We start from the raw sequence: 72,089 nt of genomic DNA on the forward strand, positions 1-72,089 counted from the left end.
TGCGCGTTTTGTTGCGCGTTTTGTCGCACACATCGAGGCACACTAGAAGAGCGCGCTTTAAATGTCGTCGCCTCCTGCGTTGAGATGAGCGTGTGCGTGGTCGCTCCTGCGCGCGCGCTTATCTTGTACGTCTTGCGCTCTCACCGCAAGTTTGCGTTCAAGTTACAGAGAGCACGAAGGTCATTTCGCTCACTGCAGCGGCCGCTTTTGCGGAAGGAGCGCGCTGCTCACAAACAAATAAGATATAACTGTGACAGTTCGCGCACATCCTGTGTATACTTGTGCGTTCGTTTCGTGCGTCCTCCTTTGTATTTGACCAGCGCGCTTTAACTGTCGAGCTGTGACAGTTGTTAGTTCGCGCTCATCCTGTGTATGTTCGTTCCGTGCGTCCTTTCTGCTTGCGCAACGCGTTGGAAGTTTCGAGCTGCTTGCCGTTCTTCGCGTGACATTGCCAACAAACGCTCAACTACGTCTGTGAAGACACGTTTTACTTTCGTGTTATACCGATTCCTATGACAGCGGCATCAACCATGTTTTTTATATAACGCCTTCCCATTCGAATTAACAATGTCTGTTCTCGCCGTTCCTGGGTAGACGTAGTCTATCAATCACCTTTGGCGCATACCGCGGCTGGTGGATAGGGTTAGACGACGTGCGCGACAGAATTTTCACATTGTTCATGTCATGACCAGACAGTCGTATTTTTCAAACCCTCTTGCCCTCCCATGCCAGTTTTGGTCTACACCAAGTTAAGGAGGCGATCACGAGAGTACCCAGACGTAGGCTACTAGATAGATAGATAGATAGATAGATAGATAGATAGATAGATAGATAGATAGATAGATAGATAGATAGATAGATAGATAGATAGATAGATAGACAGACAGACAGACAGACAGACAGACAGACAGACAGACAGACAGACAGACAGACAGATAGATAGATAGATAGATAGATAGATAGATAGATAGATAGATAGATAGATAGATAGATAGATAGATAGATAGATAGATAGATAGATAGATAGATAGATAGATAGATAGAAATGCTCAAAGTGCCTTTGGTTCGCTAAAAAATGCTGGGCATTTAATAACACGTTTCATTCATCCTTGATGTTTATGTATTTCAGTCGTCCGTTATCTCCCTTTGTCCAGCTCTAAAACCAGAACCTTGTACTTGTTCGGCTGACTCTCTTATTGTGTCACTTCGTCCGCAGGTATACACGGGACTACACGGGAACAGCATAAACAATGCGGATTCCTGAGGGGTTGCTGCTCTTCCTCGCCAGCGTGCCCTTTATGACGTCATCGCCCGCTCCGCGCCAATCAGCGGCTGCGTCTTCGCCGGCGTCGACGCATCACCCTCGGCGCACGCGGTTGCAGCAGTTGCAGCACACCTTCGGCAACGGATCGCCCGTCGAGCGGGTGCTTCGCTCGGACGGAGGTCCGGGTCTCGTCCTGGGTCGTGCCATCTTGGTTGGGGACTTCCGCAAGAACCACCACCATCGACGACAGCACAACAAGAAACAGGTCGGCGACGACGCCGAAGACCAGAGACCTCGACGCGACTGGTGCCGCACGGCTCCTTTGATGCAGCGCGTCTGGGAACGAGGCTGCCACTCGGCGTTGCTACGTAACCGCTACTGTTACGGACAGTGCAAGTCCTTCTACGTCCCGCACGGCTACAACGTCGCCGTTGCCGGCGCCTCGGACAGCAACAACGGCACGTCGCTGAAAGCGGTCGGCATCGGACGCGGCGGCGTCGGGGCATTCGTGTCGTGCGCCGCCTGCAAGCCTGTGAAGTTCCGGCCGGTACGCGTGACGTTCGTGTGTCCCGGCCAGAAGCCAGCGCTCCGCAAGAGGACGCTGCAGCGAGTGCACAGGTGTCGCTGCCTGGCGGCCGATGCGACTTCGTGACGTCACTTATAAAGTCAGCAACGAAGGACGGATGGGAGATTCTATGACGTCCCTTCCCACCCGGAGCCGGAACATCACAGCTTGGTGTCGCTTTTCTGCAACTTTCGTGACGTCACTTCCACAGTCACCAGTGAAGGACGAATGCCCGATCCGTGATAATGTGACGTCACTTCCCCGTCCGCAGCCAGATTATGTCACATAGGTGCCGCTTTTTCGGCAAGATTCGCGATTTTGTGTCGTCTCTTCCACAAGCAGTGAACGTCGAATGGACTATGCGTCCAACTGTGACGTCACCCCTGTGTGGAACCTGAACGAGATGTACTGGCTTGGCCAAGGTAGCCGTGGTGTTTATTTTTGGTACCTTGTGAACCTCAACTATAAGGGTGTTGTCATGCCTGATGTTCGTGCAACAGTGTGTCCAGGACTTACAGCACAAGCTTGACACTGACGTCATCGTTACGTCACTTGAGTGCTAAACTAGAACCGACAGTGTGAACCGTTGTAGCGAAAGTCGCGGTGATTCGATCGCGTTTGTCACTCCAACAGTACCGGCATTCCCACTCTGGTGATCGCACACAAATGTCTTGAGAGACTAGAAGGCCACATTGCACGTGATCATGTGACAGGATCATGGCACTGATGCGTCCATGACGTGTGTTCCCGTTCCGTCTGCAGCTTCTTCATTTGCTCGAACGAAGACAGTTTGCGATCGTTGCCTGCGTCAGTGCCAAATAAGCTTCAATATTGTAGTATGTATACTGTAGATTTCTGTCTCAGTGAATGTGTGTACTTGAGGAGACGGTGCGTATGGCGCGCCGCAGCCTTCATCGTGACGTCACATCTAGCACGAAATCGCTTCTTTGGCTACCGCGCATACGAATCAGTGTATGCTATAGTTAAACGGAAGGGATGTGAGTATGCGTTCTTCGGTACACGGAGACCACGACGTGACACTATAGCTCGTACTCATGTCGTTGACGTAGTCGAGTTTCAACCTTCCGTGGTTCCCTGCCGCGACGACGCGTCTGCGCATGCGCGACTCCACTCAGCGCTGAGACTCCTACGGGACAGCCGCTACGATCCAAGTGCGCCAGCGCGATCTCCTTTTAATTGTTCTACCGTCGCTTCGGTGGGAACACCGCGCATGCGCAGTTGGCTCGTAACGCCTGCCTCATGGGAGCTCACAGGTAGGCGGATTCGCGCACGAGCAGACGCCTCATCGCGAAAGCGCATCGTGGATCACGGTATGCTATAGCTCTCGGTTGTTGCTAACTACATCCCACCGAGAACCGGATGTTCTTGTACATGTCTCTGGTACTTTCTATTGTTGTTCAGTGGCAGGTGAATGTATTTATGAGTAAGATATTGTATGTTGGTTTGAAAACAAACCCTTCATCCATCATTCCCCGTATTTCGTTAATTATACACCTGGACGTGTTACAACTACGTTCCATCCTACTAAAAAAAAGTATGATTATTCTGTCCTGTAGACGTAATCATAACCGCAGTGGTGGTTTACTCTCTATGACATTTCGCTGCTACGAGGTGTTGGGTTCGATTCCCCGCTGGTGTTTGATGTGGGCGAAATGCGAAAACCTTCGATTTACGTGCACGTGCTTCTATGCAAGTGCGAACTCTAGGTTTTGATGTTTGATCGGGAGTCTCACACTACTGAGTGCCTCATAATCTACACGTGATTCCGGCACGTGTATTAACTTCAGCCACATTTAATCCATAATTATGTACGTCCATATGGGATGCAGTATGGAAACTTGTAGTGCCCATACAAGACCATATGTGATTGTGGTACATTTAAGACATACGGTTCTTCTTCGGTAGGGTATCCAAATCTGTGAAATTATAACTATGTGATTGTGGTACAGTATTGTGTGTTGAGAATTTCGTAAACAGGGAGTGTGTGCTGGAGCCGACGTTTCGGCAAGTGGACTTCTCTACGTCGGCTCCAGCACACACACCCTTTTAACGAATTTCTCATCGCAATCTTCCATCTTCCCCTTCCGGCCTTTCTATTATGTAGGGTGTGTAACGCAAAATTCATTGCAAAATTTGTTTTTCTTATTGAAGGCATGCTAGATGCCATTTTGGTTGCCGCGAAGCACTCACGTGCAGGCTTTAAGCTGATTCCAGAAGCTTTTCATTTTAGATCAGCTGTGTCAGTTTTTTTTTATGTCGTGCTGTACGTTGGTGCCAGTCACGAAGGACATCTTGAACCTCATCGAACTGTCAATTTCTGATTTTTTTCGAGTTATAGACTACACAAACGTTAAAAAATAATCTGTGCAACCAAGATGGACACTGTCCAGTCATTGCAAACGAAAAAAAGTAATAGAGAGATGTTAGGGAAACGTTACTTGTTGGGCGTATATAGCTGATCACTTACCGCGGTGACTCAGATTGCTCTGACGTCAGTTCTGCTCCCGATCGAAGTAGTGGTCACGTGTTCAATTCATTCAATTCACGGCGACGCTGATGTACTCAGATGTGAACTTTAAAAAAAGCAGCTGGTTAAAATTCATTCTGACTCTTCGCTAATACATTCCTCATAACTGTGCTCTTTTGGAACTTCTGGGCCCCATGAACATCTATCTATCTATCTATCTATCTATCTATCTATCTATCTATCTATCTATCTATCTATCTATCTATCTATCTATCTATCTATCTATCTATCTATCTATCTATCTATCTATCTATCTATCTATCTGTGTCTGTCTGTCTGTCTGTCTGTCTCTCTGTCTGTCTATCTATCTATCTATCTATCTATCTATCTATCTATCTATCTATCTATCTATCTATCTATCTATCTATCTATCTATCTATCCATCTATCTATCTATCTATCTATCTATCTATCTATCTATCTATCTATCTATCTATCTATCTATCTAACGTTGTTTTGAGGAAAGTCCTTACCGTATCTCATTGGGGTAACCAGGGGGGCTTCAACACCTCCCCCCCCCCCTCCATTTTGCATGTGTATATATACACGCACGCATACACACTCATAAACATACATAACGATTGGTTGAACCCCTTGTCCCCCCCCCCCCCAAAAAAAAATTTCTAGCCACGCGTCTGCTGTACCTGTTACTTAAATGAAAAGCAATTATATTGTATTCGTTTTAAATCTCTCACATTCTGGAACGTATTATACTTCCACGGCCTAAGTGATGTTTGTCTCCGGTCATGAATTCCAGTTTTGCTTCCCTGCAAGAAAGTGATGTTCATTGGCACGCAATTTTTTTCGCGATTTTATTTGATTTCGTCACCATTTGAAAATTCCTTATCATCGTTTTCACTTGTCTCTCTCTCTTGTTTTTTTTTGTTTGTTTTCACTTGACACCAAATATGAGAAGCGGGCAAGAATACATTCAGTTGTTTCTTTCACTCAGACACAGAAATATTCATCAGCTGCTATGATTTTTGGAACGTGTGCGCCAACAACGAAAAAAAAAAAAAAGCTTGCGACTCTGTACATAGTCGAGTGGTTTTCTAGTCTTCCGCCATCATCTGTCGCGCGTTTGTCTCAACACGCTGGCTCATTCGTGGTTGATGCAACGCAGCACGTGTAATAAAGTGTTATACTTGAAAACGGTCTGTACTGCCTCCCTTTTTTTAAAGCGCGTAGCATTTTAGGGGCCTGGCTAGTCGTCCACCTGTACATCTCATGTGGCGTGATCACGCTCAAAATCAAGTGGACAATACAGGCCTAAGACAAGGCTAGCAATGCTCAAAACCGGATTAATATAAACGAACAATGCCTAAAATAATATAGTTAACAGAAATAACCAAAGAGTAATCGCAATAATTTACTGAAAATCGCTAAAAATGCTTCGGAAACATGCGACTGAGAGGAGGGCGCCATCGCCTCGCCAAGCGCGCGAGTGCTCCTCCCACCGGCACTTCTCCGGCGCTACATCTGAAGGGGCAAACAACCTGACGGAATCCGCCGCAGACGACACGTATCTCAACTGCCGTAACAAGTAGGAAGCCCATAAAGCGCAGCAAAAAGTTGCGCACACCGAGTACGCGAATCTCCCTAGCAAGATCGTACTCATGCCAGGGAAACCCTACATGCTTACCTCAAACATCGACGTCGTCGACGGTTCGGTAAACGGAGCAGTGGGAACTCTACGAACGAGAATCGCTGGGTGCCCGTGCTAGGCACTTCCTCAGGTTTCACAGTAGTGGAGCTGCATTTAGCGCAGGATTTAGAGCTACACCAAACGCTACACATTTTTAGCGTTAGCTACACTGGCCTAGCCGAGCCAGTTTCGCGTGGCTCCTCAACAACCGTGCTGCGCATGCGCGTGGATCAGTGATGTCACGCACCGGAGCCGGCAGCTCCCGCGCACTCCGCCGCCGCAGGTCTGCGCTTTCCAGAAGAGTGACGTCGTAGCCTTGGCAGATGTATTGGCGCCCGCGCGCGCGCAGCTATTCGCCTTCGCTGTGCAGTCGCCGTCTGACACTGCGCTGGAGCCGCTTGATAGCGCCTCTGACTGGCGTTTGCCATTGTGGTATAGCCATGGAGAAGGAGAGCGCAAATGCTGCTCAACGGCGCAGAAGAGCGGAGAAGCTTAACTCATCGGATCCCGAAGTACTTGCCTGGCAAAATAAACATACATGTGCCACATGATACGTATACCGTGTGTGTGTCATTGGAGCAGCAGTAGGCATGATAATCAAGCTAATCCTAGACAATCAGGAAAGCTAAGAATAATTAGCTGAACCTTTGCTAACGCTACGTTATCCTGGCATAGCCGAGCTAAGCCACTGCACCATTTTTTTAAAGCAGTAATCAGGGTGTCGCTTTTCTTTTTGCACTATATGATACCGCTGGTTACAAAGGGTGAGGCCAATAAGTTCAATGCACGCGCTTTTCGCGCCTCCGGTCATCGGCAGGAGCTAAGGAGTTTGCGGATAAAGCTGAAGCTCTCCATACTGATGCAGTGACGGCAAAAAAGAAAGAAAAAAGAATGGCAAGCAACAAAGGTGGAATCAAGGAGGTTTATAAAAAAACCTCCTTGTGTGAAATGCGAAGCACTCGTCGCCCTGTAAGTCACTTACAAGTCAAGGTAAAAAGTCAGAGCCATTTCAATATATGTGACGATGAAAGACCAGCGGAGCTGTTTGTTTTATTTAATTAAAGTTGAAATTTTCTCTCTTTGGCATGACCATTTCCATAGCAACGGCATCAATTGCCCCTTTATTGCCACACTGGCCACTGCCGTGGGTCAAGTGACGTTTGCGCAAGAACGGAACGCGTGGAGACAACAGCCTTCCCTCGACAACAGAGCGTTAGTCCGTCCGTCGTTGACAAAAAACCTCGAGATGCGATGACGTCACCTCGCGTTGCCTAGCAACCAGGGGCGTATCCAAAGGGGGGGGGGGGTTGACGGGGTTCCACCTCCCCCCCCCCCCCGAAATTTTTCAGTTTTGCTTGCGTATGTAAACACGCACACAAAAACGCACGCACGAACATACATAACGTAAGGTTACCCCCCCCCCCCCCCCGGAAAAAAATTTCTGGCTACGCCCCTGCTAGCAACACCCGGCAATGCTGCAGTCGTATTTGATGCGGGTGCATCTACCGAGACTGAAGGCTGGTTTAGAGTGATAGAGTGGGACATGGCGAGTCTGGGCATCGCCTTGCATTACTTGGCAACACTTAGCAGAAGCTTAGCAATGCCTAGCAAAACTTAGCATAACCTCGCAACACTTCGCAAAACTTACCATAACCTCGCAAAAATTAGCAAAACCTAGTATATATAGTCTTGCAAAACTCAGCAAAAACTTGGCAAAACCTCGAAAGGCCAGGACCAGCTATAGGTACCGATCAGCCCCGCTTTGTCTTTATAGACCCTTTTCATAATCCGCAAGTGCGCTTCCCTGCGCTGCATATTTGCCCAACTATTATCAGCACCTGTCTTGTTTAGATTGGATACGAGGTCCTGGTTGCACGTGCTGAGGGCTTGTCTATTATGCGCGTTCAGGTCAAGAGATCCGAGCCTACATTTTATACGTCATAGCGTAAGCAAAATGCGCTTGAACACACTGTTTGCGGTAAGTGACTAGCCGCCAATAGTTGGGCAAACTGCATAGCAGGAAAGCTAGCTTTACAATTGGGAAAGGGTCTATAGCCACTGTCTGTGGCGCATAAACTGTACTATACAAGGCTATGCCATGTTTTACCCCTCCCCTCCTCCTTTCTTTCTTTCTCCCCCTGACTCCCCTTTTCGACTATGCTATGATAAGAGCTGCTTGCCAAAAACCCGCTTTCTGTTGTGGACAACCGGCGGGGGGAAGGGGGTGCAACCTACACCCCCCCCCCTCCGTTCGTGTGTTGCAGTGGTGTAGCAACGGTTGAACCTAGCAAACGCGGTGTAAGAATGTTTTTTTTCTTACACCGTGCACAGCATCCTGGCTTCTCCACTTCCCACAACCTCGCCTCTTCATTGAAAGGGCGCCCGCACCGAAAACGACCTTGTCTGATAGATACATCGCAGCTACAATGAGCGAACGGTGTTGAAAAAGACGCAGAAAAAGAACGCGATCGACAGCATTGGTGCCAAAACCCAGAATACATTGTAAATGCTGATAAAGCGGCTCTTCTCTGAGGACGTTCAAAGCAACGTTGTTCAAAGATCGCAATTTACGTTGTTCAGTTTTGCCGCGCTTATCGGCGGCTTAGCAGGTGCTGCCGCGGAGCGGCTTTTACGCAAGACGCAAAGAATAGTGCATGGCCTCCGAGATTTGACTATGCAGTTTTGGAAGCCACTTGCAGTCAGTTCTGCGGAATCCCGAAAGGTGACGGAAGGGGCATTTCTTCATGATCTGACAAATAACCGTCGTTTTATGCATGCTTACTGAATTACAAAATAACTAATCATTCCTCAAACATAGCCTCCATCACTTGCTTTAGCCTCAAACTGCTTTTGACGCACAGATACGACTAATTTACAGCAAGCAAAGCCTTCGAAATTGGCACATACCCTTCGAGAGCCGTCGTTGAAATGTTGATTGAGAAATCGCAAATATTTTTTGTGCTCTTCAGCGTAATTATTAGTCGAAGTAGAGGCGCAAATGAAAGATTAATAATAATGTTGTTTCATCAAGCATAACATTATACTCTTGCTAGAAAAAAATTATAGCTTATGTCGCAAACCATGAAAGCGCTGGTTTCGGTTTCGCTTCAACGTAATGGCGGCACTCCTGGGCCGACAACGTTGTTGCTTTTCATAGAGCGCGAGATTGCTTCTTTAGCGAACATCACGCGATGACACGAAGGTTAACGTGCGTACCTAAGTGCTACTAGCAGATACTCAAGTCTTGTCCTTTCTGTGTGTTCACTTGTGTTCACTGCGAACGCCCAATGAATATCTGTAACAAGCGATCTGCGGGAGCCTCAGTAAGGTAATCCACGCGCTGTCAAAAAGAGGGTATGGTTCCGCCAGCGCAACTACGCGCTATAATCAGGCGCCGGGCTGCGTCGAAGTCGCAGAAAGACGGAAGCGGTGGCAAGGCTCGGAAAAGGGACTCCAAGCAAAGTGCGAGCGACGCATCTTCATCTTCGAGAACAGCGGCTTGTGCTACGAACAAAAGAAAAGGACTCGCAGGCGGCGACTTCACCAATATCAAGAACAGGCTGTGCACCCGCTTTGGAGCAGCGTCGCATCAGACGAACTCCGCGGCGAACAGTGAAAGCTGCGACTCGCTTGCCGAAAGCGCCGATGATGCCGGAAACTCGAAACCAACAAGGTCAGGTTTGGTGCAGCAAACACACGTGCCCAGCAACGAATACTTAGTTCTCTTAAAACACACGTGCGTTTGAGGCCACATCGTCGTGACAGGGGACCGTGGAGAGTTGTATTACGTTAGAAGCACTCAAGTAAACAATTGTGTAGGATCCAGTAAACACACTCGCATTCGATACCACGAGGCATTCAGTGTGTCAAGATAAGAGGCTAGAGCAATGAGCGTTAGAGGCTGTCATCTCGATTGTTTGTTATTAATTTTAAGCAAAATAAACAACTGAATTCGCGCTCTGCAGTTTAGCATTATGAACCAACTAGCCTAGCAACAAATTCTCTTAAAACATGTGCGTTTGAGATCGTCGTGACATCGTCGTGACCAGAGACAGTAGAGCACTGTGTGACTTCACAAGCTCTCGAAGTAAACACTTGTGTGATGACATGTGATCAGATGCAGTAAAGATATTCGCATTTAGTACTACGAAGCATGCACGATGTCATAATAAGAGGCTAGAGTAATTAGCATTGGAGATTTGTCATCTAGATTCTTTGTATGATCACTTAAATGCAGATCCCGTAAACGGACTTGCATTCGTTACTACGAAACATGCATGATGGCATCATTAGAGACTATAGTAATCAGAATAAGAGGCCGTCATCTCGATACTTTTTGCGATTATGTTAGAGCAGAAGATCTTGTGAGTGGACTTGCATTTGATGCTATGAAACATGTATGATGCCATAAGAGGCTAGAGTAATGAGTGTTAGAGGCTGTCATCACGATTTGTGCGATTACGTAAGGGCAGAAGATCCTGTTAACTGACTTGCATTTGATACTACGAAGCATACAAGGTGTCATGATAAAACGTTACGAGTAATGAGCATTGGATACTGTCATGTCGATGTCTGCCGTGATGATGTAGCGGTTATGGCACTCAGCTGCTGACCCGAAGGTCGTGGTTTTGATCTCAGCCGCGGCGGTCGCATTTCGATGGAGGTGAAATGCCAGAGGCCCGTGTACTGTGTGATATCAGTGCATGTTAAAGAACACCAGACGGTCAAAATTTCCAGAGCCCTCCACTACGGCGCCTTTCATCATATCGTGGTTTTTGGACATAAAACCCCAACAATTATTATGTCACGTCAATTCTTTGTATGATTACATATAAGTGCAGAAGATCCTGCTAACTCACTTGCATTTGATACTACGAGGCATGCTCGACATCATGATGAAGAGACTAGAGTAATGAGGATTAGAGCCTCTGTTCAATGGCTGCATCGATTTAACTCTGCAAAAGCTGTCACGTTGTGCTGTTTTCTCTCCTTAAAAAAAATTTTTTTTCCACAGCTACACACCGCTTGAAAGCCAAGTCGTGGCTATCAAGCAGCGACACCCCAACACCATCCTGCTGGTTGAATGTGGGTATCGTTTCCGGTTCTTCGGAGAAGATGCGGAGGTATTCTTACATTCATCGTCTCTGCTGTGGCACCTTTATCTGTGCGGAGAGAGTGTTTTGTGTGTTAAAGAAACTGCGCGTAGCGCCTGTATTGATGCAGTGTAAATGTACTGCATGTAATCTGACACAGGCCAACACCTGCGTCAAATTACGTGCACTGTTTACTTGGTGATTGCCTTCTTAAAGTCAGGTTCAGTGCAGGACATCTATATTGCTTCAATTAAAAAATGTGTAATCCACATTATATATTACTCATGAAAGCATGAACGAAAGAAGGGGAATTTGTGGGCTCGTTTTTCTTTGTTAGACACAACCTTATTGAAAACCGACAATGGGGCCAAGGAAAGTACAGGGGACAAAATCATGATGTAAATGTGAATAAATTAAAATGGATGAAGAGACGACTTGTCTTTTTGTCCGCTTTAATTTCTTCACATTTATATCATAATCACTGCAACGGAGTTAAAAGACTCCAAATAACGTGCCCTATACCTTCTTCAGCCTCATTGTCTATTAGTTTTCAATAAGTTTGTGTTTACCAAAGCATGCGTCTTTTGAGCTACATGATATGCGTTCACCTTTTTTAGTTACTCTAAAGAAAAACTGAAACTGTGTCGTACAAGTGCTCTTGGCTGTGTAGTATGAATCATGTGTGTTGTCATTTTGCAATGTGTCATTTTGCTTGTCCCATCTTTTCTCTCTGTTTTTAGCGCCGTTACCTCATTGGACATTATGTTTAATAGCTGCTTCTTACCGATTGCATTTGTGCGAGCCACGGCACAACTGAAGTTGCTTGATCTGCCGTTGCTCCGACGTTCATGCAGTTGGCTTCCCGTGAGCTCTCCATCATGTGCAACCGTGACCACAACTTCATGACAGCCAGCATTCCGGTACACCGCCTGGGCTTCCACGTGGAGCGGCTCGTTTCCCGCGGGCACAAAGTGGGCATAGTCCGGCAGACTGAGTCAGCGGCGCTCAAGTCGGTCGGAGCGTCGAAGTCTACCGTCTTCACCCGTGAACTGACGGCGTTGTTCACCAAGTCGACATTGATTGGAGAAGGTGCACTGATGATTTCGTAGCGCCGCTGATTATGTGATGACATGGAGCATTCCCACTGAATTGCTTATTCTTTTCTGGCATAGCGTACACTTTTGTGCACGCAACTTGATTTTGCCAGTTCAGCAGCCGAGAAAAAGCAGCAGACATTGAACTTTTCTTGAATCAAATCGTCTGAATATTCAATGTGTCTTCACTTAACCTCACTGTGCTACATGTTGCTACAGACGATCACTTTGTTGAAGGCACAGCCACATTCGTGCTGTGTTCCAGCAGCTGTCAAAAGAGTAATTTCAATCCTCTCAACATGAATGCAAGCAATAATACACTGTACACGTACTTCAAGCCTGTGATTCAATGCTTTATGCAGAAATGCATCATGACTGGCTGCAAAATATACAGACGTTTAATTACCCTCTAATAATAACGACTGCTTAGAAAATGCACAACTCAACACATTATTGCCTTGTTTTTCTTGCAGTAGAGGGTCCAGTGCTTCAAATAAAGTTGTGGAAATTTGACTCATAGACAGCCCATCATAATTTGCACCTAATGTGGTTATATGGCTTATGCTTGGTAGTGCATTTCATTGCCATAATCGTACAACCCTTCTAGAAACATTTGCGCTGCTGGTGGTACTGGCGAACACGGATATATTAAATCTGAAGGGGATCAAGAAAAAGTTCTATATATAGGTAATTCGATATATAAAATATGTTATATTTCGAAAATATATTCTAGTGTATTTTAAAACTTTTCAATATACACAATAATTTGTTGTATGTGGGTTCAATATATACGGGTTTGACTGTATCACCTGGCACGTTGATTGTTTCTGGCATGCTTAGAAAATGTTCCTACATGCACCTGCATGAAAAGTTTTTGGAATAAGCTGCTGGTGTTTTAGTAAACATGATAGAGCTGGCCAGCTTCTATACCCAGGAGAGCTTTGAAACCTTCTATTAACCAGTTGTTACATTCCTGACTCATTGTTGTAATTTCTTTAGTAGTTATTGTCCACATCTCCTATTTACTGCAACATATCTTGTTCCTCGGTTCGTGGTTCACGAATCCCGCTTCACTCAGTTTGTTGCTCGAAATGTGGAGTGCATCAGCACGCATTTTATTCAGGTTCTTGTTGTTAAACTATATGCGGGAAAAAAAAAAAAGTTTTCAAATGTGATATAGATCTTGCCAGCGTTGTTGCTGTTTTGGTTTCATTCTTATTTATTTTTTCATGCTTGCTCGCCAGAACTCTCAACCGGATGCGAAGACTCAAGCAAGGGAGGCTACTTGGTATCCATATGCGAAGCCGACTGTGCGACTCCAGATCACATACTCGTCGGGGTCGTGGTGTGTACAGTTGCTCTACCTTTTAAAAAATACTCATTCTTGCTCTAGTTGGTGGCCAAGTCAGCTCACGCGAGAAGGAAAGAATGAGAGAGCAAAAGAAACCAGACAAGAACATTGGACTAGTGCTACTGTCTCATCTTGTCCTCTTTTTCCTTTGCGCAGCTGTTTATTTTAATAGCGGAGCTGTTTATGCTCTGAGAAAGTCCGTTAGTTACGAACAAAAGTTATTGTCGTCATGAACCGGCGCATGCTCTCCGCTTCTTCATCTCCTGCTTTGCTCCCAGGATACGTGCGCCGATTTGTCCTGCAATAACTCTGATGCCTGAGAGAACAAGTACAAAGAAAGAGAAAGAAAGGGAAGAAAGACAGAGAAAGAAATAGAGAGAGAACGAGATACAAACAGACACAAAAAAGAGGTAGAAAAAACAGAGCAAGACGGAGAGAGAGAGAAAAGGAGATAAAAAAAGAGGAAGCGAGAAGGCACTTGCACTTACTGTGTTTGTAACGCTGTGAGCAAGTGGGAGCCATCCTGTTCTTTTTCTTCTCAGTCAATGTATTAATTCTCACCCCGCCCTCCCCCGAAAGCTGTCTGCACCAAACATGGTTTTATATTGCTTCCAGGATCAGAAGCATATTACAGGGTTTCTACACCTCATCTGGTATTGCACTGCTTCCGGGATTGCCGCTCTTTTGACTATGCGTTGATATCGTTTGATGACGTCATCACATGACGTCACAAGTTTTGGCAATCTGTGACTTCATGATGTCACATGAGGACGACATCAAGTTGTAATCTCTGATCACGTGTCTGTTTGCATTGTTCTTGGTCACGCCGCTGCTGCAGCCGATGGTCAGTTTTGTTGTTTGATGAAGCTTCAAAGGCTTTTCCCTTAAAATATAACTCTTTACTTGATCCACAAGCATCAGTTTCATACCTGTTTGCTGAAGGGTGTATACTAATTGCTTTTTATACTAATTTCTACTAATTATATAATTTCCATTTATGCCATTATGTTTCACTCAGTACTCGTGCCACAAACAAAAAGCCACAGGCGAATGACAGGTGGGCACTCCTGTGTCTTCCCCATGTCCTTATTTCATGTTCCATAATTAGCGAAACAGAACACGAGAGGCTCCTTGTTTTTCATGCCACATTTGCACTTGCTCCAAGACCTTCGCTTTCGTCCTCGGCCAAACGCGTGTGGTTGCAGGCAGCCCAGCCGACCACGGGAGCTGTTCTTTACGACACATTCGAGGAGAGCGCGTCTTCCTGTGAACTGGAACAGAGGCTCGAAAGTCTTCAGCCAGTCGAGATTGTTTTATCCGAGAAGTGCCACTCCATGTTGGAGAAGACGGTGTGCAACTTTACTAGCTCGAGGTAAGCAGAAACTGGGTTTAAGATTGAGTGCACAGTTCCAAGGTTTACGACAGTGAAACTGTGAACATGGAGATGCCTGCCGTTCCATATGGTCAAAGCACTCTGGTAATCCACTTATGCACTTTTGTGGTGTATGCAATTAGGTATGCCTCAGTATGTGTAATATGCGTGTGTTTGCATTTGTATGTCCCTTTGTGACATGCATTATGATTTACTGTCTATAAATGCATGAAATATGCATAATTTGATGCCAAGGTTCTGAAGACAACATTAAAAGCAAGCTTAAGTGTTAGATAAATTGCAGTGTATACTACAGCAATTAATTGTAGTTACAACAGAAATAATTATCCTGTTATCGGGCAGTGATTTGTGCGACATTTCTTCATAAACTGAATTCAACGACCCACTCAAATTACACGCGATAGTTATATTTGCGGGCAACAAGTATTCCCAAAAAGGTAAAAAAAATATTGTGAAATTTCTCCCAAAACGTCCAACATCTTCACCAAAGCGGTTGTGTGTAGCAAAATACTTCAACCAGAAGTAATATAATGGAACTTAGAGGGCCCCCAAACCACCTCCGATAATTTTTTAACGTTTCAAGTGAACGCGTGCATCAAGGTCAGAATGCCGTCACGATCAACAATGCCAAACACAGCAGCGCTACGAGCTGCGGGTGCCTCACAAATTCCAAAAAACAATCCCTTCTCCTCTCCAGGCCTTTTGGTAATCCTTGGGGTTCGCCATGATGTCAACATTATCGTCTGGTCATGTCATCCACAAAAGTAACCTGTTTGTCTGCACGCAGGTGGATGCACGCGCCGCTTTTCCTCCTCACACAGGGAGAAGGAGCAGGAGGAGAGGCGAGCCGACAAACAGAGCGTAGCGAAGGAAAGAGCGAAACAAGTGGAGGCTGTTTTGGATGTGTAACGAGCGGGGCCCTCTTTTGGGAACGCGTGTAACTCCGTTGTTACGGCACCGCTTTGAAAAATTCTCTCGGGTACGTGTTTGTTGTAGGCTCGTGCACAGCTCCAACACCACTACTAAATTTCGACCTCAGGGCGGTTTAGGGGCCCTTTAAGGCAACAAGAATGCCATTACTACCGTATTTACTCGATTCTAAGCACCCCCTTTTTTTCACGATCGCGATACTAAAAGTGAGGGGGGGTGCTTAGATTCGAGAAATCGAAAAAAATGACCGCACGGCGCAACCCTTTTTCGCGGCTATATTTCAACGAGATGGGTGTGAGAAATCACATTTTATTTCGAAAACAGTAAAAATAAAAAATATAAGTGCTAAAAATAAGTGCAGGCAGTGAACCCACCACTTGTGTCTGCGGTCAGTCACTCTCACTGCCGCTGGAGTCCGTTGCACCACTCGAGTCCGTCGCACCATTTGAGCTGCCGCTCTCGGTGTCCCACAGCAGATCGTCTTCGGTGCCGTCTAAGTTGTTAGTTATAGAACACTTCTTAAACGATTTGACGACAACGTCAACTTTGATCTTCTTCCACGCGTCCGAAATCCACGTAGCTATCGCTGATGGGGACGCTTTCTGCAGCTTTCCCGTTGGCGTTTTTTGCCGGTCGGGGTTCCGGACCCACTCTTCATACTCCTGTCGAAGGTGGGCCTTAAACGGCTTGTTGACCGAGACGTCCAGGGGTTGTAGCACTGGCGTCATGCCCCCTGGAATGACGACCAAGTCGCAGTTGGTCTTTTGCAGCTTGGTCTTTACCTCGGGGGTAAGGTGGCCGCGAAATGCATCTAAAAGAAGCATAGATCGCGTGCCTGAAGGTCCGCCAAGCAGTGCACCCGGGCGCCGCTGCCACACGACTCGGATCCAGTCCTCCATCAGTTCAGCTGTCATCCATCCTTTGTCCTGCACTCGGACGATGACATCTTTCGGGAAGGATTCATTTTTTGGCATATTTTTCCTTTTCAGGATTATGTAGGGGGGAAGCTTGCGGCCGTCGGCTGTGATGCACAGCATCACCGTGACACGTTGCTTCTCGTATCCTGTCGTCTTTACCCTAACTTCCCGGGCTCCTACTTCATTGACAGTGCTTGCTCTCGGCATGTCAAAGAACACTGGCGTCTCATCGGCGTTTCCGATCTGGCCGAGATCGTAGCAGTTTTGTCTGCGAAGATCCATAACGTACTGCTGAAAAGCAATGAGTTTATCCTCAAAGTCACCGGGCAGCTTTTGGCATATGGTTGTCCGGCGCCTCAAAGAAAACCCATTCCTCCTCATCATGCGCTCCACCCAGCCGCGGCTGGCACGAAACACCGCGCGAGGAATCTGCATTCTTTTCGCGATCTCGATCGCTTTCGTCTGGATCGCATCGGCAGTGACAGCGAAGCCCCTCTTTCTTTCGCTGCGGATGTCGGCCCTTGCGCGGTCCCGTGAACTTTTTACGAGTCGCGGCGCCCTTAAAAATCTGGTCCCGCTGCTTCCTCCACCTGATGATGCAGGCTCGATCCACGCCGAATTCCGCTGCAGCACTGTGGTTGCCATTGTCCTCGGCAAACGCGATGGCAGCTCGCTTGAACTTCAAGTTGTAGGAAGCCCTCTTCGCACTCATACTGCCGTTAGGGCTATCAAACGAACAACTGACAAAGCAACTCACGCCGGCACGACGCCCGTCCGCGACTCCGCACCCGCGATGCCAGCGCAACCTGTCCGGACTTGCCGCACTTACCAAGCGCCGCCGACTTCTGTGCCGCCATCTCTTGTCTGAACGTAGCAACACAAGACATGGCTTCCGAGATTGGCGGCGAGAAAGCGCGCATGGCGGCTGCGCCATGCTCGCAGAAAAAAAAGGGAGGGGTGCTTAGATTCGCAAGCAAACTTTTTTCCCAATTTTTTCTAGCGAAGACAGGGGGGGTGCTTAGAATCGGGGGGTGCTTACAATCGCGAAAATACGGTATTTACCATTAGCTCAGCATTTGTGGTCTCTTCCTTGCCAATACTACACAGAAACAGCAAAAGTCAGTCGCGTCTTCAAATGAGGATGCTGTGTCGCAAAGAGATATACACAAACTAAGAATTTCATTGGTTTGAACCTCTTTACTATGCTGGTGTGTGCTGCAAGTACTGGTTTTCGTTCCTTGCTGCTTTTTGTTGCAGTCGTGAAGGGGTCCGCGTGGAGCGGCTCCCGCCGGAATACTTCCAGCTGTCTCCCAGCCTCGACGCTCTGACCGCCTTCTACTCGGCCAACAAGAATTCGTCGAGCATTGCCCAGCTGACAGCAATCCCGCCAGTCATCATCTGCTGCGTTGGCTCGCTCCTCGAATACCTGAAAGCGTTCAAACTGGAGGAAATTCTCAGGGACATGAAGTAAGTGATTCTCAAACTCAAGAACTTTGCTTCTTACTCATCAATCAAACGATCTTCATTGAAAAAATAACCGAAGTTGGGAACATGTTCTGAATAGATGAAATTCTAGCAGGTGTCGGGGAAGCGTAAGATACGAAGGGGATCTGCAACACTTTATTTGAGTCGGCATATTTGCTATCGATCCATTCTTGGGATGTCAAACAACAAAGAGCTAGAGGAATTATGAAAGTCAACGCGTATAAACCCAAGTCATTTGTGAAAGAAATTTCAACACGTGAGCAAAGTCAGGGTTACCCACGACTTCAATTATGTTTCTAGATGCCGCATTTCACTCTCCCATGACATAACAGAGTGCTGTCAATAACAGTGGTGGGTTAGCAGAAGTCTACACTCAGAATACAAGACCGAAGAAGTTAGCTTTGATGAAAGTAGCTAAATTTCACAGCAAGTCGTACTTCAGTAAAATTGCGGTATCGACAAAGCGTTTGTGTCCTGAGAGGCATCCAGCGTGCACGCTTATGCAGTGTGGCTGGCAATGGACGAGTTGCAAAAATTACAAGGCAGCTTTGCTGCATAGCAAAAATTCGTGCACAGTGGCGACGCATCCTGTCCTTGCAACAGTTGTTACACGCAGTGTAGCATTTCACGTGTTTAGACATCTGGACTAGATGGCAGATGTGATGCACATTATGTCCCCCTTCTAGCCCGGCCTTGGCCAAGCCAACGCCTCCACATTGGCCGAATACAGTAGACTCTCGTTAAGCAAAACCTGAAGGAAGCAGCAAAATATGTTCCATTTAACAAAAGTTTCGTTAACTGAGAGATCAGCAGGGTTGCCGACTTTGAGTGCGAAACCAATGATATTAGAAACAGTTGTTCCATTTTAGCAGCAGTTCCATTTAAGAGATTTCCATTGAGTTTTTTGTGCATGAAATGCTACACAGCATGTAACAGTTGTTTCAAGGACGGAAAGCTATCGTGGGAGGTTTTGCATTTGGTCTATGTGCATGCCCATATTGGGACCTGATTCAATTGCTTTCTCTTTTTTCCAGCAATTTTACTCCCATGTCTAGTGGATGTCGCAAAATGGATCTCACGGCGGCGACGCTGCGGAGGTTGGACGTGTTCCGTAACTCGACGGACGGATCTGTAAAGGGCAGCCTGTTTGGCCACTTGGACCATACGTTGACAGCCTTTGGTCGCCGCTTACTTTTCTCATGGATTGGTCAACCATTGGCCGACTTAGAGTGAGTAGCGTGATTGACAAAAAAAAAAATATGTATACGTTTTTGCATGGGTCTTCAAGCTGGACCAGTTGGGTTATACGCATTATGGTCAAAAACCGTGAATGATGGTACGGGAGAGAACGAACTGCACAAAGCACTTTAAGTTGATCGTTCCTTCACCTGTCGTGTTATTCATGCTTTTTCACCATGAGGTGCTATTTTAATTGTTTGATGCTCTGAGCTGCATTGACAGCTGTTTTAGTCCTGTATCTCCAGTTATTTTTGAAAAAGCATTGCCAACTTACCGATTTTTCTGAGTACTCTGTTTAGGAATCAGCATATTAGGAATCAGCATATTAGGTGACCAATGTGTTTAACACAATACTTTTTATTGGAAAACATAAAGAAAAAATTTTGTTTTAGTTTGTGGAAACTTGGCTTTTCTGCATGATTTGCTGTTAGTTTTCCTTGCAGTATTGCAGGGGATAAGGTTATTGTTTGTAGCACATTCTGTGCACGACAAAGAGGACTATACTGAATTTCGTAAGTCAGGTGCAATGTTATGAAAGCTAGCAAGACTTCTTGATGTAGATGCATTCACACCAAGAAATAGTTGAATGATTTTACCACCCCTAATGCGATACTTTTTTCGTTCTGGACTGAGTAATAAATGAAGATGCTTTGTGTCATAGAAATAAACAAACCCCACTATTTATACGGTTACCATGAGTGTGTGATTGATCGCTTAGCATCTCTGTTTTCGTATCGTGTCCGCCCCATTGAATTCCTGTAGCGGGCAGCTAGAGCCATTCGCGGAGGCCATGCTTAGAACGATGAAATCCAAGCGTGAGACGCGCGGACTGGCACATTTTACTGACCGAACTTCTTGCATAGCTTCCACAGCGTTGCACCTTTGTATGAAACGGAGTATGTTTGCATGGTCATCAAATCATCCTTGATGAGGGAAATTATGACAGTATTCCACAGATCACCTCAGCTAGTCCGTGGTCTTGGGAATGCGAAATGTCTCGAGTCTCTTGACCTACTGAGGTCGTCTATAGGAAGTAACGTGCTAAAACATTTGGCAAGCATTTCCAACATGCCAGTGCTGTTTATTTCTTCTTTAAAGGGGCCCTGCAACACTTTTCTAAGTAACCCTCAAAGTGGCTTTATTAAAGGAGTTTATTACCTCATGAATCGAACGCTGCAAAAGTTTTCAGAATCCGTCACGTACGAGCGGAGTTACGTAGATTGGTCTCTGTAATTGCTTTCTCTCTTCTCTCGTCCAAACAAGCGCGCTGGAAGTTAAGCAGGGAGGGATATCACTGGTGAAAGAAGTTACGTCACGTGCGTCATGACCTTGAGCACTTTTTATTTTTTTCTTCAAATGCGCGGCTTACTTTCAGTGTGATCGCGAGCGCGCGCGCACATGGCAGCCTCTTGCGGCGGCCTCGGTAACCATGCAGCCCCAGATGCTCAAAGAAGCCAGTGGCCGTGAATTTGGGTGTATGGCATAATTTCTAGAAAGAACAGGGAACGATTTCTAGCTGACTGAAGTGATGGTAAATTCCAGGCTGCATGCCGCATTATAATGTTTGGCTTGCGTGTTCTCAGGAGCCTCGACTACCAATCGGCAGCATTTTCTGGCCATGCTGAAAAAGTGTTGCAGGGCCTTTTTAACCCCTTAACTGCTTTGGACGAGCAGAGCTCGTTCTGCCCAAACTGTCCCCAAACTGCTTTGGACGAGCAGAGCTCGTCCTAGCGGAATAGGTACTCCCCTCTAGCGTTCAGGACAAGAAGCGCTCTTCTACAGCTTAGATTGCATGTAATCCACCAGATGGCAGCATTTACTTGGCAATTTATTTTTCTCCTGCGGGAAGAGCGCGGTTTTTGTATGAAAAGATGGCTTGCGGTGGCGGTCACCCATGCATAACTGGCTCGTCAACACGAAAAAGAGGCTTATCATTTTCGTCATCTTCTTCGAGTGATGATCATTCGGATACAGATGTTTATCTTGTGTCCGGAAGTGGAGACAGCGAAGGCGGTGAATTGAGCATCTCCTCCGGTGATGATGAAAACAGCTCGGAAGCGAAAATCGCGAGTGCTCGCCAGTAGATCCTGCTTGATGCGGACAATCCTCCTGTGAAGCCTCCTCGCTTTCCATTCTTGGCCATTCCAGGCAAGACTTTCAACTTGTCATTGCCAGATGACCTTATAGAATATATTCAGCAGTTTCTTCAAATGTGCTTCGTTTGCTCTCGGAAGCGAGGAGAAAACGAGAAAAATTGAGAAAGGAAACTCGATTTTGGTGCAGGAGCTGCAACAGGCCCCCTTGCGTTATTCCGTGTTTTGATTTGACTAAGTATGAGGTACAAATATTTTTTTCAACATCAAAAAGCTGCTTTTTAGTACAATCAGATTCGAAATCAGCAATAAAAAAAATAGGCACTTTTGGATGGGAAATTAAAAAAAAAAATAAAGCACTTAAGGGGTTAACATGTCTTCATCGTGTCAGGCTTGTAATATTAGGCACCGTGTGCGCATTTGTGTGCAAGATTTGTTGTTGTCACATGCGACCAGTGGGGGAAAAAAAAAAAAAAAAGAAGTGGGCAATCAGTATTGGTTGAATTCGACCCCTTTCATACTCAAGTTGTGTTCATTAATAAATGCAAGAACAACGCAACAGACTAAAATTAACGAAGAAGACACACACAGCGCTGTGTTGTGTTCTTCGCTAATCCTTGTCGGTTGCGCTGCTCTAAAATTTGCTATTATGTCCTACTAACATGGCCAAGTTTCCACCCTTCATGTGTTCATTAATCTGACTGTATGCCTTTAGCACATTTAAAAATGACTGCATTCGCAGAGAACCCTAACATGCTCCACTACCATGCCATGCTACCATGCACTGATATGACAGATGGCAAAAGAACACTTTAATTTTTAAAATGCATGCTTGGAACCAGTTGTTCAATAGCTCGTGTACCACTTCGAGTTTGTTGTGACTACATTGTGATTAACCGCATGAAAAACAGATACCCAATTATTCTGTAATTATCGTGGCTCGCTGTGATATGTGCAAAGCAATGTGATGTCCTAAACAACTCCGCTTAACTTTCTTGTTATGAGATGTCCAGCACCTTGTAATAAAGTACTTGATACATTCATCAACAGTCCATTTGTACCTGCCATAAAATTCTGATCAACCCTCCCACCCCCACCGCCCACATGAGCAAGTGCCCCCTCTGATTTCACTGCTAATTTCAGGTTTCCACGCCGTTCTGAGAAAGTGGGGTGGCGCTTCCTCAGAATTTTACAGTAAGGGGGATATGGTTGCTGTACTGAAGGAAGAATTGCTCAGAGCATTCTGTTTCCACGCAGGTTGATCAAGGAACGCCAGGAGGCTGTTGCGAACATACTCTCCCTTGGAGCCAACAGCCTCCCTGAACTTAGAAAATTTCTCTCAAGAATGCCTGACGTTCAGCGCGGCCTTTGCGCGATTTTGCACAAGAAGGCAAGCGTCCAGTTTACCCAGTAGTAGCTTGTAATGCACTCTTAAACCAAGAATTTGCGGACATGCTTGCAAGGGCCACATTAGTAGTATCTCCATTTCAACAAGTTAAATAACTTGCTTATGGTTTGGGGACTTGCTTTATTAAGCATAGATTACCAGGATGTATTATTCATGGATTTATTAAGGCAGAAGCCTTAGATGCTTCATCAAATGCACAAACTGACCGTCGGCGTCCTACAGCGTCGGCATCAACATGAGTCATCATCACATGATGACATCATAATATGATGTCATCATGACATCACAAAACGGCAAAATTTGTGACGTCACTGTGATTTCACATGATGACGTCATCACATGACATCAATGCTTGGTTAAAGGTGGACCGATCCTGAATTTTCTATTGGTTTTCAGGATTTATTATTCATGGAGATAGTTTGGCAAAATGTATTTTCGTCGCGACTTTTCAACATTTCATGCCTACTTGCTTTATGGTGAAAAAAAAGCACTTGCTTCTGTGTTGAAATTGTTTTATTTTCTAGTTCAAAATGTACTTGTGGGCTAGTTGGTTGACCATTACAGCATATGGCAGCGCACACCAGGTCAAATGACGAGCAAAAAAACAACAGGACAACACAAGCGCTGAAAAGTGCTTGTGTTGTCCTTTTGTTTTCGTGTTCGTCGTTTCACCTGGTGTGCGCTGCCATATGCCATAAGCTTTTTTTTTTAATTCTGGGCTACTAAGCTCGGGGTGCCCCCCCTTATATGAGTTTATGCAGTAGCTGCATGGCAATGAAAGACTTCATGTCGCTATGACAACGAGTTGATATCGTAGTAACTTTGCTTGGCACAGGTTATTGACATCGTCGCTCCTTCTCGCACTTTTGTGCAGGTGAAGCCGTCTGACCTCGTGGAAATACTCTCCTCTCTGTCCCGGGCACAAAGTCTCTTTTCAGCGCTCTGCACAAATTTTTCGCTCGGCATCACGAGCACCGCGTTGAAAAACTGCTTTGTCAATGTCGCGAGGCTCTTGAGAGACGTTGAAGGCCATCTCGACTGCCTGGACATCAGTTCAGCCAAGTATGTAAGCGCACTCTTGTACGTTGAGAAACATGTGTTGCGGCAAATAAACTTCCTGAAAGCCCTCGAGGTAGAGCAAGGTTCGCGAAAAAGAAACTTTGTCATCGATGCGTTTATAGCACAAATTTGCAGAAGAAATACATACGGATTTCTTAGATAGGAATTACCTAAGAATTTACATATGGAACTACCGTACTTATATGATTGTAAGTCAACTTAACTGTAGGTCCGCCCCCCAGAAATAAGAACATCAGGGCTTATTTCATAACAGAAATTTATTTACATGAGCGATCAACAATTAAAAAAATGTTACGCATGGCTCTTATGGAAGTATCGATTGTGGATGGAAGAACCGCAATTCCAACCAGCAGTGGCACTCCTGACAGCGAACGATGGCTTGATAAAAATTTGGAAAGGAAAAAAAATTTTTTCATCTAAACAAGCATGCGAAATAATGATAACGTCACAAGTAGAGCCAAAGATTAAACGTGATGATGTAACCACACCACAGTGTGTCTGATTTCCCATTTTTCCTGCTGTTACTGGAGGCGCTAGTTTCATTTTCCATTGTAAGTTGACCCCTCTACCCCGCATTTGGAATTTCAATAAAATGGGTCAACCAACAGTCGTGTAAATATGGTACATATGGATTTCTTAAAGACAAATTACATATGGACGGTAATATATAGTCCGGATTTATGAGATACGAATTACATATGGATTTAAATACGGAGTTTTCAGGAAGAAAGCTTCCCACTTGGAGAAAAAATTTGTACCGATGTGGTATTCGACCCCGGGACCAACGCCTTTCCGAGTAGGTGGCTCTACCACATCTGCTCTATTAATAATTGACCCTTGCACTGTTTCTTACCAGCCTTCTAGCTAGCTCAGTTGCTACAGCGACCACCCTCAAAAGGCGACTGTCCCGGCTTTGAATCCCGAACTAGGTGAAATTTTTCCTCACCCAGGGAGCTTTCTTTCTGAAAAATCCGTACGGATTTCCTTTGTAACTCCATGCTATGAATGGGTGGACGACAGCGGTGCACTTTTGAAAAGTGTATTGCCATATAACCCAATGCGTTGCTTCGGAAATTGATGAGAAGTAGTGAATCATGATGCTATGCAGGGGGTTTGACTGCAGTGCTGCCGTGCTCGAAAGTACTATACAATAAAGTGAAGTTATACGTTCGCTTTAACGAATTAGACAAAAAAATAGCAAATTTTCTTGCACGTAACGCTGACCCGCATGTACCGTAACCTGCACGATCAACTACAACACGTGGAAAACTTTCATAAAGATCCCCACATATTGCCTTAAAGGGACACTAAAGAGCAAAACGATTTTTCTCGCATTAGTAAAGTAGTCTTCCACGATGCCAAAAACACCATGCTTGCTGCGAGAAGACGCTTAATAAGCGAGAAAACGCGCAAAAAGAAAATACAGGTGGCGACGCCACCTTGGAATTCCCGCACCATTTGCTGTGACGTCACATATTTTTGACGGCGCCTGCTTGGGCCTACGTAGTTCCTGATCGGTTAAATCAAAGTACATTGTCCTCTGAGGGTGCCAGAGACTTGACATAACGAGTTTGTGGAAATTTCGTCAGGCCAATGGCGCCAAAATACGCTAAATGCTCTTTGAAATCTTTTACGTCACCAATTACAAAGTTCGGCGCGAAATTTAAAAAGGAAACTTTGAACTTAGTTTTCTCCTCTAATAATAAACCTATGGTGGTGAAATAAACTACACAAGAGTTCTCCGAGCACACTTTGTCAATCTAAACCAATTTATTGTTTCTCTTTAGTGTCCCTTTAAAGTTGCCTTCCTTGTATGGCCGTCAAACATTGGCGTGAGGCCACCTTGCACACCGAATTCCGCATGTAGCTTGCACCCCGACACTTCTTTATTTTTTGTGCGGGTTATACGTGGGAAAATGAGGTAAAAGTGGTCTCGGTCGTGTCATTGCAGACGCGACGACATGGCCACACTCTTCAAGGACTTATCCGACTACCCCGACCTTCTGAAGTGCCACAAAGACGTCTCGAACATTGAGAACAAGCTTCTTTCACTCCGGAAGGATATTGCCGTGCAACTCGGAGTTGCCACATTTGACTACAAGATGGTCAATGGACTGCCGGTAACTATCACGGTCCTACTGAGCGATTGAGTGTTTTAGAGTTGCTTCAGATGCCCTTTGTTGTGAAAGAGCGCTGAGAAATGCACACCGGAAATAACACGAGGACAAGCATTGAGTGCCGAGAGAAAAGGTATTCGCATGTACGAGTATATATATACCCTGGAAATTGAGAAAGGAGGAAGGGGAGGCGTGATTGATGATTGATGCGCATGCGTTGAGAAGATAAATATTACCCTTGAGAGGAAAACCGGTAGTGTTAATCTCAGGGGAAAAGCTAAGCTCTTTGTTGAAGAGGGCGATCAATAAGGCACTTTCACGAGAAGGACACTTGTTCGTCACAGAGAATACTACTTAGAAAATTTTCTTCGCTAAAGGCTCCTCGTCTTTGCGCAGAACTCGTGGGTCTTAGAGGGAAGGGGAGTAACCGTATTTGGCACAGTGGATAGTAAAGAATGCCCTGTTGCACGCTTAAATTAAATTTACAGTATATGTAAATAAATAAATAAATAAATAAATCCTATGAAATCTGAATGCAACACATGCCTGATCAGGTGGTTTTGAAATGTGTAACCTTGATGCCTTATGCTTTCATCGTGATCTGTAAAGAAATCTGAGCAGTAGCCACTGTGTCTATAAATACGTCACAGTGAGCACAAAGAGCTGCTAGAGTTTCAAGATGTGCAGTACTTGCATAATGAAATGCAACATCATCTTTTTTTTAGTATAATGACTGCTATTAGCAATTGCTCATGACAACCATGTCATGTCACTGAAAATCTGTATCTTAAAGGCAATGTTGACTCTTATGTAAGTGTTTGAGTCAAAATTATGCTGATATGACTCAAACTGTGGACGCTGGAAACAAAAGTATGTGTATTACGTAGCCCTAAATTTTTACATTTCAGTCCGTGAGTACCGTGCAAAGAAAGGGGCAGGCTGTGTTTGAAGCAACATTACATGATCCGTGCTGTGTGTATTGGTGCAGTATTTGACTCAAATGTTTTTCAGAAAAAGGATTCTGGGGCAACGGTAGGGCCTAGTAGTGCTACCCTTAAGGGGGCACACTGGTCTTAGAGATGAAAAATCATGGAAAAAATCAATTTTCTGAATATAGTATTTTTGTAACATACAGGCATGGCCGCAAGGGCTGACGAAGTTTCTTACATCTTGGATTGATATTTCAGTCCCAACAGCAATTTATATCACCAAAACAAGCTATATTTCGATTTAAGAAACAGCACAAAAATTGGGCTTTCATATCGATATGCTGCTTCTGAATGACGTGTGCTGCAGCAGTAGGCATGCAGGTTATGTCCCTGGTGGACACTAATCATCTGACAAAAATATTTCAATATCTTCTATTACGTGTGGTTCAAAATGAGCTTTATCTGTTTTCTTGCATTTTCTCAAAACAAGCTCTTACTCACCCTGCTTGTTTGGTGCGACAATTGCTCAAGCTCTAGAATAGCTACAGCTGTAATGTTTCTTGCTCTCTGAAGATAAATGCATAAAGCTTGAAATGCTGCAAGCGAATTCCTTCTTTTCTTCATCTATAATTTTTTAAACTGCCTGTGTTCTTGATCGTTAGTAGCTGTACTGTAAATACTAAATTTCAATGGGCTGCTAAATTGTTAATTGTTGTTGGATTTGAAAACTGCTTGCAGCAGTTCAATTCTTATTCGTTCTGTTTCCACTCATGCATTAAACATAACTTTCTGCCCAGTTTATTATTATGTATTGTCTCACCAGATAATAGTAGTTAATATTTATCTCAATAATTATTTGAGTCAAAGAAAAAATACTGCACTTTTAAAATCAGCACAAAGAAATACATATATATCTGTGCTTTTTAATTGAATCTGGTCAAAAAATGAACAAGATAGCCCCAGGTACCATGTCCCCCTTAAGTACTGCGCAGATATTTCAATCACTGTACATTTCTTGTAATAGTTGCGTGCCTCTTTTCTCATTGTCATAATTTGAATACATATATATTTATTTTCTAACGCACTTTTACAACGCATCATTTTAGGCCCCCTTACAGCCACTTAACACCTGCCCATTGTCACTAATCACACCATTTCTTTCACATTACACCATTTCTTCGCACTCTTCAGCCATAATGGGTCATTGCACCGTAGACCACCATGCAACGTCAAATGTTCGTGGAAGTGATTGGGCATGTTTGCTTTATTGTGGGCAAGAAGTGTTGCACATCTACTGTGATAAGATGTGTCGATGTGCAGTTATCTCATCATGTTAGTGTAAATGTTGTAGCAGAACTTGTTGCACAAGCTTCACGGACTTGGCGGTAGTATTCGAAATTTAATATAGCTGCCACTTGATATGTCGTGCATATAACTTGGCAGACCCTCTCGTTTTGCGTGTTATTTTCAGTACCTTGTTGAAGTTCCTGTCCAGAAAACTTCCATGCTGCCTCGGGACTGGTTCAAAATAAGTTCGTACGTATCCTCTTGTATGGTTTGAGACTCATAGAGATGCATGTCTAACATAGAAATGTTTCTTTTATCTGCAAAGACAAATGAAATTGTGCTGTGCCTGCTAAACGAATGTCCGTTAATCCTAACCACAAATCACATGGGATACATCGAACTCTGGTATAAAATGTGTTTACTGTAATGCATGGAATTAAAAAGTGTTGAAGTTACATTTTGAAGCAGGTATCTTAGCATGGTTTCATTACCTGAGTTGGAATCGCACTGCTTTCCACACACTGACACTACCTTCATTGGCTGGTTTAGTCGCTTGCTTTTGTGCACTTTACATGTCTAAGAAATTTGAGGAATTTGAAGATATGCAAATTGCTTGGCCACAATTTGAGGAATTTGAAGATATGCAAATTGCTTGGCCACTTTATGTTATAACAAAATTGTACCCTACAGAAAGATCTTACAAGCATGTATTTGTTTTATGCTGATAGTATCGGGAGGGAATACATATTTGAGACTTACTGCATTACATCCAATACATCTTGTCAGCATGTAATCATTCTATGCTGATGGCATTAGTAAAAAAATGTCTCAGATTTACGTCATTATATCCAACAGTCCGTTTTGTATCCATGTACATTCACACATTTTGGTTGTGCAAAGAGTAAATTTTAGGTTTCAAGTGAATTCAAAGCAAATGGTAATTTGGTCGAATAATTTCGAATAGAATTCGAATAGTATATATCACATACTATAAAAAAAATGAACATATTTGTTATGACCCAGCTACCCTGCACAATATTTTTTAAAATTGAAACAAGGCACGTGCAAATATAATTCTTTTTGGCTCAAAGGGAAGTGAAAGCAACTTTGAATATTAGCAGGATTTGACTTTCGGTATAATGCAAGTGATAACCTGTAAAATGTGTTATTTTTTAAAATTTACTGTAGTTAGAGCATATAAGCCGGTATAACAAGCTTTTAAATTTAAAAAATGATGAAGCAATGTGAGGGTAAAATGTTCATTTAACCTTGAAGTGGGGCTTCGTGGCAATGCGGATTTCTCACGGTACAGCACCCCTTCACTGCAGTCAAACTACCTTTTCAGGGGGCTGCATGCGGTTTATTTATGTCTATTCGCTCATTTCGACAAAATTTAGAATAATTTAAGTTCATATTGAAGCGAATTCGAATACTGTAATATTAATTCGAATATTCGAAGTGCTCGAATATTCACACAAGCCTATCAAACATTGTTTGATGCGCTACAACTTCAAGTGCTAGTTTTTGTCTGAGAAAATGTATTGTTTGGTTTATGGCAGTGTGCTGCAGATTGCCATGAAGTAATGCCACCGATCAGAAGTTGAGGGACCTGATAACCTAACGTTAAAAAATTTTGTTTCTGGAGCCTTGCTCTGTGCCGTGCTTCTGGTTTTTCACTGCAATTCTTGTTCATAATTTATACATGTCTCCTGGTTCTCGACAATACGTAAGGCTCTGTTGTGTGTTATAACCATTTAATTTATAAAAACTGCGCTTGCCTAGTCTTCTTTCATGGTTCCTTGTCATTTGGGCTGTTAATGTTCATCTAAAGATATACAGTAGAACTCCTCTAATACGTTTTTCACAGCACCATGGAAAAGAAAGACGCTCTAGCCGGGAAGCATATAACGCGAACGTGCTTTAGAAATCTGGAAGGTGTGCTGCTAAATAATAAAACAGATTAAGTGCACACAGCTCTATTTCAGAAGAACTTATTCATCAGTTTATGGCTTGAAAGAAGTCACTGGTGGATGTCTGACTTTCCTTTTGCACCTCTGCCAGAACTGGATGCACTGCTCTTGAGCGCTTGAATGGCCTTGTTGCAGTCCACATCGCAAAACTCCCTGATGGAACATTACGGCAACAATGTGTGAAATGGGAGATTGTTATACATGTAGATCCTTTGCTGGGACCAAGCTCCAGAGAATATCTGGCAAAACGTATAAGTGAGGAATGTACAAGCGATGTTCTACTGTGTACCATTTGCCCTAGTTACTCTAATTTACTGCAGTAGTTCTTTACTGTTTCGTTTGACTGTAATTTCATTTAGGACAAAGACCGTGAGCCGGTTCCGGCCACCTGTGGTCGAGTCTCTCTACAAGGACCTCTGCGTTGCCAAGGAAGTAGCACTTATGCAAAGCCGCAAGTCTTGGCTTTCTTTCCTTGAGTAAGAATCTTGCATTTCATACTGCATGATGTGTATATGTAATGAGAAGATAGATTTTTGTTTGTTACAACTACAAAAAGCTAAGTGCCCAGAGAAAAGTGTGGCAAAAGTGTATTGTTCTTTTAATTTAAAGCATAGAAATATTAAACAGAACAAAAGAGGAATCAGACGTGAAGGCGTCTTAATTACATGCAATGTGCAAAATATAAGCATCGATTCTACTGCTTGCGATTTGTCTCTTTGTTCACTTTCATTTACCACCTTTTCCTCACGGATTGGGCAATCCAGCATTAAAAACAAATAGTTAATTTTCTATGTGTTCTTCTTGTGTCGAGTGACTTCATGAGACTGTCGCTGGTTTCATGCATACTTTGCATTTGTATTTGTGAAACGCATTGCTTCGTGATTTCATGACCGTGTCAGACTCTGGCACCGACTTATCTTTTTTATGCATTATCGTCTCAGTCTAAGTTTACAGCATTCAGGGGTAACCAACTTTTAGGTTTTTTTTTTATGGAAACTAACGTCTGCCCATGAGAGAGATGTGACGTTAGGACTCATAACTGTCAATGCAGGAAGCTGAGTACGAGGTACACGGACTACCAACAGGCGGTGAAGAGCATAGCCACTGTGGACTGCTTCCTGTCGCTGGCCGAAACTGCTTCCCAAGCTGGATACTGCAGGTCAGACTCACAAGCACCCTTTACAGTGAGGGTACCAGAAGCTTGGAAGAATGCTAATATCATCTTAATCCATAAGAAAGGGGACGTCAAGGACTTGAAAAATTACAGGCCAATCAGCTTACTGTCCATTGTCTACGAGCTGTTTACAAAGATAGTACTTAATGGAATCAAGACAACATAGAATTCAATCAACCAAAGGACCAAGCAGGATTTCGCACAGGCTACTCGACAATAAACCGCATTCACACTATGAATCAGGTGATAGAGAAATGCGTGGATTATAACCAACCCTTATATATAGCCTTCATAGATTATGAGAAGGCATTTGATTTGGTCAAGATATCAGCAGTAATGCAGGCACTGCAGAATCAGGGCATCAATGAACCATATAACAACATACTGGAAGAAATCTACAGCAGCTTCACAGCCACCATAGTCTTCCATAAAGAAAGTGACAAAATCCCAATAAAGAAGGGTGTAATGCAGGGAGCCACGATCTCCCCAATACTATTCACTGCGTGCTTACAGGAAGTTTTCAGGGCCCTAGATTGGGAAGAGTTAGGGATACGAGTTAATGGAGAGTGCCTTAGTAACCTGTGATTCCCTGATGACATTTCATTGATGAGTAACTCAAGGGACGAATTGCAACTCATGATTACTGAATTGGACAAGGAAAGCAGAACGGTAGGTCTGAAAATTAATATGCAGAAAACTAAAGTAATGTGCAACAGTCTCGGAAGAGAACAGTGCTTTGCGATACGTAGCGAGGCACTGGAATTTGTAAAGGAATACATCTACTTGGGACAGGTACTAACCGCGGAACTTAACCATGAGATCGAAGTAACTGGGAGAATAAGGATGGGATGGAGCACATTCGGCAAGCACTCTCAGATCATGAATGGTAGTTTGCCTTTATCACTCAAGAGGAAGGTATATAACAGCTGCATTTCACTGGTACTTACCTAGGGAGCGGAAACCTGGAGGCTTACAAAAAGGGTTTAACTTGAAGTGAGGGCGACGCAGCGAGCAATGGAAAGGAAAATGATAGGTGTTACCTTAATTGCCAACTCTGGCGATTTTTCGAGGTCGATGGATCTCAATGAAATTCGCTGGGTACATTCCTTTGCACGTTTCCGTCATTTATGCCAAATTACAGGCTCGAGACATGCGCAGATTGTTTGCAAATGAATTTTAAAGATTGTCTGCAAACGCCCTCCTGGCTTCCCACAATTATTGGCAACATTGCGTCTGTGACGTTAGTATTGGGAAGGCGGCGGAAGTGACGCAGCCGAGGGCACCGCTAACTTTGGCCGCTACAGCGAGCGTCTGCTGTGCTGGCCGAGACACTGTCAGTATCAGACTGTCAGTCGCAGACATTACAGTTGATGCGTGGCGTGCTCACCTCTCCACTGCGCGCCTGCTCGTCCCGGCTGTCACAGTTGTCATACTCCGCGCCGGCATGACCGGCATGCCTTGCACGACTTCCGGTTCGTTCGTAACAACGTCTACGCTTAGACAGTACACTCTTGGGTTTCGGTTTCGGTGTTGCGCTTTTTTGCTTATTTAAAATTATTCTCCAATTTGCCTAGTATTTCTGCTATCGGGCCCGTAACAGGAGCGTCTCAGGAACATAAAAGCACCATTACTTTGACATGGCGAAAAAATCGCTGGAATTTGGCCTTTAAGGGACAAGAAGAGAGCAGAGTGGGTCAGGGAACGAACGGGTGTAAAGGTCAGGAACAAGAAATGGACATAGGCAGGACATGTAGCGCGTAAGCAAGATAACCGCTCGTCATTAAGAGTAACTGCTGACCGGATTCCAAGAGAAGGCAAACGCACGGGGGGGAGACAGAAAGTTAGGTGGGCATATGAGATTAAGAAGTTTGCGGGTATAACGTGGCAGCAGCAAGCACAGGACCGGGTTGATTGGCGGAACATGGGAGAGGCTTTTGCCCTGCATTGGGCTTAGTCAGGCTGATGATGATGAATTCAAATGCCCATTCTTTATGCTGCCACAGCACACACAATATCATCTATCCTATAGAGGCAACATTTTCATGGTTGGCAGCAGCACCCACACTGTTCTTAATCTGCAAATCCGAACACCGTTGCAGGCCGCAGATGCTGCCTAAAGACCCGGCCACGATCCGGATTGTCCAGGGAAGGCATCCAGTGCTGGAGCTGAGTTGCGCGCAGCAGCAGTACGTGAGCAACGACACTGACCTCAATGTAAGCGGACCGCAGCGTTGCATGATCAAGCTAGCTGGCTTTGTATTCGGGTGCACACGGTATATTTCCAAGGGCAACTCTCGCAGCAGTATTGCGATGTACGAGAAACTGCTGTTTTGAATGTAGTGTGTCTTTCCTCTTTATATGTGTAACATTCTCTGCTTTACGTATATACAGTCAACTGCCGATTTTTCGGACTCCCTAGGGACCGCGAAATCGTCCAAAAAATCGGGCAGTCCGAAAAAACAAATTCATGCTTTTTTATTCCGCTTAAGTGGTCAAATCGCCACAGCCACGTCCGAAATAGCTTTAATGCCTCCCAGTACAATTATCAGGCATTTCAGTGCGCGCCCAGGCTCTCGCAAATACATTCGGTACCTGCCGCGAACCCCGCTTAACTACGTACGTGCCAACCGCCACTTTTACATCTCGTGATGAGCGCCGCTGATAACAGCAAAGCGCGGAATAGATTATGGCTATCTCGCATGAAGCGTTTCTAAACGATGACGCGGAACACAAAGACTGTGGCGGAAGAGCGGACGACTCGTCCGGCATTCCCCGATGCGTGTGCGCATATGCGCACACACATCGCCGCTGACACGCAGCATTTGCTGCCGTATCAAGCCGATCGTTTCTAGTTGTGTGCAGTACATCGCCAACTAAACTGACACCGTCACTTTACTGTTGCTGTATCGTATGCACGCATTTATCATGAAAGGGTTCGTGATGCGCACTTAGTTCTTGACCGCACACGGGCGCGGCAATGGCGAGCTGGTTTCGTCCGCGAAGGCAACGCGTCTATGCGGCGCACTTAGCGGTCTCGCACAAAGAGGCAGCAGGAATGGCGGCGCGGCGCATTTGGGCTCTCGCCTATTAAACGCGTGCAGTACGCATGCAACTGCGCTAGGCCACGAGCACTATCGAGCAGTTAACTGAGGATGCTTATCGTAAGGGTTGTCAGCGATTAAGTCGTACCGGAGCGTTTGCCAGCTGCCGCCATCACGCCTCCGTCCATTTCCGCTGCTTATCCGTAACATCGCCGCACGGCGCCGCGATAGCGGCCCCTTTGAATTTTTGGTCTGCTTCACCCCATAACGATTCGGCATTGCGGCAAAGCTGACTTTCGGACTCTGCTACTGTCGCACACAGATCGACTCGCGTACGCGCTGGTTCAAACCTAAGAGATGATTGACGCGGCAGAGGTGAGGGCTCCAATTAATGCCTTTCGGACCCACAATTCGGGCAGAAAGTCCGAAAAATCGGACACCGAAGAGTATCAGCGTCCGAAATTTCGGACGTTCTTATACATTGACGTCTATGGGGCTGGTGACGGTGCCGCGATAGTGTCCGAATTTTCGAGCATGTCCGGAAAATCGGGCGTCCGAAAAATCGGCAGTTGACTGTACATCGAGTGCTGTGTACGCATTTGCATACACAGTTTGTTTTTGACAGTTGTGACTGGTGGCACAACTTGCCAAAACTTTCTTTTGCTAGTTGTGCAACTGCTCTTTTTTGCAAGCTTTTATCAGATTGAATTAGTTCAGTTTAGTTTTTTACTCTAAAGCGCCCTTTCTTGGGGGCATTACTTAAAGGGGTCATGAAGCACCCCTTGGGCTGATTGAAAAAACACATCCTGCGGAAAGCTGACACGGCTATGAACTGCTCTGCCAAATATTACAGTCGTGCGCGCCGCGTAATGGCCACAAGCGGAGCGCGAAGTTGCCGTTTCCCCAGGCACCCTCTTTTCAAGCAGAGGCCGGTTCTCACTCTCGTCGGTGGGCGGGGCATCTGTCCGCTGTACGTCGCAAGAGACATAGCATGCTTATTGGCCGATAGCCGACGTAAATCGAGAGCGGCGTTCGGATCAGATGCGCTTCTTGCTGCGGGGTGCCGCCACTTGCCGGTGCCGCACTCCTCATTACACGGTAGCCGCACTCGCGCAAGCGAATCACAGCGGGAGAGCGATCGCGTTTCATGACGCGCGCTGGCGTAACTTCTTTCCCCCATGCCATCCCTCCCTGTCTAGCTTCCAGAGCGCTCGCCGGCACGAGAAAAGAGAGAAAGCGCTGGGAGCGTGCGCCAAACCCCCGTAACTCCGCTGATTCTTGACGGATTCGAGAAATTTTTGCGGCAATCGATTCGAGAGGCAGTACACTCCGATACTGAGGCCATTAGATCATTACTTGGAAAAGTGGTTCATGACCCCTTTAAGATTCGGAATTAGCGGCGAAGATTGTTTTCGTATTGAAGGTGACCACCATTGCTTCAAGAGCAACTGATGAAGCGATGACGACGACATCTTGGGGCAGGTTATTCCAATCTGTAGGGGCTTGAAAAAAGAACAAGGCAGAAAAAAATTCAGCCAGTTCGACGCCATGAACACCGTTGGACAGTGAAGCTGTAAGTGCACGAGTTTATGTGACTGGCTGGCGAGATCACGTGGTGTCGTAAATATGACACTAGATTTGAAATGTGCGTGTTTACACTTGATTGGTCAAAGCAAGATCACGTGACCTGCAGCCTTGGGCAGTGGCGTTTCACCAAACGCGTCATGTCATGCGATTTCTAGCGTGATCATGTGACCTGCTGGCTCATGCAATAGTGTTTCATCAAACGCCTCGTGTCACATGATTTGCCGCTGGCACAGCGGCAATCCTTCCAAGTGTGCACTCCCTGTTTTCTCTATGACCCTCTTATATGGCCCAGTGCCTTGCCTTGGTCTATATTACAATTGATGTAAGTATGTAATTAATGTAATTTTCCAAAGTGTACAATTAATGGAAATCTCTAATTAATGTAACTAATGAAAGTGTGAATTGCTTTCCCGGTATATTGTACCGAAAGCCATCATCATCATCATTTCGTTTTATTTATTTATTTGTTCACTCCCCCCCACATGGTCACGTGACATGCGTGACACCTAGTACTACAGTAGAACCCCGCTGATACGTTTTTGAAGGGACCGTAGGAAATAAACGTAAGAGACGGGAAACGTAACAGCCGAAAAACAGGAAAAACGGCAAAATGTTTAGTGGTACAGAATTTTATTTCAATTCTTACGAGCAGCACGAAAATTGGCGCGCTCAGCCGCGATCTAGTCGATGGATAGAAACGCGGAGCTTAGGACGGCCTCATCCACAGAAATGTAATCAACGTATGTGATTTTTTTAACACCAACAGCTGTAGGCATGAAAGAACTAAGCACACGCAATCACGACCGGCGCGGCGAGTCCGACCGCGAATCGCACGCACGACCATGCGAGCTCCAACCAGCTCGAACTCCTCCCGCTCTCCGACAAATAACGATGATGATGAGTCTACGCCAACGCGATGGCAGATGTGAATGCCAATCTCGAAGGCCTTGCTTTCGCAAGCAATTACGTCATACACGCCATGTTTGTGCAATACAAATCTCAAAGGCTATGCTTTTGTCAATAGTAAATGCCAATCTCGAAGGCCTTGCTTTCGCGAGCAGTTACGTCATAGACGCCATCTTTGCAATTTGAATCTCGAAGGCCATGCTTTTGTTTGCATCAATTGAAAGATTCTGTTGCTTGCGCCTCTCATGCGGCTAATATTACGGTCAAACGAGGCCAAGCTGCGTGAAACTGCACCATGGCGGCTCTCTTTGGTAGTCACTCGGTCGGCTCCGAGCGCACTTCGCGACGTATCATACGGGAACGGGCCGACAGTTACGACGTAACAGCGGGGTTCCCAATACATTGTATCCTATGGGAGCTATGCCGGGACCGGCGGAAAACGACGTAACAGCCGGGAAAACGCAGCAGTGAGGAACGTAACAGCGGGGTTCTACTGTACTATTATTGCTACTACTACTACAATGACAATGGCACAGGGTAGACGAAGACAGCTTCGCAGTAAGAGTAGTAGGCCACAATATTGTAATATAATTCCAGGAGGAACAAGTCTCTGAAACACTTTCTCTGCACTTAGTTAAGTCTTCACCCTTTGTTGAGCACAAATTTTCATAGTGACCGCAACATTCTGTCACGTCCCAGGAGACCATGCGCTGTTGCATCATCACCGGTCCCAACATGGGCGGCAAGAGCTCATACATGCGGCAAGTGGCCCTCGTTGTCATCATGGCGCATCTTGGCTCTTACGTGCCAGCCGAATCTGCAGCCATCAGCCTGATCGACGGCGTCTTTGTCAGGTCAGCGATGCGAGATTCATCGTACAGCCAATGTGATGTGTTTTGAAGCGTAAAGGGGTACTGACACCATTTTTCGAAGGCGAGTTTACTCTGCCATAGAAATCTCCTGTATACAGAGACAGCACTGAGCATGTGTGAAGCTCTGCAAATTCTTATAAGACGTTTTGTTTTGATATTAAGGTCAATTTTCTCATGGTGCACCTGCCGACATTGACACTAGCTTGACGTCAGGCTACAGTACTAATTCTGGTAACTTCACACAGCAGTCTGGCTAGTTATGATGACATCAGGTGCCAAAACTTCCAAAATGGCCACTTGTGCGTCACCAATGGAGCCACAGTGCGGAGCGGCTGTGGAAACATCACAATATCTTGCGTGAGCACGTGACGAGAAGCTCATATCGTGTTGTAACGTCAGGGTACAGTAGGAACTGAAACTAGCTTTTAGAAACATACTGTAATTACTTTTTCAGGGTGCACTCACGCTTAGCATACATTTTCTAGACTCTTGAGGGCTTGGCGTTTCATTTGATGGAAGAATACGACAACTGAAAGTTTTCGTGTCAGTACCCCTTTGATGAAGCTGTTCCAATGGTGAAGTTTTCTGATCAAATATGAGTGTTTGATAAATGAGTGCTTTGAATGGCTCATGTAGTATACTTAAAGCTTTTGTGCTTGTAACACTGTCATACCTTGATGTTTTAAGCACAACCATGCAAGAGTGATACGTTGAGACGCTTTGTGAGTTCCTAATGTTTTCTTTTGGCTTTCCTTTGATTTGCCTTTAAACATTATAGCAGGACATAGTGAAAAGTTTAGAGGAGGGATGATTAGATAAATTTCATATTGAGAAGCATTATTCATGGAGAAGAAGGGTAGATTGGAAGTGGGAAAAAACGCTGCTTGAAATGCGCATCTTAATAGTCTGCTCGTGTGAAAAAAAAACATTTTATGTGACCTTGAGAACAACAATGCAACATTTAAGCAACATGGACAAAGAGCCAGTGATACACACAACACAGGTGCTGAACTTCAACTGAGCCTTTTATTGATGTGCAAGTTGTGTAAAGTGATGTGCATGCTTTGTGCTGCGCTTAATTTTGTTGTGAACTTGAGTGAGCTCGTAATTGATGTTAAGCTTAAGAAATCATGCTAATGGAATACAGCAAATTCTGCACAACTTCCACCTAGCACTTATTGAAAAGGCAGCAGAATAGTTCCTGAGGAATACAACAATATAATCAGCAGACGCAATGGATAATCTCGTCTTTGTGTAGTTAGTGGGAACACTTAAGAGGCAGTATATTATAGACTGTGAAGTTATTTGTCAAGAGCTGTATTCTTAAAAATTTTGCAGCTGTAGGATGAAAATTAAGAGACAACGAAAGACAACATATCAGTTTCTGGACTTTTGCACCAATACTCCAACAAAGAAACCTCTACACCTTTCTTGAAACAAGAATATTAATTGAAAAGATGTGTTTCCGTCAAACTCTCATCTACCAGTTTATTTATTGTATATGACAGCATTTTATTTTATGGTGATAGCATTTCATTTAAGGTTTTAGTAGGCAAAGTCATTATAGTACAGCGTTTTTTACGCCCGTGCTCTTCTGCTTATGTCCTTCGCGTGGCATAATTTCTGCTAGTTTTTTGTCGTGCTTTTGCGACTGAAACAGAATGGGGGCCGAGGACGACATCACTCGCTGGCGAAGCACGTTCCTGAGCGAAATGCTGGAGACCACTGAAATCCTGGACAAATGCACCGACCACTCGCTGGTCATCGTGGACGAGCTGGGCCGAGGCACCGCCACGCACGACGGCACCGCCATTGCTTGGGCTACGCTTCGTCACATCGTGGAAGAGGTTGGCTTCTGTGTACTACTTTTCGTTTGATTTTTATTTATTTAGTATGATACTACAATCATGCAAAGGCATTGCTTTAGGGGTATGTAACAGAGGGGGAAAAAGGTGAATTATGGTTGGAACGCGCCAATAGTGAACACAATAGTACACAATTAATAGTACAAAGTAAACTCACCAAGAGCAAAACACACAAATAGTGAAGACCTGAAGAGTAATCACTAATCGCATCATGAGCGCAGGTTCTGCAAGTCGGAATATGTACTACGCGCTATCACAAATACGCTGTGTTAACGCACTTACAAATTCTTTATCATTCATGGACGCCACTGCCTGAGGCAGTTTATTCCATTCTTTAATGCTGCTGGGAAATAAAGACGATTGAAATACTTTTGCACGACGAGATTTTGCACATTTCCCTGCTATGGTCATGTCTTCATGATCTGAAGATAGGTGGCTTGAGGAAAGCACTGCGGTTAATGGTGGAGTTATCCCAATCAGTTTGTTTCAACAGCGAGCACCTTTTGACTCGTGAAAATGACAAACGTAATGTGGTTCTCGTGAAAACGGCAACGTAATGTGATTTAGAGCACTGCACGGGCCCGGGGCCAGGCCGTCCGAAACATTTTCTGGCGGGCCCAGGCTGGTCTCGGGCTTGAAAGTGCAGGCCCGGGCTGGGCCCGAGCTTGAAGCCGTGGGCCTGAGCCGGGCCCGGGCTTGAAGCCGCGGGCCTGGGCCGGGCGCAGGCTTGAGGCTGCGGGCCGGGCCGGACTCGGACCCACTCATAAGGCCTCGGTCGGGCCTTCGAGCACACGCGAACGTTGTGCATTGCATGGTCTAAGGCATTCTGTGCCAAACTGAAGTGACACGTGCAAAGAGCTGGCTCTTAGTAGAGCTTAGAAAGGTGAAACCTTTCATCTGGAATAGCATCAAGTATGGTGTGTAGCAGCTTGATTATATAATTATATTGAACATGGCGATTACGTTTCCGTATCGACGTTAGAATATGAATTATTTATATTTCATCTGCTTTTGGTGGCTGTTCACCATATATAACGTTACCGTTTTTTATCTTGCTGGATCAAATTATTAATCAGGAGGCTCTTTTAAAAAATTGTGTAATTAATGTTTCCAACGCGATTGTAGAAAAGAGCATTAAAGAAAATGTCCCGGGTTTGCTTCTATCCGCTTTTTCATGTTAGTTGTATACTTCTTCGAAATAAATTTTGTGGCTATGTTTTATTTTCATTGTACCGTTATGGTAATGACTTGCCATGTGCCATATAGGCAACATTTCATTTATATTTTTTGGTATTACGTGCCAAAACCACGATATGATCACGAGGCATGCCGTAATGGGAACCAGATTAATTTTGACCACCTGGAGTTCTTTAACGTGCACCTAAAGATAAGTACACAGGTGTTCTTGCATTTCGCCCCCATCATTATGCGGCCACGGGAATCGCACCCGCGTCCTAGGACTTAACAGCGAAACAGCTTAACCGCTGAGCTACCACTGCGGGCAAAGCAACATTTCAATGCATGTACACACCGGATTTTCCGTCCAATCGCCCGCTACAAAGCTCAAGGCATCATTAATAATCATCATCAACTAATATCCTCTAGAAGAACTTGTTTTTGGGCGAGCTGATGCTTTTCTGTCTCTTTCCTCCGGCCCTTTTTCATGTTTCTAGCTTCGCGCCAGTTACGATATATTCAGCAAAATATCCTCTAGCGGGCCCGGGCCTGGCCTGGTCATGAACACACGCGCCCTGGATAAGTTTAGTAATGAACACCCGGGCTCGAGCTCGGTTCAGTCGTGTACGCCCAGGCCTGGGCCGGGCCCGGGCTGGGCTCGGGCTGGGTTCGGTCACGTACGCCTGGGCCGTGCTCAAGCTGGGTTCGGTCATGTACGCCCGGGCCCGGGCCTGGCCCAGGCTTGGAACCACGGGCCCGGGCTGGGCTCGGGCTTCGTAAAGCGTGGCCGGGCCGGGCCCGTGCAGTGCTCTAATGTGGTTTCCATTGAATGGCATTAAATGTCACTTTCCTGGCACGCTGTCACGCAGTGACAATGAACGTTGTTTGGAAATGATGACTCTGACATTAGCCTCCTATGTCATGACATCAGGGGGGAGAAGGGAACGAGGCTTGCAATTAACATGTTTGTATCATTGAAATAATTGTTTCTTATAACGAATTCTAGCTCTAGAAATATCTGCTTGGCCATTTTACGCAATTTGTCATAGCTGTTCAACATGCACCAAGTCGAACCAAGAGTCAAACGAAAAACAATGCAGCCAACGACATGACAGTGTAGAAACAGCATGACTGTTCTTTTGTAAATGGACAAATTAGCTTTAAAGGGGCCCTGCAACACTTTTTCAGCATGGTCAGAAAACGCTGCCGATCGGTAGTCGAGGCTCCCGAGAACACGCGAGCCAAACATTACAGCGCAGCACACGGCCTGGGACTTACAATAAATTCGCAAAGTCAGCTAAAAAGCGCTTCCTCTTCTCTCGACAAAAAATGATGCTTACGGCGTCACAGGCAGGTTCCACGCCATTGGCTGATTTGAACGCGGTGCACTCAATAGTTACTGCGGCCGCTGCAAGAGGCCGCCACTCGCCTGCACGCGCGCGTGATCGCACTGAAAGTACGCCACACGTTCGAAGAAAAAAAGAAAAAAGAAAATGTGCTCAAGGCCAGGAGGCGCGCATGACGTGCCTTCTTCCCCCGTGCCACCCCTCCCTGCTTAGTTTCCAGCGCTTTCATCGAGGCGAGAGAAGAGAGAAAGCAGTTACAGCGTGCGACAAATCTTTGTTAACTCCGCTCGTACTGGACAGATTCTAAAAATTTTTGCGGCGTTCGATTCGTGAGGCAATAAGTTCCTTTAGTGAAGCCATTCCATAGCTACTAAGAAAAGTGGTGCAGGGCCCCTTTAATTACATAGATTGGGAGAACACGAGAATTTAGCAATCTTTATTGTGCCCCTGGCATCGAGACAGTGCCTTTAGTCGCAAATCGAATGCAATTGAGTTACTACAGAAAAACACTGATTTGGAATTGTTTGTTCAGGCTTGTACAACTACTCTTACTACTAGTACTTACTACTAGTACTTACTACTAGTACTTACTACTAGTACTTACTACTTTTACTTACTGCTATTTTGTACTACTGCTACTACAGTCGAACCCGCATATGTCGAAAACAGGAATTAGTTCGATATGTCGAATAATTCGATATCCAACATTTAATGAAACTATGGTATTTGCGGTGCAGATTTCAGTGCACAAGTTGGCTTCATGGCACCGCCTCATGATAATCTAAAGAAGACGCCTTCACGGCAATACGCGTTTTTTTAATTTTGCAATTTTTTGCAGTTTGTAGTTGAGGATGCGGGGCTATATGCAGGGGCAGGTTGCACGCGAGAAAATACGGTATCTATGTAAATAGCACCTCAACATCTTCATACGCAGCTGTGCGTACTCGTCGGATGCCGGAAGCGTGTAGTCTGGCCTTGGCCCTGATGTCGGCCTTTTTATTCAATATCTTGCTCAGTGTGCTTCTTGGGATGCCATAAGCAGCGGCGACATAATGCGTCTGTTCCCCAAGTTCAACTGTGTTGATTATCGCCAGCTTTGCGGGTTCTTTTGTTTTGTGGCATCTATCGCATTAACAAACAAGCAGGGAAGTGAACGGTGACCCCACAAGACGGGCTGGAGGCGCAGCGACGAGGAATCATCGGGGCAGAAAGCACTTGATGCCAAGCGGTAGTCTCTGCTCGCTCCGTGCAGCATCCACCTAATCATAACGCTTGTTCTCTCAATTGAGTGCGGGAAAGTCCCCTTCCGTAAAGCAAAGCCAAAAGTTTATGAGGGAAAGCCAACTTCTTGAGGCGTTTCCCATTGCCCATTGTTCAATTTATCAAGTGTTCCGGCTGTTTTTTGTTCAATGTAGCCGTAGATTTTCCTCTGCATTTACATTAAAGCATTGTCGTGATTGAAAATAGTTTGATATAAAGGATAATTCAATTTACCCGAGTCCGATAGGTTTGACTGTACTACTATCAGCGAGTCTGTTTCTGCATTTGGTTCACAGAAACGGTGCTTGGCCTTGTTCGTAACACATTACCCACCAGTCACTCGGATGAAAAATCTCCATCCGAGCAACGTCCTGAACTGTCACACTGCCTTTGACGTTGATCACGAAGGTGAGTCGTGGGCCACTGTCATTTTCCCGCACATAGCAGGACTCTACGAGATTTATTTGCAATGTGGAACTATTTGAATCGGTGCAACTGCTTTTGACAGTGAATTGGCCTTCCTTCCTTTGAGGTAGGATGATGTTCAGACACAATTTCACTCAAATTCAACTTTGATGGAAAAGACCGAAACAGTGTTTAAGATCAAGTTTTGAGGGGTACTGACACCATTCTTTGAAGGTGAGTTTACGCTACCATACAAATCTCCTGTATATAGAGACAGCTCTGAGTGTGTGTGAAGCCCAGCAAATGCTGATAAGATATTTTATGTTGATTTGAAAGTCAATTTTCCTATGGCGCACCTACCGACATCGACATTAGCTTGATGCTAGGTTACAATACTAATTCTGGTGACTTCACACAGCAGTCTGACCAGTTGTGCTGACATCAGGTACCAAAACTTCCAAAACTTCCAAAATGGCCGCTTATGCGTCATCAATGGAGCCACAGTACGGAGCAGCCGGGGAAACATCACAATATTTTGCACGAGCATGCGACGAGAAGCTTGTACTGTGTTGTGACATCGGGCTACAGTGTACAGTGAGAACTGAAACTGGCTTTTAAAAACACACTGCAATTACTTTTTCAGGGTGCACTCACGCTTAGCGGTACATTTTCTAGGCTCTTGAGGGACTGGCCTTTCATTTGATGCAAGAATACGGCAACTGAAAGTTTTCGTGTCAGTACCCCTTTAACGAAGCTGTTCCAGTGGTGGAGTTTGCTGATCAAATATGAGTGTTTGATAAATGAGTGTTTTGAATGGCTCATGTAGAATACTTAAAAGTTTAAAGTTAAAACTTTTGTGCTTGTAACACTGTCATACCTTGATTGAAACTGAAAAAATTCGTGTGCCATTGGAAGCAGTAAAAGACGTGCATTTGTTTTCTTGCACTGCCCTATGTTAAGGGTGGATTGATTGAGGGCTCGTTTCTTTTGTTAGACACGACCCAATGAAACCAACAGACAATAGAGTTAAGGAAGCTATACGGAACATTACTTGTATGTTTTAACTGTGGTATATACGTAGTCATTATAACATGAATGGAAAGGAATTGAAGTGGATGAAAAACCAACTTGCCGGGGGTAGGGACCCAACCTACAATCTTTGGATAACGCGTCCGATGCTCTACCATATGTGCTGGATGACACTCCCAGGTCTACACAAACAGGAGTATGCAATAAGGTGGATGGGAAAGTGACCAGCTTTCTCAATTGGTAGAGCATCGTACGCCGTATCTCAATTGGTAGAGCATCGTACGCGTTATTCGAAGATTGTAGGTTTGGTCCCTACCTGCGACAAGTTGATTGTTCATCCACTTTAATTCCTTTCCATTTATGTCATAATTACTGTACTGCAGTTAAAACATACATACAAGCAATGTCGCCTATACCTTCCTTAGCATCATTTTCTGTTGGTTTCATTAGGCTTTTCTTTCATTTATTTAGGATAATTTCACTGTCCCTAGGCTGTCCTAAAAGCGGTCGGCCAACCATTTGTATACGAGCTTCCAAGCTAAACCTTCCTCTCAATATCCCATAATATTGCCAAGCTGTACCAGCTGTAGTACAGCCAGTTGTTAAAATTTTCTTTTCTGTTTCTTTTTTTTTCCAGAGGCAGTGACGTTTCTGTACAGTTTACAGCCCGGCGCAGCTGAAAAGAGTTACGGTCTCAATGTTGCCAGACTCGCAAAGATTCCGGAGCACGTCATCGCCCGCGCACGCGAGAAAGCAACGGAGCTTCAAGAGGTGATGAAGGCCAAAGAAGAACTTCAGCTGGAAGCATGTCGCATTATGTTAAGTGAAAGCCCCGGATAGCAAGAACCTCCCTTAGATAAGCACTTCTGATTGTTAGGTACTTGTACAGTTGATTTTATCTGTTTCCGTATGCATGTTTGTTTGTCCCATGAATTCTTTTGCGAGTGCTGAGCAGTTGTGCAGATTTGAGCTGTGTGTGGTTGTAAAAACTAACTCGACAATGTGCTTGCCAGTACTGAAACTTAACTACCTTCGATGGTGTAATAAAACACTGCTGGGAGCTAAGTTGCGAGATGAACACTGATTGATTTATCATTATAGGGATTCACCATCCCCTCAGGCGCTGTAGCGAAGGCCTCTGAATTAATTTTAACAGACTGGGTTTCGTTAACTTGCACTTGGATCTTGGTACCTGTGTGTGCTCGGTACTTGAGAGGCAAATCTTACTATAAACCAAAAAACAGCTGCTAGAAAAGTCATTAATCAACTGTAAATAGAAAATATACGAAGACCCTTCTTTCTGCATGATTGCATGAAATATCTTATGCCCAGAATTAAAAGGCTGTAGGAATTGAAATAAATTTAGCCATTGAGACAATGCAAATGAAATTCTGTATACAAGAAACATTGGAGGTGGCATGGATTATACAATGCCTTAGTAGAAGTAGGTCCTGAAATTCGTTAGGCTACGTTTGAGGAACAATAGAAAGTTGACACAAGATAGGACTCATTATAAGGTCATTGTTTACTGGGCAAGTGTTGGTGAACGTGGTGCTCTTGAAGTGCTAATGGCACTTTTTAGAGCCAGACACATGAGATTGATTTTGGCACCTCCAATGATCAAACAGGCATCATTTACTAGGTTCTTATTCTTGGCATAGGATGGCAGGCTGTTTTTTTCTGTATGAAGCTAGCATTCTGCTTTCTACTCAATCTAGCTTTGTTTTCGGAGCAGCGAACACCGAGCAAAATGTCTTTTTTTTTCCATTGCCACATATTTAGATAGGACCTGCCGATATCTAAGGCTTCCTTTCAAGCACAGGAACAAAAACAAAAAAATAAACACAGAACTGGGCTTTGTCTAACAACCGTTCGTTCCGGAGGGCCGGAATCATCTTGAAGGTTTATGAAGGGGGCAAGCGCACAAGTCGTGACGTGCGACCAGTTCTGCTGCGGCCTATCGAAAAGTGCATAAGCAGAAAGGAATCAGAGCGAGTCGCGTCAACTGAAATGTCCACCGTCAGTAGCGGTCCCGGAGGTGAGCGAAAAGTTCGGAGATTCGCCGGGTGAGCGGCACGTAGTCTCGGAGGGTAAGGTAGTCGCGCAGGTTACGTTGGCCGTCATGCTCCAGGTGCTGCAACTCGTCGGGCATCGCGTCGCGCTCTACTTCCGGCCCAAGCTCCACTTGGAAGCGCTCCATGCCGAACAGCAGCTTGCACAGAAGCTGAATCATGCGCTGGTGCACCTCTTTAAACATCTCCTGGAAGGGCTTCTGGTATTTGATCTGATCCAACATGGCTTGCTCCACGGCCAGCTCGTAGTACTGCAGGGAGTCGTATGCCGTCTGGAACACCGTCTGGTATGCGTCCTCCGGCGTCGTGGACTCATCCAACTTGTCCGTTGGAATTTCAGGCAGCCACGCTTGTTTGTAGTGTTCCACGGACTTCTCGAACTCTGAGTCGGAGAAGACAGCTTTGACAAACCTGTGCTTCGCGTCGTCGGCGTCTTCGCTGGCAGCCAGTGAGGTGCTGGCCATGGAGTCAAGGACCTTGTACGTGGTCGTTGAGCTCGAGTCCGTGTCATCGTCCACGTCGAACAGGTTGCACGAGCCAGCCCACCAGGGGTATTGGTTCTCGCTGGAATGTGAAGATAGCCATCCGGGGTGTACGTTCGGGAACTAACTTTGTTTCATGCATCAGGCACAATGCTGTAGAAGCTCGCGAGACTTGCAGCAGATGCGTTTGCACCAAGAAATAGTTCTATGGTTTTATCACCCGTAATGCAATTTTTTTCCCGTTTTTAGACAGTGATAAATGAAGACGCTTTGCGCATTAAAAATAAACAAACCCCGTTGTTTATACGGTTATCAATAGGTTGTTCTAGATCACTTGGCATCTCTGTTTTAACGTCATGGCCTCCGCGATTAGTTCCCGTAGTGTACAGCCGGAGCCAATTGCGGAGGCCACATTTACAATGATGAAATCCAAGCGTGAGACGCCTGGACTTTTACATTTTGCTGACCGAACTTCTTGCATAGAATCATTGCTGCTGCTATAATAAAACACTGATGGTAGCTCATCTGGGTGATTACTACTGATTTGTTAATTGATTGTTCGGGATTTGGCATCTATGCATAGTAAAGGTGCTGCAGGGAAGGCCTCTGAATTACCACTAACGGTCTGGTGTTCACTGGCACATACCGAAATCTTGTTACTTGGATGGTGTTTAATGTTCAGGCAATAAATCTGAGCAAAAAAATAAAAGAGCTTTAAGTTCCCTGTTTGGCTATATGAAAATCCTGGAAGTATGCTCAGTTCCAGCTTTGTGTTTGATTACATGAAATCTTTTATGCTCGTAATTTAGAGACTGTGGGAACCAAAATAAACTTAGGCATGTGGACATTATAAATTTTCGTATATCGCAAGGGTTGAATGCATCATGCGACGGCCTATAGTTCCACTAAAAAGAGCAGACACTCAAAATATGTGGACGTTATCAGACGATTTGGGAATGACAGAAGAGACGTAGTCACATTCGTTGTGAGATTGTTAGGTTTATTGACCGAGTCTTGCAACTTTTGAAACGAAATGCGTGGTATTTATTTCACTTTGTTGAATCCCTATTCATTATGTAAAGCTTTGACTTTCAGCTGTTGGAAGCACAGGGATCTCGCAGTAGTGGCACACAAAAATGTATACTAGCGGGTTCCTGTCAACTCACTTCAGGGGTTCCCGAACATAGTGTTTTATTTTTTATTTGTAAAGAGGTCGTGGAGCGGGGCTCGTGCTCAGATGGTTTTGCTAAACATCAGCACAACTTGACGATTTCTAAATGGACAATGTATTCTGCACATGTATTCTGCACAAAAAGAAAAAAAAAATAAGTGAGAAATGGACGTTCAATGTTGTGTAGACTGTCTTCACTCGGCGCTGCACCGAAGAATGCGCGTGAGCTCATTCATGCAACAAAAGCCGCACTTCACACGACTGGTGTCACCACGGGGACCGTGTAGGTTATTCTGCAATTGAAAGTAGTGGAAGTACTTGTTATGCCACACACTGTAATTGCTCTCGGTTGAGTTTTCACAATAACCTTCGAAACAAAACATGAAAGGCATGTTCTTGCGTTACGTCCAATTTCTAAGGTTACTTAAGCAGTTGCTAAAGTTATGGCCAGGTGTTAGCGAGTGCAGCCTATTAAATTCTCCTTCATTGGCTTTTGTGGTTGATGTACAGTGCGCTATGCTTGAAGCCGCAATGGGCTCTCTTCGTATCACACTTCTTATAAATAACATTCTAATACTAAAGTGACGACTCCAAAGGAGCAGTAATTTTCTCTTAAAAGAGTGTCACGCTAACCACCTTGGCTCATGGATGCACTACGAAGCGGCAGACATATTTACTGGCCCCCAGTGTAACACAAACCAGTTAGTGACACTGGCAAAATCGTGAGAGAGAAAGGTTTCAGTAAAGCAACATGCGAAACATAACTTTAGCAACTGCTGAATGTGATGTCCGAACGTAACACTACGCTCGGCAACAACTTATCTTGGCAGTGAAGCGAAGGCTATGGAGGCGTGGCGTCCACATGTTTGTGGCAGCTTGTGCCTGATCTCAGTTTTTCTCGCTCGCACCGTTTAATGCGTTTAGAAAAGCACGTACACGAAAAATGTGAATGGGGGCGAAATTTCAATTGTTCAGTGTACATTTTAGTGTCATATTACGAGTATATTTTTCTTGGAGAACTAAACAGCGTGTCTGCGGCCGGCCACACACTGACCCACTGACGTCACGGACGCCATGTTTACCTTGGAAAACGGGCATGCTGAAAAGGTGGTGCTGTCTAAGAAACGGAGAGAAAATAGGGTTGCCACCTTTTCCCGAAAAAAAAAAAAAGGACTGGCCCTTTGATGGGGGCAGGGGGGATGGGCTAACAGGAGATTTAGTGTTAAACAATAGACGCTATGCCAAGTCTTCAACACGCAGTGCCATTTAATGCAACACTGCTTTCTTTGAGCCAAATAAACCTCATATATCAACAAAAACAGCACACTGAGCTAACCAACTGCTGGCATAAAAATACCCGTGAGTAAAACGGCGCTTCGCTTATTGCTCTGTATGTGCTGCACTGAAACGCATCTGCAATACTTCATCCATAAAATGCTCTTCTTTGCGTCTGGATCCAACAGGACTACAGTCCATATGCCACAGTATTTTGGGATATTCATGTATACATACATGCAGAATACGCTCTATTTCAATGATAGCTACACTTCAAGGGGTCTTAAAAAGTGGTTGACTAATATTGTAAGAGTTGCAGTAATTGCCGATAAATATTTACCGTCATAGTTGTTGAAGTGACACTTATGAAATGCCCCGGAAAATAAATATTTGCGATATTATGACAAAAAAGAAAACGGCCAATGGGGGTCGGTGCGGACAGGCAACCGGCCCGTTATCTAAAAAACCGGCTGGGCTGGTCTAAAACCGGACAGGTGGCAACCCTAAAAGAAAAGGAAGGCATTCTTGCAAGGGAAACAATAACTGTATTTTATGTGCAACTGCCTGCAATTGTTTGAGTCTCATAATAAATAAAACAGTATTTATTTCAACAAGGCAACTGAGAAAATTATCAGTAAGCATAAGTACCATTCTTTGGCACGGTAGGTAGCAGGCATGCGTTTCGGTTCTGTAGCTTCCGCAGTACTGCCAAGAAAAGTTGTCGGCGAGTATAGACGCAGTAAAAAAGAAAATCGTTGGGTCACCTGATAATGGTATATGTAGAAAGCATATACAAGAAATATCCACTCACAAGGTTTCAGTTCTTGAAGAAATAAGAGTGATATTTGTCCTTGTCCAGAAGGTAACACCAGAGTCCTTCAATGAGGGCTCTGGTAACACCAGCCAACTGAGTAACTGCGCGAACATTTCATTTCATTAAAATTTGCTACACCTTTTTGCTAACCCAAATCGATCGTTAGCTCATTCAAGCATTCACTGACGACACTTAGCACGACATCACGGTTGAACGTTAACATGGCTGTTCAACAGCCATGGCAGAACACAACTGTAGACAGAAATCCAGAGGGACGACTGGCAGCTTGCTCATGTGTGCATTCTCATATGTTCATAGGGTTGCCACCTGTTCGGATTTAGACCGGCCCGGCCGGTTTTTCAGATAGCAGGCCAGTTGCCGGCCCGCATCGGCTGCCATTGGCCGTTTTTGCTTTGTCATTATATCATGATTATTTATTTTTGGGGCGTTTTATAAGCGTCTGTTCAACAACTGCGACGGTAAAAATTTATTGTCAATCATCAAAACTCTTACGCTGTTAGTCGACCACTTTCTAGGATTCCTTCAAGTGTAGCGATCATAGGAATAGAGCATATTATTGCGCGTGTATGGTACATGAATATCCGGCATTTTTGTGGCATATGCACTTCATACATTCGTTTGTGCTTATAATGACACTCACCTGTTGGATTCAGAGGCAGAGCTTTTTATAGACGAAGTATTGTGGTTCCTTTTCAGTGCAGCACGTTCAGAGCAATAAGAATAATAATTGTTGGGGTTTAATGTCCCAGAACCATGATATGATTATGAGAGACGCCGTAGTAGATGTGGCAGGGCGCCTCGCCTACTGTAACACGCACGCGCCGCGTAGTGTAAACCACGGACAGCCCAGCGCGCCCTCCCGGTGCGCGGATCGGTTTACACCCCGAGAGCAGGCGCGTCCGGGCGCCTCTGAAATAAACGCTTTTTGTTACCAGCTAGCCGTGTGCAGAGTCGCTTTCTTTCGTGCTCCTCGAGAACGCGACAGTAGAGGGCTCCGAAAATTTCAACCACCTGGGGTTCTTTAACGTGCACCTAAATCGAAGCACACAGGCCTCTAGCATTTTCGTCTCCATCGAAAATGCAGCCACCGCAGCCGGGATTCGATCCCACGATTCAGAGCAATAAGTGAAGCGTTATTATAATAGAGGGGATTTTTTATGCCACCAATTAGTCTAGAGCTCAGTGTGCTGTTTTTGGTTGTGCATTAGGTTTATTTGGTTCAAGGGAAGCAATGACACATTGTATGACACTTCATGCCAAACATTTGACATAGCGACTATTGTTCAACATTAATTTAATCTCCTGTTAACTAATCCCCCCCCCCCCCTTTGGAGGGCCGATTTTTTGGGGGGGAATAGGTGGCAACCCTATATGATCGTAATACGTCTAGGAGTCGGTACGTAAAAGTTGAACCTGAAGCTTACGCTCATGTCTTTTGCCTTCTTCATCTCTCTTCTAAATATTTCCCACGCTAGGACGTAATATCATTCATTATCAACTAACACCCAACATGCACTTACCCATTACCACAGGGTGGGCTTGAATATCATGTGCTTCGGCAGCTCTAAACACTCTTTCCTTCAGGGGCGAAGCCAGAATTTATTTTTTTGGTGGCGGGGGGAGGGGGGTTCAACCACCTTTTATGTATTTCAGTGCGTGCATTTGTATGAGCGCATGTATATATACACATGCAAAATTGAGAGATTTTGGGTGGTAGGTCCCCCCAACCCCTTTGGCTACCACTCCAACTTTAACGAAATAGCGCTTTTATAATGAGGTACATTTTTTTCCCATTAATTTCGTTGTAACAACGTAATTGCTTACACTGTCAGTGTAAATCACTGTCAGTGCAAAGCAAGATCCACGAAATCTTGCCCCACTGTTTGGCTCCTCACTCGTTCGGAGCCTCTCCCGTTTAACGAAATACCGGTTATAACGATGCAAATTTACTATCCCAGACTTGGTTGAAACGAGGTAATTGCTCAAACTGTTGTTCGTTATTATGGCATGCACGTGACGTCATTCACTCGGATTCTTAAGGGCAGCTTTGCTACTCCAAAATGGCGGCTTTAGTGACGTCATGGCAGTATAATCGCGTGGCGGTTGAGCTACTTCAAAGTGGTAAGGACGCCGCTGGAACGTTTTCTAGCCTCTGCGCACGAAAACGAAATAGCCCGCATGCGATGTACTGATAACGTTAAAGGGGCCCGACAACACTTTTCCAAGTAACTGTCAAATGGCTTCATTAAAAGTGCTCAATGCCTCACGAATCGACTGCCGCGAAAATTTTTAGAATCCCTCAAGTACGAGCGGAGTCACAGGGATTTGTCGTATGCTTCAAGCGTTTTCTCTCTGCCTTCGTACCAGCGACCGCGTTGAAAGCTACGCAGGGAGGGCGGTGACAAGGGGGCAAGAAGATGCGTGACTTCGTCAGCGTGCCTCATGGCCTTGAGCACTTTCTTTTTTTCTTGGAACGCGTGGCTTACTTTCAGTGTCATCGCGATCGCGGGCACCTGGCGGCATCTCTTGGCGGCCACGGTAACTATGTAGCTCACGACGCTCAAATCAGCCAATGGTCGTGGACTTTGGGTTTATGGCATCATTTGTCGATAGAAGAGGGAACGATTTCTAGCTCACTTTGATTCCAGGCCGCGCGCGTCCTGCGCTATAATGTTAGCCTCGCGTGTTATCGGGAGCCTCGACTGTCGATCAGCAGCGTTTTCTGACCATGCTGAAAAAGTTTTGCGGGGTCCCTTTGACGTGACGTCACATACTAGCCCCACCGTGTTGGTGCTCCAACACGGCGGTTTCAGTGACTTCACTGCAAGCCGCACACACACACACACGTGGAATGCGTCTGACCTTCGGCACGTCTTGATGCAGTGGCTGATGCTAGTGAAACCGACGGACTTCGGGCAGATGTCGACCCGCCGCTCGCAGCGTCCCCCGATGAAGGCGATCTGGTACAGTTGCTCCGATATGGTGCACAGGCGTACGTCGTTGACGTGGCACTCAGCAGCCTCGTTGCCGGGCCCCTCTGCACGTAGTGGTGACTTAGAGTCGGCCACAAAATAATACGGACCAATCGAGCGCGGGGTTAAAGTGCCGCCAGCGCCGTCTAGTGGCGAGCTGTCTGCTGTCAAGAGCACTGCTCTGCCGATTGCGCAGCCAGAGCACTGACCTTCACTAGGGGAGCGTGGCCTCCGAGATAGGCTCCGGCAACGCGCCGTTACGGCGCGCGTTGCCGGAGCTAATCGCGGAGGCATAAGCGTGCGCACGGAGGAGTGGGGGGGGGGGGGGCGCCCCCACCTCTCACCTAAGAGGGGAGAGTATAGCTGACACACATTTTTACTCAGTCGGACCAGTCCCGTCATTGTTTGAAGAGAAGGGTTATGGCGCACGCAAGCTTTGTCGATAATGGTGGCCAAAGACCCCTGATGTTGCATTCCAAGAACTGTTTACTTCCCATCATTACTCCCGGAAAGCCAGGGATGAAAGGCACGCCATTGTGCAAAGGATGTCGTTGCTTGTATTTCATCCATTGTGAAGCACGTTGTCTTTCGGTCGGGAAAGGATGAGGGGGGAGGGGGCTGCGATGAACATTCGCTCCCTCCATCCCTCTTATGGGGGAGGGCACGCCTATGAATGTAGGTCAGTGGGCCAGAGCTATGCTCATGACAGCAGACGGCTCGCCACTAGACGGCGCAGACGGAAATTTCGCCAAGCACTCGCGTGCTCCCTATTATTTCGTGGCCGACTGTACGTGATTTGTACAGCTGGAATAGCGTGCGTGTACGCGCGAGCAGACGACGCCGTGATACTCGGCTCGTGATTGGATGGATAACACCGGAGGCATCAGTAACGAGGGTGCGCTCGCCTTCGTCACGATGACGACAATCCGCCTTTCTTTTCACGGTGCCACGGCGCATGCGCCCTTCCCCTAGCGGGAAGGTCGCGAAACGCTGTGGTGGGATCTCCGCACGCCTTTTCATCTCGGAGGCCTTCGTTCTAACGATCCCGGTTGTACCGGATCACCCCGCAAGGTTCCGCCCCCCCCCTCCCCCCCAACCAACACGGCAAAGGGCAACACAGGAAAATTAAAAAGGCGGATTGCTGAAAAACCACACCTAGGTTTTGTCAGCCAACATCGTGAGTACTCTCGCATTGACAGCACGGCTGTATCTGCTTCTTCATTACAACTCTTTCCCCTTTCCTGAAACGCTTAATTTCTAGTGAGGAGCTCTGGGAGGCTGCCTTGCGCAGCTCGAAGTTCGACATTCAGGAGGCCATCCTGGAGTGGGCTGAGAGGGTAGAGGAGGCCTATTTGAAGTAGTTCCTCCCTTCCACCCTCCGTCCCCATTGCCCCCTTCTTTAAACAGGGACAAATATAGTTCTTCATTCATTCATTCATTCATTCATTCATTCATTCATTCGTTTATTCATTCATTCATTCATTAATTCAACGCAATCTTCATTTACTTCTGAATACGGGATATCGCAACTAAATAAAAACAAAGAAAGAATACTGGCACACGGGACAGGCGCTTCTTTGTCTTAAGTTGTGCCATCCAGTATTAATAAGTACAGACCAACTAGACCAGCAACGTATAAGTTTAATTTACTTTTGTCATGTGCGTGTACGTTATATCGAGGTTCGTCTGTTTTATAGTTGTGTAGGATGAACAGACGAATATAAAGATGGACTGGCGCGTTCATTACAGACACGTCATGAGCTACGATAAGGAGTTAAAGGGACACTGAAGTGAAACAATAAAGTTTAGACTGATGAATTATAGTCTGAAAACGCTAGTGTCATTGATTTCACTACCATAGATTATTTTGATGAGATGTTTCACTTTTGAATTTCCTGCCGAAATCTCCGATAGTGACGTCACGGATTTCAAAGTTTGTTTCGTATTTGGCTGCATTGGCTGTACGAAATTTTCCGAAACTTAGTTTATTAAGTCCCTGGCTCCCTCAAAACACAATGTACTTCACTTTTACCGATCAGGAACTACGTAGAACCTAGCAGACGCCGTCAAAAGCTATGACGTCACGACGACTGGTGCGGGAACTTCAAGGTGGCGTCGCCACCCGCATTTTTTTTTTTTTTGCACGTTTTCTCGCAGCAAGCGTTGGGTTTTTTATTTTATGATACTGTAATTTATTAATACGAGAAAAATTGTTTTTTCTCTTTAGTGTCCCTTTAACTCTGTACGTGCGGTTGTTAGAGAATGTCCACAGCGTGCCCACCTTGGCACGCGTCTTCGCACTCTTCCTGGGAGCCGAAGCCCCGCCCTCGTAGGCACGAACCCTTGGCCACTTCGAGGCAGTATTCTCCGTAGTTGTAGTACGCCGAGCTGTTGGTGTCGGCGCCCGGAATGCAGGAGCGGAAATGCACAGGCGCCGAGCAAGCAGGCTGGGGCTGCGGGCCAGCTGCGAACAGGCTCTCGATTGCAAATAGATGTACCTCTGATACGAAATACGAAATTTTCTTGCGTCAAATGAAAGGCCAAGCCCTCGAAAGCCTAGAAAATCATGAAAAAGTAATTACAGTACGTTTTTAAAAGCTAGTCTTGGTTCCTATACTGTACCCTGACGTTACGACACGGTATGATCTTCTTGTCACGTGTTTGCGCAAGATACCGTGTCGTTTCCACGGCCGCTCGTTTCCGTGTGTACCGTTGGTGATGCACAAGCGGATGTTTAGGTACATGACGTCCTCACAACTATATAGCCATAATGGAGCGTGAAGTCACCAGAATTGACACTGTAGCCTGACGTCACGATAGTGTTGCTGCCAGTAGGTGCGCAATGCCAAAACCTACTTTAATGTTAAAATAACATAGCTAATCAGCATCTACTGAGCTTCACACTTGCTCAGAGCCGTCTCTGTAAACAGGATATTAGTATGGCAGAGTAAGCTTATGAAGATTGGTGCCAGTAACCCTTGTAACTTTATTGAAATTAATTATGTTATATGTAGCTAGATGTACTGTAATGTGTAAGCGGTCCTATTTGACTCTTCTATGTTTTCTTTATTCTGCCATTTCGTTAAAGATGTCCCGAAACATCTGCGCCATCACCGGAGCCACGTCTGAGTGCACAGGATAGCCAACGAGATGCTAGGTGGCAGCAATGAATCACCCACGCCGCTGGTCGTATCTGTGGCCCGGGTGGGGTTAGATTCGGACTCGTATCCTGACTTCATATTTCTTGCATCCGCCGGTATTTTTCGCTCACAGACAACGCCGCCGACACCTCATTTTCTGCGACACGGGCTCTTAAACGCTATCGCGTTAATACATTGATTGATTAACTGATTGATTGATTGATTGAATGCTATATTGGTGTTATAACATCTTGCCTTCGCGCTGGATGCCCTGCATGCCCATGTCCATTTCTTTTTTTATTTCGACTAAGATGTCCTTAATTAATACTCGTCTGGTCGTTAGGAGTGACAGACTTTATTCCAAAAGAAGGCAAGAGCGCGAGGGTGGACAGATGAGATTAAAGGGACCGACAACTGCCCAGAACATGAAATGAGATGACTGCACTGATGGAAAGATTGTCCGTCGCATTGACTCAAACCAACCCAATTTATCTCGTGAGAGGCGGATTTATATTTTTATTTCTTCATTGAAAGTCGCGAAAAATGACCTTTGGCGCCTCTGGCGGCAAAATCATACACGGTCCGATGAAGGCGGTCACGTGACCATTGATTGGTGTATGCGTTCGATTACTTTTCTGTTAGTACTGAAATATTGTTCATTTCTTTATACTAAAAGATATTACTCCATAAAAATGTACATATAGGCCTGCGTTAGTTGTGTGCAACAAAGTGGCGCTGCCTTCGCTTGGCGTAATGATCCCATGCCGCGAAAAGCCATCCATGACACAGGCGCAGGCAACCTTGGTCGCAGGCGCGCACAACGCTGTACAAATACCGAGAAGTTGTATAAAGCCACATCATCTCATTGTAACAGCTTGCTATTTTCAAAAATGGCTGGAAAGCTCAAAATAAAGGTGGTTAAGCATAGCTACAGTAACTTCTGCGAAAGCAGAACGACGACAGCTTTCACAAGGGCTAGCGGCATTGCTATCAATTCTCAGCGTTGCTGGAGCAAGCCTTCGTGCGTGTTTGGAGCCTTTCAGATCGAAAAATACTGCCTATAAAATAACTACGTGCGTTTAGGATAAACCACTGCAGCTACAAACGCTACGAAGGGTAAGCTTCCTGTCGCGCCGTAAAAAGCTGGGTCTAGAAAAATCAGTTGTCGGTCCCTTTAAAGAACTTTGCGGGGATAACGTGGCCCGGAGCAAGCACAGGATCGGGTTAATAGGCGCAACATGGTAGATGCATTTGCACTGCAGTGGCGAGGCGGTAAATGCAGGAGAACGATCCTCAGGTCACGTGGGCATAAAGTCACGTGATCAAAGCGATAGCTCATCTAGGTACATCTTCACATAGGAGCAGAGAGTGTGTCTAAGGACGGTTTAGGTACAACCACCGAACACGCGGAACACGTAGTACAATCGCGTGGTGCGTGATGGGTGTGTGTGAGAGGCATGAACGGGGTGGGCGTGTGTCCACAGCTTCCGAGCTAGTAAAGTTGCGTTAATTCGTTACCACTTAAAACGTGGCAGGCCGTTTCAAGCACGTCTTCATTAGCACTGAAACAGACTCTTGAGAAAAGAAATACAGGCAAGTGGGGTGTGAAAACGCAATGTGAAGCGCTAAATGTTGAGAAAGCACCTATATGAACCAAATGAACTGGCAACAGCTGGGTTGAGGCATTTTCATTGGTGTCATGTGTGCTGACTCTACGTCGTTTCCGTGAATGGTTTGAGAAGTGTTTTGCGTTTTTTTTCCTTCATGGGTATTGCATGAAGCTGCACACATTTTAAGTGTCCCGGAAATGCTTGTACGCAAGAAGAGTAGCTTGGGCTTGTTCGTGTACATACATAACGCAAGCGGAATAGCTCACACCGAGGCAGGGACGGTGTAAGCAAGTCGACACGAGAGCATGTGTTGTCTTGCTTGCTCCGTCGCTGTCTCAGTATGTGCTATTCCGCTTGCTCGTGCTAGGTCTTATTGGCAGATGCGGACATGTGCGATATATGTATTTTGCAGACGTGAGTACTAGTAGCGCAGTGCAATAGAAAATGTCTAAGGTAGTGCATCTGATGATGCACAGACATAACAAGTGCTTCATGACCAGTTCACTTTGAAGGACTTCATACGTGACGCCTTGCTCCCGACACAGTTTAACCGGTTGTTTACTCCGGTTGTTTACTCCTTTGTTTTTGCTGTTGCCAAGGCCTCTTCTCCGTGGACATTTTTTATGTGCCTTTTTAAATTGCTCGCATTTGAAAAAGCCTTGTCGCAGAAAGTGCAGATCTTGTCAAGTCTCGTGGAGGTGCTAGCGCGCGCCCCGGCGCTTTCGCTGCCGTCCATCGAGAGCGTCCGACAGGAGAAAAGAATCGCTCTCCGCTAACTCGGGAGACGGGAACGCGAGGCTCACTTGTTGCGGGATCGGCAGGAACTGTAACTGGGAAAACTTGGCATCGCCTCATAGGGAATAATCGAGTTCTTGATTTCTCTCGTGGTTGACGCTGCACCGTCCCTAGAATTCCCCAGAAAGCGATGTTATACGGAGCGGTGACGTCTGCATCGAACTAGCCAATGAGAGCGAGGATCACCCTCCTGGAGTTACCGCTTCGCACTGCAGTGGGCGTAGTCAGGCTGATGACGGTGAAGTTATACGCACAAGGTAGCCAACACTGACACTCGTTTAGCTTGTGTCAGGCATACATCAACCAACATTTGGCGGGAGAAACGGCGGTCGATGCTTACTGCAGGCGGCCCTGCAGGAATCCATGTCGCGGAAGCGGTTGTCGCCAACGAGGCAGTTCGGGCCGTGCCGGTAGTTTCGGCACGAGTGGTCGCTCTGGTCGAACACCACCAGCGATCTATCAACTACCATAGGCGCCACCTTACCGGGACACAGGACCCCTGGCGGAGGATTGCACATACCTGCACGAACAACCAACCAAGGATTAAAAAAAACTCTAATCAAGCGCTAATTCTGTGGTTCATGTAGCGCTAACGTAGTTGTTGTGTAGGTCTTGGTGTAGTTCTAAATACTGCGCTTAAGGCAGCTCCACTACCGTGGAACCTGAGCAAGTGCGCAGCACGGGCAACCCAGGGATCCCCTTGACAATCGAGCGCTTGCCGAGGCGGTGGCGCCCTCTCTTGCGCGGCGCGGATATCAGCCGGATGTTTCAGAAGCGTTTTTCGCGATTTTAGGTAAATTGTTGCGATTGATTCTTGGTTATTTCTGTAGTTTATACTACTTGACAGTTAATTTTGCACTGGTTCTGAGCATTGTTAGCCATGTTCTAGGCCTGTTTTGACCACAGCGTGTAGATGGGACATGAGACATTGGATAGACGACAAGCCGTGCACCTAGAGTGCTACGCACTTTAAAAAATGCTGGAGTGGAAGCTCTCGCAACGCATAGCCGGCAAAGATGAAACATTGGTTTGCCCCTGGTTTGTGTCGGAAACACGCTCTTTTCGGGTGGTGCCCGCCTAGAGATGAAGTGGTTTTGGTCTGTTAGTGTAAGCGCTTGGCGAATTATAAAATAAGAGATCGTTGTTCCCCGTGAAAGTTATCTATCGAGATGAGTATTAAAGGGGTCATGAAGCACCCCTTGGGCTTGTTGAAAAAACACATCCTGTGGAAAGCTGACACGGCTATGAACTGCTCTGCCAAATATTACAGTCGTGCGTGCCGCGTAAAGGCCACAAGCGGAGTGCGAAGTTGCCGTTTCCTCAGGCGCCCTCTTTTCAAACAGAGGCCGGTTCTCACTCTCGTCGGTGGGCGGGGCGTCTGCATGTTGACGTCGCGGATCTGCCTGTTTACGTCGCAAGAGACATAGCATGCTTAATGGCCGATAGCCGACGTAAATCGAGAGCGGCGTTCGGATCAGATGCGCTTCTTGCCACGGGGTGCCGCCACTTGCTGGCGCCGCACTCCTCAGTACACGGTAGCCGCACTCGCGCACGCGAATCACAGCGGGAGAGCGATCGCGTTTCATGACGCGCGCTGACGTAACTTCTTTCCCCCGTGCCATCCCTCCATGTGTAGCTTCCGGTGCGCTCGTCGGCACGAGAAAAGAGAGAAAGCGCTGAAAGCGTACGCGAAACCCCCGTAACTCCGTTCATTCTTGACGGATTCGAGAAATTTTTGCGGCAATCGATTCGGGAGGCAGTAAACTCCCATACTGAGGTCATTAGATCATTGTTGGAAAAGTGGTTCATGGCCCCTTTAATGACTCGATCTCCGAGAAAATTTGCCTAGACTTTGAAGTTTCCTAAAGGGCCCTGCAACACTTTTTCAGCGTGGTCAGAAAACGCTGCCGATGAGTAGCCGAGGGTCCCGAGAACATGTGAGCCATACATTATAGCATAGCACGCGGCCTGGAATTTACAATACATTCTTAAAGTCAGCTAGAAATCGTTCCCTCTTGTTTCTACAAATGACGCCGTATACCCAAATAACCGCGCCATATACCCAAATTCATGGCCATCGGCTGACTGAGCGTCGTGAGCTGCATAGTTACCGTGGCTGCCGCGGGAGGTCGCCACGTGCCCGCGCTCGCTCGCTCGCGATCACCCTAAAAATAAGCCGCGCGTTCGAAGAAAAAAAGAGAAGTGCTCAAGGTCATGACGCGAGCGTGACGTAACTTCTATTCCCCGTGCCATCCCTCCCTGCTTAGCTTCCAGCGCGCTCGTCGGGACGAGAGAAAGCAATTACAGCGTGCGACAAATGTCTCTAACTCCGCTCGTACTGGACGGATTCTAAAAATTTTTGCGGCGATCGATTCGTGAGGCGATAAACTCCTTTAATGAAGCCAATCGATGTTTACTTTGAGAAGTATCGCAAGGTCCCTTTAGGGAAGCTTGTAACATGAAGGCACACGTCGCAAGCACCATCTGTCCCAAAAAATCACCGATAATAAACTGAAGGAAGGGAATTTTTGAGGGCTCGCTTCTTTGTTTGATTTAACCTTAATGAAAACCAGCAAATAATGCAGTCCAGGCTTCATTATCTGCTGGTTTTCGATAATAAACTGGTAGGGCGTGTGAGTAAAACGCTTTTTTTTTGTCCCCGCTACACGCTAAGATTTTATCTTGCCACTGCTAAGATGGCGGATTCTTGGCTTCACTTTCAAGGCATAAGTTCCACTCCAGCAATTTACTTTAAGATCCTCGTTGGCAACAGTACGTTAATTGTGGATGGCTTGCACTGACGTCGTCCTAGCCGCCATGTTGGAGGACCTCCGATGTCGGCAAGTTGCATCTGTTGTGGTCAGGCGCGATGGCTCTAACCCGTCGCGGTGGTCTAGTGGTTATGGTGCTCGACTGCTGACCCGCAGATCGCGGGATCGAATCCCGGCCGCGCCGCCGCATTTTCGATGAAGGCGAAAATGCTTGACGCCCGTGTACTTGGGTTTAGGTGCACATTAAAGAACAGCAGATGGTCAAAATTACCGGAGCCCTCCACTACGGCGTCTCTCATAATCAAACCGTGGTTTTGGAACGTTAAAACCCCTACAATTATTATTATCAGGCGCGATGGCTCTGCTGTAAATTCTCGCGCGCACGCCAGTTGTGTTCCCATTGCTTCTCGGTAACATTGAAGCATACAGGCTGCTCGTAGCGTTGAATATGATACACTGACATCGTCCTACAGCCACCAGAGTTTATGCGGAGTATTTAATGGAGTGGTGCAGAGGAACGTGTCATCTTATTACAATACTATGGGTGGTGATTGCAAATATTAGTCAGTGCTTATTAAATATGAGTGAATTCACAGCAGGCGTCAGATAAAATGATACACCTTTCAATCTCTGTATATTTCGTATTGCCGATTTAGTAGGGGTGTGCAAATAGCAAACATTAGAACAGAATTGAATACGAATCGAATAGTGATGACATCGAATCGAATACTGTTAAAATAGTTTTCGAATAGTAAGTGAACCATGTTAAAAGCTCAAGAATTCCACAACATTTTATTTTAAACAACTATTCACAAGTTTTACCAAAGGAACATTACGATTACTTTTAACCCACAAGAAATACCACGATTATTAAACTGAAGCAAGCGCGTATAAAGTAGCAACTAGAGCCTTCGCCGTAGGCGTGCGCAGGGTTCCCCATCTGGGGGGGCGAAGGTTCATCGCAGCGCCCCCCCCCCCCTTACTAAGTCAATGTACGATCCAAATTTAGCGCCCCCCCTCCTCTTAGGTGACTATGGAGGTCAATGTATGGGGCAGATTTTGCGCCCCCCCCCCCCCCAATATTAGGTGATTAGGGGGGGCGGCCGCCCCCCCCTGCCTCCCCTGTGCGCACGCCTATGGCCTTCGCAATATTTTGTAACTGCAGGATGAAATATAGCAGTGACTACAGTATTCATGGAGCTCAAAAGCCTTGAAATAAAACAGATACATGAATATTAAGCAATTTTCGAGAGTTGACATCATCATGAATGTCATGGCGAAGATAGCGAATTTATGACACCGTCGCTTCTGCGACACTGGAGTTTTAGTCAGAAACGCCTTCATCCTGTGATCAATATTCCGTCGATAGTCCCGTAAGTACATGGGCTGCATGCATCTGGGTAACTCGATGATCATAAGCAAGAAAAGTTAACCCCTCGCTGTTCCAACGCCTCATTCCTTCGATCATTTTTCTTTGTTGCTGATTATTCGACAAATATTCAGTGTTTTGAATATGCACTATTCGATTCGAGCACCGTATCGAATGTAGCTCTATTCGATTCGTTATTCCAAAGTTTCGAATATTCGCACAGCCCTACTATTTAGTTTATCATACAGTATTTTATGTCCTACTTCATGTTTCTAGAAGTTTTTTTTGCACATTTTTAGCTCAGAGAATGTCTTTTTATGATGTCCAATAGCGATCCAAACAAATTGTGGTTAACTGCATGTAAAATTATTCGCATAAAAAAAAAACGGAACAAGAAAACTCACCGATGTTGCTGGGTAGCTCGGTGTCTGTCACCTCTGGTCCTATGACTGCGAATAAAAAGGAAAAACACACGGACATCACCTTACAGAAATGATCAGTAATTACAAACAATGTAAACAAAGCACAAGAAAAGGTTGTATAGTTGGCAATATAGGATCGTCATAATTGAGATTGTCTCAAAGGGACACTGAAGAGAAAAACAATTTTTCTCGTGTTTGTAAATTACTCTTTCACGATACCAAAAACAACACGCTTGCTGCGAGAAGGCGCTTGGTAAGCGAGAAAACGCGCAAAAGGAAAATGCGGGTGGCGACGCCACCTTGAACGCCTCGCACCAGTCGCCGTGACGTCATAGAATTTGAAGCCATCTACTAGGGCCCTACATAGTTCCTGATCGGTAAAAATGAAGTACATTGTCTTCTGAGGGAGCCAGACATTTAAACACCAAGTTTCAGGAAATTTCGTTGAGCCAACGTGTTCAAAGTACGAAAAAAAAAAAAACATTTTGAAATCCGTGACGTCACCATCATTTCGACGGGAAATTTAAAAGTGAGCCTCTTGACATTTACGTTTTTCACTTATTAATGAACCTATGGTGGTGAAATTAACGACACTAGAGTTTTCAGGGTATAATTTATGTCTAACTAAATTATTGTTTCACTTTAGTGTCCCTTTAATCACCACTGAGACGGTGTTGCACATAATGTACTAGAAAAATGTCATAACATTGTAATACCGTATTTACTCGAATGTAACGCGAGCTTTTTCCCCCCTGATTTTTGCTTTCTAAAGACGACCCTCGCGATACAATAGAATACCGAAATAACTATTTTTTCTTCTTGGACGCAATAAAAAGTCACTCGTGTTACAATCGACTAAATGCGGTAATATTCTGATACACAGCAGCATTGCATTTGTGCATCGCGGTTCTCCCTCTCCCCACATGACGTCACGCTTGACTGCAACTTCCGGAACATGACATCCTGGTCACGCCTGTATAACTTCCGCTATCCTACTTCCGGTTCGTCGCGAGACTTACCGAGTGCACGCTTCTCAACACTTCTGCATTGGAGACATGAATGCCTTTGGAAGTGATCTAACAGACAATGGAAATGACGTGATTTATCAACAAGTGTTTAAATGTTGCATCGTTTTGTAATCATTTGTAGCTGTAGAGATTGTCGTTTGTATTGTGTTTTGTCTATTGTTGCTATTGTATTGCGTGTAATTTTTAACATTGTACCCACTCTCCTGTTTAACGCCCTATGGTCTTGAGGGTAATTGATTGAACGAATGAATGAATGAATGAATGAATGAATGAATGAATGAATGAATGAATGAATGAATGAATGAATGAATGAATGAATGAATGAGCGAGTGATTCTCTGAAATTAGTTGTCCCCGCGATGCAAGCACTTGGATGGCAGTTGGTTGAAATGGAGTGGTGACCCCAGGAAACACCGACACTCGAAGACATCTTTACGGATTCCTGCGTAGAAAAAAAGTTTTCTGGTTTGGTGGACTGCGTTTTCTTATATACATATATATCGTGTTTGGCTATCACCTCGTGTTTTGCGGATTTAATCCCGCCACCGCGACCAGAGTAGCTCTATTTAACTGTGACCCATGCAATTGGCCCCGAAAAAAAAAGGTTACTGCGGGAGCAGTGTTCCCCCCCCCCCTCTTTTTTTTTTCGGCGGGGGGGGGGGTAAAAATTGAAGGTGAGAGTACTGCAAACCCTACAAAAAATAATGGAAGGAGCCAGAAGTCTGCAAACAAAAGAAGGGGAATTGTTTCGAGTGGCTCGTTTCTTCATTAGACACATACGAATGAATCCAGCAGACAGTGAATTAAGGTCTCCTGTGCGCGCGTCAATGGACGTGTGTCATCGCCACACCGATTTAAATGCGGGTACAGAGCAGAACAGCGATCGCGCCGACAATCCATGGCAGACAAAACAGGAAAAAAGAGAGAAGATAAAGCGAATACTCTAAACTTACCTCGTCGGTGTGTAAGTCCATTGCGGGATGCGAAAGCAGCAGTCGTCGGCCGCAGGAAAACTTCGATGACGACAACATGGGGACGGCCGCGAACGCGCGTGTAAAATCTTGCGAAATTTTAATGCACGAGGACGCGCGCGAGAGTACGTAAAACATAATAATAAAAAGCCGTTGTTCTGGTTTCTTGGTGTGTTTTTTGTCTTTGCCGGACAATATGGAGTATACTATAGCGGCGTAATGTCACACACGTACGCACACACACACTCATAATATATAGTGTCCCGGTCACTTCAACTGAGTCTATAAGCGACATAGTTTTGATCGAGCCACCTTTCAACTTGGAACAATGTCAGATCGCAAGACACTACAGCCTAAGTGCCACCAAAGTTTTATACTTCTATAGAAGGCACTGGGCATTACTAATAATGTACGAAATTTTCTGCGTGAACGAGGTTTCTTACCGAGGTTGGGCATCTGAAATGTTGACCTGTTAGTTACCGCTTAACGGGCCGTTCGACAATTGGTTAATGTTATACTTACGAAAAACGCGCTGAAACGTTGGTTCGCTATTGTTTAGTGAATGAACAAAGCGCCACACACGCACGCACGCACACAACGAAGGTTGTACTTACGTATAGGACACCCTTCTACCAGAAGTGTTAGCGTCGTACTGTGCCTTTTCGTCACTTGGTGTTGCAAGCTGGCATAAAACCAGCATGTCGCAAACTACACCAGTGCTGAATCACGTTACAGCGCCACAGGGGCGTAGCCAGAATTTTTTTTCTGGGAGGGGGGAGGGGTGTTCAACCATACTTTAATGTATGCTCGTGCGTTCGTTTGTATGTGTGCGTGCATATATACGCAAACAAAACTGAAAATTTTCGGGGGGGGGGGGGGTTGAACCCCCCTCCCCCATTGGCTACGTCCCTGCAGCGCCATACTCCCCAATCGCTTTGCACGAAGTACATAACAAACATATTTACACAATCGCGAATGCGTATCACGTGAATGTCCCGTGGTGAACTTATATGGTTCCGTGCACTTGATCAGACCGATTGCCGTCGGATTTGCAGTAAAAGGAACACACGCGCGGTTAGGAGAACAAACTGTGAACAATCAATTCCGGGGGAACATTGTTCCACTTACGACAACGCCGGTTCTTGAATCTGAAAGAGAGTGAACGTAAGAGAACAATTAACACATTTTTTTTTCTTTTTTTGAAAGGAAGGTTAGAGGCGTTGATAGCTGCTTCTATGCGTGGCCTGTGCACTAGTACAGGTCACTGACAGATTCAGTTAAGGCAGCATTAGCTTATGCGGTTGGTATAAATGAAGCTGTATCTAAATCATCGAACTGTTCGTACCTTTGGGAGACGCGCGGTGAGAGTTTAATTGTTGTTGCTGCATCAATAACTGGATCATTGTGCCGCCAACTAAGACTCTTCGGGCAGCGATAGTGATTACGATGATGATGATAATGGTCCGCTTTGTTATGGTGCTCTCCCACTAAGGGTGATTGACCAAAGAACCGGGTGGCAGGAAATTCACAATGAGGACCTATCAAGTCAAGATAAACTCGTCATTTAAATTAAAATAAAACGTTGAATAAATGAAAATACTAAGCGAGCAAGCGGTTAGACTATCAGATGGAAGTTATGCAAGTAATTATAACCCACGTGGTGGTAAAGACCTCGCAATGAAGTAATATCAAGAATCGCTTTGGACGAAATGGATTTGGAACAAAGAAAACGAAGAAATTTTTAAAAAATCTAACATGTACGGGAACCTTTTTCTGGTTGGTTTGTATAATCGAACATATTGGAGCAGACATCCCTGTGACTATATATAATTAACCTGATGTATAGTGGCGCCAAATCATAAAATTACTGGAACACTTATTGCTAATCCAATGTTGAGAAGTGTAGCTTCGAGGTATCTTTTTGACTGATGGGAATACCGGCGGTAGAACAAAAATAAATGGTATATATAGTTCCAATTTCATTGCAAAATTGGTACAATGGAGGCGCCTTGTGAACAGCTTTATGCGAGTAAAAATTCATTTGCGGAATTCGACGGCGTAATCTGGAGTGAGAAATCTCTCATTGTCCAGATGCACAGGATGCTCCCATATTTTTCAACAGTTATTACGTTATAATTAGCACATTATGTTGTTTCTCCTAATGTTGCCAAATTAATTACCTAGCGCGTGTTTTTGTTTTCGTTTTCGTTTGCACAGTGTATCACCATTTTGCTTTTTTCCTCCTCTTTTTACAAAGTTCATTGGTTTTTATTTGAAATTACCCATCACATGATGTACCCCACCCCTTATGTAACACCCCTAACGGGGCCTTTAAGGAAAATAAACTGAACTGAACTGAACTGTTTATTCCAGCAACATCTTATATGTGGGAAGTCTTTAAATTTGTTCAGGGATAATTTGCCCATACCGATCTGCCAACTAGCGTTTCTATCTACCTTAAAACTGCCGCGTGAGCCGTATCTGTTAGAGGAGGGATTAGAGGCCCACTTAGAAATAATGTGCACATAGGAACAACATATGGGCGCGTGTGTTTAGTGAAAATGCTGACGCGCATCTCAACAGTGCTACGTCTCGCCGCAGTGTAAGTTCGAAACTCGCGCCTATCTGCTCCGTCAAGCTGATTGGATATATAAACGAAAAAAAGACCATTAAAATGACTAAACTTTCTGTTCAGGAAACGTAATGGCAGACTTTTGTACGCCTCTGTATAGCAGCTACAAATATCAAAGATATACTTTGAGCACAAATTGCCAAACGTTTCATACGTCATAGTCGCCATATTTGAAACATCACGTGCCTATTTGTATTTTTAGTTGTGAAGAAAATTTAGTTAAGAAGAAACTTAAGTAGAAAATAGAGTTTAATTTTTAAATTTTACACAACATAGTGTCTTAACCCACGTTTGAGCGTTCCCTGAAAAATGTAGCGCCGGTCTTGAGGCCGTTGTTTTGCTCGTTGCGTAAGGCGCAGGCGATGCATAGCCTTCAAGATTCCAATGTCAGCATCGGAGGCGACATTTGTTTTCGTGGCCGCTACAGGGAGCGACCGCAGCGCCGCCATTCGGTGGAGCCTGAAACGCTCGTTTTAGGCACTTTTTCTCCCTGAAGACGGCCACTGGCCTAGGTACTGAGGAGAAGAACGCCCCTAGCTCCACTTGTCCCTAGCTTGATCAGCAGCCATAGGCCATGCGCGCTTCACGCCGGTGTCAACCCACGCCAAAGTAAGTTTTTGCATTCGCTGTCCTGCGGTGTTTTCTACCTCGCGACGGAGCAAATGAGTTAAACGGGCCAGGCCTTCTGCCTGGTGTGCTGTGTTTGTGTGCCGTTCGCCTTCGAACTCTACCTTTGTGAATTTGCACCCTGTGTGAGCATCGGCCTAGCTCAGGCCCGTAGCCAGGAATTTTTTTCGGGGGGGGGGCACTTGCTGAAAGCCTTGACTATTTGAGAAAAAAGCCTATTTCCCTTATTTATTTTCGGGAAAACACCATGTATCACAAAAATTTCGAGGGGGGACCGGGCCCCCCGGGCCCTCCCCCTGGCTACGGGCCTGGCTTAGCTCGAGCTCGGTTGTAGTCGAGGTGGAACTGCATTCAACAATTCATTATTTACGTGACGCTACAGCCTCAGTCCCGAAGCTTGATTTGGTGCAATTATGTTACTGTTACTGCAGCTTCTGATCGGTGCAGCTATTTTGCTGGAGGGAGGCTTTAATGTAATAGAGTTACTGTTTTGTACTACATGTCCGTGTCGTCCTCTGCCATTTGATATGTCATGATACACTTCACGTGTAGATGGTCGACGCTACCATCTGTCCAATACATTACATGGTTCTCAGTGCAACTGTCTAGCGCTAATTGTACCATTTTTATTACGTACCTCACTTCGCTGCAAGTGTGCTTCTTCACAGCCCTGTGCTTCTTCGCAGCACGGGGCACAGGCATAACAATTGCAGCACGTTTGGTGTAATGCAGTCCTACCATCAATTTGTATAGGCGAGACAACACATAGGACAGTGCACATTGGAACTTTGTGCAAAGTTTAGGTATTCCCTGTGACCTTGGGCGCTGCTGACAAATGTCCCATTTGTCTGGTTTGCGTAGAATGCTAAAATAATTTGCTGCATCAGCCAAGGCAAAGCAGAAAATTAAGCTGGAAATGGCCACTTCTCTGCATTACAAGCTCTGTGGAGTGGTGCTGTAAATTCTGCATTGCCAGATATTGTTGCGTTAGAATCTGACTACCTGCAAAATTTTGACTGGCACAAGCACCCAGTTGCTGTATTTCTGGTAGACCAGCTGCACTATTATTACAGCTGTCGTTTCCCTTGGTTTTGTCCTAACAAAGACGCCACCTGGTTCAAACAGCCCACGTACAACTGTGATTAAAACTGTGAATAACATGCACACATACACACTTTAATCGCTATGGTTTACCTTTAGATGCAACAGATTTCAAAGAACACTGACTGCAACGGTTGATATCACTTCCTTTAGAAACTTGCTCAAAGCACATATCATTCTGATGTAAAGCAGCTTGCGCAGTTGTAAGAAAGCGGGCAGTTACGATTACAATTTGCAGTGTTCCACTACTTCATTCTTTGAGGGGCTCCTGAACCACATTTCCAAGTAATCATCGAATGACCTCAGTATCGGGCCTCACGAATCGATTGCCGCAAAAATTTCTTGAATTCGTCAAGAACGAATAGAGTTACAGGGATTTGTCACACGCTTTCAGTGCTTCCCCTCTTCTCTCAGCTTGCTTGGAGGTACACGGAGCAGGGGCGTAGCCAGAAATTTTTTTCGGGGGGGTTCAACCATACTTTGTGTATGTTCGTGCGTGCGTTTGTATGTGTGCGTGTATATATACGCAAGCAAAACTAAAAATTTCGGGGGGGGGGGGGGTTGACCCCCCCCCCCCTTGGCTACGCCCCTGACACGGAGGGATGGCATAAAGGAAAGAATTCACGTCATGAGCTTGAGCATGCATGATGAAACACGATTGCTCTCTGTTCTCATTGTTCCTGTGCATGAGTGTGGCTACTATAGAGCACAGGGCCAGCGTGTGGCAGCACCTTGGCGGCAAGAAATGCATCTTATCCAAATGCCGCTCTTTATTTATGTGGGATATTGGCCTGCTATGTGTTGTTCAATGTCAAACAGCAGGTGCCGACAGCTGCGAAGAGAGTGAGCACAGCCCCCTGTATGAAAAGAGGGTGCTTGTGAAAATGGCAACTTCACGCTCCACTTCTAATCTCTCCTTGTTGCGCATGACTGCAAGGCTTGGCTGAGCTTTTCATAGTGGTGTCTGCTTTCCACAGGATGTGGTTTCTGAGCAAAGAAACAACTGCTTGCAGCGCGAACTCAACACAAGGACAAAAGAAGACGCGGTGCTTGTTCGTACCTTTTGTTTTTGTGTCAAGTTCACACTGCAACCAGTTGTTTCTAATGATCTACCAACTTTCCAACTCTCGTTGACTATGTTTTCTCACCAAGACTACATTTTTTCACCAAGCCTGACGGGTGGTTCATGACCTCTTATAACAACTTTTTCATGAGCAGAGTATCCTTTAAAGCTTCATGCAACATTAAAAAAAAATCATAGAATCAGCCCACATTAGTAAACACAAAACAGTGAAAAATTACATTTATTGAAATTCTACATCTGTCTTTCCACTACTTTATTTTTCTATGTGCGATTTCCAACTTTAGAAGGCATCTGATTATTTATTTATTTATTTGAGAATACCTCACAGGCCCCGTAAGAGGCTTAGGGTGAGGGGGGCATACAGTACAATTCAATACATTGTATGGTTGTATACACACTCTACATTTCAGAATTCTAAATGTACATGGTGTGGCTGCACTATAACATGCATAAAATATACAGCTGTATCCTTACCAGGAAATGGCTATATTTTCACATTAAGCTGAGGCATCTGCATATTTAAATAAGTGTTGCAATACTTTATTGGATGGCTGTGCATTTGGCCACATGTGGCTGGTGGTTATCACAATCTTTGTATACCGGGCAATCTTGAGCGGTCATGCTTTATATCCTATAGATCTTCGACTAAGATTTTCTTGCTTGTC

General features: G+C 45.4%; 2 protein-coding genes across 3 annotated transcripts; both read left to right on the plus strand.

Annotated features, from left to right (window-relative positions):
- Positions 1–1,216: 1,216 nt before the first annotated feature.
- LOC119373694 (gremlin-2) lies at positions 1,217–1,945 on the plus strand. The gene has a single exon (XM_037643757.2). It carries the CDS (start codon positions 1,251–1,253, stop codon positions 1,914–1,916), a length of 666 nt encoding a protein of 221 aa, XP_037499685.1. The 5' UTR covers positions 1,217–1,250; the 3' UTR covers positions 1,917–1,945.
- Positions 1,946–9,136: 7,191 nt separating this feature from the next.
- Positions 9,137–48,875, plus strand: LOC119374479 (DNA mismatch repair protein Msh3). Of its 2 annotated transcripts, XM_037644585.2 has the most exons (18): positions 9,137–9,694; positions 11,036–11,144; positions 11,969–12,203; positions 13,453–13,553; positions 14,765–14,931; positions 18,057–18,266; positions 19,319–19,513; positions 22,874–23,006; positions 23,899–24,086; positions 26,056–26,224; positions 28,622–28,686; positions 30,767–30,883; positions 31,459–31,566; positions 33,681–33,795; positions 37,815–37,969; positions 39,648–39,834; positions 43,931–44,042; positions 45,706–48,867. In XM_037644585.2, exons 1-18 carry the CDS (start codon positions 9,378–9,380, stop codon positions 45,906–45,908), a joined length of 2,886 nt encoding a protein of 961 aa, XP_037500513.1. In that variant the 5' UTR covers positions 9,137–9,377; the 3' UTR covers positions 45,909–48,867. The 2 variants fall into 2 exon arrangements, with proteins under 2 accessions (XP_037500513.1, XP_049266779.1); XM_049410822.1 differs by lacking the exon at positions 31,459–31,566 and having other exon boundaries at positions 45,706–48,875.
- The last annotated feature ends 23,214 nt before the right edge of the window (positions 48,876–72,089 follow it).

The sequence above is a fragment of the Rhipicephalus sanguineus genome, chromosome 11 (genome assembly GCF_013339695.2).
Source record: "Rhipicephalus sanguineus isolate Rsan-2018 chromosome 11, BIME_Rsan_1.4, whole genome shotgun sequence".
Taxonomy (NCBI): Eukaryota; Metazoa; Arthropoda; class Arachnida; order Ixodida; family Ixodidae; genus Rhipicephalus; species Rhipicephalus sanguineus.

Coding starts and splice junctions, on each gene's coding strand:
- LOC119374479 (XM_037644585.2), top strand. CDS start 9,378: ATGGTTCCGCCAGCGCAACTACGCGCTATAATCAGGCGCCGGGCTGCG. Junction 23,007..23,898: donor GCGCGATTTTGCACAAGAAG/GCAAGCGTCCAG, acceptor ACTTTTGTGCAG/GTGAAGCCGTCTGACCTCGT. Junction 39,835..43,930: donor TTCGTCACATCGTGGAAGAG/GTTGGCTTCTGT, acceptor TTTGGTTCACAG/AAACGGTGCTTGGCCTTGTT.
- LOC119373694 (XM_037643757.2), top strand. CDS start 1,251: ATGCGGATTCCTGAGGGGTTGCTGCTCTTCCTCGCCAGCGTGCCCTTT.